At 33.6% G+C, this 72,089-nt stretch overlaps 1 long non-coding RNA gene across 1 annotated transcript; it reads right to left on the bottom strand.

Moving 5' to 3' along the window:
• Nucleotides 1-29,697: 29,697 nt before the first annotated feature.
• On the bottom strand, nucleotides 29,698-46,231 carry LOC146997062 (uncharacterized). Its single transcript, XR_015041093.1, has 4 exons — nucleotides 46,073-46,231; nucleotides 37,516-37,602; nucleotides 33,962-34,130; nucleotides 29,698-30,228 (listed from the first exon to the last, which is right to left on the bottom strand). It is a non-coding gene; the product is annotated as an uncharacterized LOC146997062 (long non-coding RNA).
• Between the last annotated feature and the right edge of the window lie 25,858 nt (nucleotides 46,232-72,089).

Genomic DNA, 72,089 nt, shown 5'->3' with positions numbered 1-72,089 from the left:
TTATCTACATATCTTGTTTACCAATTATCTTGAGAGTTTATTGCAAATGTTTTGGTATCTGAATGTAATAATTATGATGGATGTAGAATTTTTGAAATATAAACCAGGTTACGAAATGCTATAAAATAAAAAAGAACATTTATTAACACAATGTAAAGAGGAAAAAAAGGACAGTCAGCAGCATGGCATGACCGAAAGTGTAAATCAGTCTGGAGAATACAGCAGCACTGCTATGATGACGTGGCTATTTGTAACAGTAATGAGCCATCTTCATCACTTGTAATATGCTGCAGATGTACAGATCCCATGTGGCACACAGCCATCACACCTGTCCTGAGGAAGTGGATTCTTAATTAACTTGCTTGATATAAAACTTGAACTTACAAGAGCAAGTCCATGTTGTGCTGGATATATCTCTACTATTCTTCTTAATGGCCATGTAGCTGGGAAAATGTTGCCTTTTAGCAGAATAATATCACCATTTTCCAGGCTTGACCATTCTCATCTGGATTTCATCATATGCAAGCATTCACTGTGCCATCTCTCTTCTTCATCTTCTTTATTTTCTGCAACAGAAACCTCATGGAATGAAGGTGAGGCCTGATACAATCACATTCAGGATCACTTGTAGTAGTTTCTCATAATTCTTTCAAAGTTCACTCAGTTTTCTCTTTGCTGCAATAAATTTACTTCCTTATCATAGGAAATGTGTCAGGTATGCCTTAGCTTCCAGCAAACCTCTTGAATGCAACACTCACTTGTTAAATCTGAGAAAGCTTCTTGGTGAATAGCTAGCTGTTTTTGCCATGCAAACGAATAATGCAGCATAGTTGTTAGTATTTTTCATTTACCATGTCCATTTTAAAGATGGAATACCTTAATAATTGTATTCCATCTTTAAAATGCACTTACTATACTCACAGTGCTAAATAATGCCTTGATGCTTTTCTACATTCCAAAGAGTTATAGAGAAAGGTTCACCCTTGAAATTTGGCAAACGGTTTTGTATCTTTTTGATAAGGGAGCTGTGCTAATTTTAAGTTTCAGTTTTTAAACTATGCCATGAAAGTATGGTATTAGTCCTCTTTTCAGTCAATGCATCTGATCCTCAGTGATGTTACAGAATTCAAAACTCAGTCAAATTCAAGGGGCCTCTTTTAACCACCACAGTCAGTTTATTTTGAGCTTTTCTAACAGACTCCCCAGGAAGCAAGGCATGCTGGGTATAATTTTGGTGGAATGTAATTCTGATCGAGACCTCACTAAAACTCCGAGATTTCCGTACTTCAGTTAACAATAAATGTTTTTCATCTGCGACAAGGTGATGATAACCTTATTAGTGCAACTTTAGATTCATCCCATGCAAAGATTTTAAATTTATAGTAACTCAGAATATTTTGAATCTAACCAACAAACTTTGATAGCATTCAATTCTAATATAGGAAAAGAAGAATAACTGTAGTTATGACAGCTATTGTAATATTAAGTTCTTGCTGTTATAACTAATCACTTATTGGTATGCAAAATCTGATGCATCACAAAATGTATGTTAACTGCATTGTCTGTAAGTGAATGCATCTAGGAGGAATTTTAATATACTGAAACTGAATCCATTTTTCATTAATACTATTAGGATTGGAAGCTATTGGAAGGTTAAAAAATCTCCAATGATTGAAATTTTTCATATTTTAGATTTTCTTCAACAGCCAAGACTGTCTTAATCCCATTATATAATAATGTTGAATCACATTATAATTTCAACAATTTAGACAAATTTATTAGGCATAATTTGCATGTTGAGAGAACCAGTTTCCTAGTTCAACAAATATTGGCTTAAAGAAAGGCCAATCGGTTCACCATTTTTTCAGTTTAAACCACTTCTTTAGTTCCTTAATTTCTTTAGTCACCAGTTTCGTAGCTTCTGATATATAAACTGCCTACAAGTATCAAAAGCCTTTTCAGTGCTTTCCAATCTAAAGAAAAGATCATTACATAGAAATAATTTCTTATTATCTCTGATACGTGGCGAATCTTTTTCACCATCCACTACAATTGTTTCAAAATGTCATTGGCAGAAATGAAAAGGAGCCATGAAATAAGTTACCATAATTAATCGATCCCATACTTCTGTTGTGCAAAGCATTTCTACATTCTTTAGCTATAAGAATGTGCTCATACAATTCGGCAGTATTAGACATAAACACTACAATATGTATTCTGAAACTTCCAAGTACCGAAAGTAATCACACTTGATAGTTAGGCCTACAAATAATATGGAATTAAAAGACTTTACTTTATATTAGGCTTAGAAAAACCATAGCACTATTTGGTATAAATGCAGAATGTTGAGGAATGTATTATGCATTTGTGCCCAATGGCAATTAAGTGTGAAATTGCCACTTCTCTTATATTCTATCATATTTTCAGCAGAATCTCAAAACTGAAGCTTTACAATGAGTTTTTAACTCAGTCCAAAAGTTATGTAATGCAATTGCGGTTTCATTATCACGAAATAAGTTTCCAATTTTTCCAGAAAGTACCCGACCAAAATACGTGTGTTGTGCCACTACTGAATTTTTAATTATACCTGGCAACAAAAGGCAAATCCATTATAACTGCCAATAATAATGTTAATTTTTCTCACTATATTCAAGATCAGCTAACAACAGAATCTGCAGATGGCAGAATATTATGATCCGTACGTCTCGGTGGAAGAGGAGAGGTAACATAACACTCTCTTGCAGAATGAAATTTTGGAATCATGGGCAAAGCACATATGAATAAACAGTAGATAGAGCATAACTTCTTTTCAGTGGTAACTTCAGTGTACAAGACTCCGAAATAAAGCTGCATTCATTACCAGTATGCAGAAGAACAGAACAACTGTGCTGGTTTACCATTCTATCAAGTACTTGAATGATTGCTGTGGGAAACAATACTTCTTATTTTTTCCACCAAAATAACATGCCGTGTTAAGCTTTAAATTATAAGAATTTGAGATCACACCTGGATTTAAGTCAGCTGTAACAAAACTGACTGTTCTCATGTAGCAGTGTATTACTTAAATTTAGAAAAACTAATGCAAGTATGTTAAGTACCACAAAGGCAATTAAAACACGCATTATATATTTTTTACGTTATCTTTTCCTCTGTTACATCTAATTCCTTAAATTTAAATATTTTAATGGTACCCATTCTTTAAACAAATAAGCATAATTTATTCCTTTACATTGATGAGAAGCAATTTTATTTGCACTTCTATTAGAAATACATTGGCATTTTCGCTAAGGTCTCTTTTCATGCTCAGTATTACAAATTTCTAATGAAGCACATCTATTACTTAAATTCTAAGAAGCTATCAGATAAGGAATGTCAATAGCTACTTTTTGAGATCATAAATAATGTGGATTGGAGTCTACTTTTTGACACAAAATAAATATTAAAACAACTGTTCTCTTGTAGAAGCTTCTACATGCAATGAATACAAGTTCCGAATTATCTCATTAGAAACATCACCCTAACACTGTAAGCTTGAATGATTTGTTGCTGGTTAAATTGTAAAAGTTTTTAATAGAGATATTGTTATCTCTTTTTGTCATTATATTGCTTGAAATTGTTGTATTGTCAAAAATAACAGTTACCCACTGATTAATATAATGTACTTTAAATACCCAAAATATTACCTGCCTTATTAAATCTACCTTAGCAACTAGAAGCATCTCTCATTGGCCTTAATGGGGTACTGCACATCTACTGTATCTACATATATTATCTATATAAAATCTTGAGGCACTTTGCATGTAGTATGCAGTTCTCCTGTATAAAGTCTGAAACTTTCTGAGTGAAAATTCACTTTGCAGCACATAGCTACCATGTCGAGTTAACACTAATCTAAAACAAATGGCCACTCTAAGATACACAATCTGTTTCTGTACTGTAATGAAAGTCGGTACAGTACAGGAAGTCTTTTTTGGAGAAGTCTGCTGTTACGAGAAGTTGATTCTCTCACAAGTGGGATGGAGTTGGAAGTTATCTTGTCTATAAGAAGATGTCCAAGACTGTGGCCAGTAATAGACACTTAGTAAGGTATCAGGATGGTAAGTAACATCATCATATTTCATCTATTTCGCAGAGTATATAGAGAGCAGTAAATGCTTTTACCAATTTCTACTGCACTTCTACTGTTTATATAGCCTTAAGAGTAGAAATAATTTTTTATTGCTTTGAATGTTTAAATGCATCTTGAAAGATTGAATATTTAAAAATTTTTAACAAAAATTAATTAAAAAAATAATAAATAATTACTTTGAATGTATGTTTGTTCATTCAAATTAGAAATATTTTATTGTGTTAATTATATATTTTTATGTAATGCACAATGTAGCAAAAATAAGTAAAATGTCTGTCTTAATTGCTTAAAGCAAAAACAGGAAGCACAATTTACTGCATCTGTGTCATCTTTTAAGGGAACGACTTACTATATATGTATTTAAAAGAAGACTCTTAATTGTTTAAAAAATTTTAATCTGTTTGTTTTCAGTCCCAAATTTAATTTAGTAGAAACCTATATTCATATAGAAGAGCATCTTACTGCTAGAAACTAATTAATAATAGAGCCTTTTAATGCAATCTTCTGAGTCCTAATATCATGTAAATGTGATGTGTTTGAATTCTGCACATTTGATTTTGAGAAAGCTGATACAGATGACATGGCAAATACTGTCGTTCCATTAGAAGGTTAGCCAGTTATGAAGTAAAAATGAGTATCATGTTTTCTGATTGATTTCTCATATCAAAAGTTACATGCTGATGTTTTAGTGACACAGCAATCTCATTGTGCATAATGTTGCAAAGTCGTAACATTATGTCATCTTTAATATGTCCAGAAGTCCGCAAAATTCCATGCTTCTGCGACCATCGCAAAGATGTTGATTTTCCCCTCTTTACCTTCATGTAATTTCATGCAAAGATATTGCTTTCGCATCTTTCCATACCACATTCTTTCGAAAAAACATACGATCTTAGGTTGTAACTATATGGTATCATGATGACATTTTTGCTCAATTACTACAAAACTAATTCCTTATTAGTTTTGTAATTACCTCTTTTTGGGATTGTTGCAAAGGCTCATTATAATGCCTTTTTGTAAATATAGTCTGTTTTGTTGAACCATTGAGTGTTTTATTAAAAGATATAATTTTTTAATTCATTCTTTTCCTAAGTTCCGACATATATCTACTTGCTTGTTATTGAGAACATCTGAATATTGTGCATATTTAATATAAAACTACATCTTTTAACAAACTGTTCAGTACCTCAGATTGACTTATAAAATAATGAACTTAAAAAAGGCATGTTTAGATCTTTCTGCATAAAATATAACTGACCTAATAATATAAGCATCAGTATGAGTAACTATTTATTGCTTGATTTTCATTGTTTTTGTACATAAAAAATTTATTAAATTTAGAAAATAAATTTTGCAGGAGTCCTGTTTCTTGCAACAATTTGTTAGGAATTAAAAATTCAGTGCATTGATTACAGATTTTTATTAAAATATTCACCTGATAAATCAAAGTATAGCAAAATATGATTCTTTATTTCTGTTGAACATACAGAGCTTTGTTTTCACATGCTGAGTTTTATATATTTTTCTTTTATTAAACACTACATACATTTCAACTCTTCTTCAAATTCACTGCTCGTTTGTCCCACATTTTCTCAAAATATGAATTGTCTGCTGCATTCATTTGTTTATTATCTGCTTCTATGTAAACTTTATATAAATTGTCCATTTTTGTCCTATGCATGATATACCAGTTTCATTAATCAGTGGCGCATAAAAAATGTTCCTAATTAAATTCCACAATATTGGTTATTAATTTACATAGCATACTATATAAAGAACAGTGTTTACTGAAAAGATAATAATGTTTTCAAATTCAGTTGATCCCTTTGAGGTACATTCATAAGCCGTTTTAACAGAAGTATTATGTAAAGTTCCTTTGTATTGGATTTTAGTGTGAAGGAATAACTTTTAATTGAACTGAATAACCTTCACTGAAATTTAATATAAAACAAATAACCTTTTAATGGCACTGTTATGCAATAACAAAGGATATCGCAAACTACAGAGTAATCCACAATTTCATATTTTCTACAGCCCACTTATTAAATTGTAAATCCACAAGAAAATTTCTAAATCAGAAATCTTGCATTCGTAATTTAGAAATTAAAAACTACCTTTAGTTATGACAAATCTTATCAATGAATATTAAAACATTTTCTGAAATATTTTAAAATTAATATAATTGATTATTAAATTAGAAAACTTTTAAGCAAAGTTTTTAGTAAAATTTTTATTTTTGTTGTTGTCTCAGTTTCATTTGCTTCATCTAACTCCAAAGATGAAGGTATTTCGAGAGGGAATATTTTCTGTATTGGTCGAAATAATTCTCTAGACATGGTTCTGACACGAACTACTCGAATGTTCCCTCTTTTTCATGGTTATAGCTCAATCATTTTTGCTAGAGGCCGCAGAATTTTGCGTTTGTCATCACACTCAGTGAAAACTATATCCCTGAATTTTTATTTGTTGAGAAATCGTCACTGTAGATGGATGTTGCATTAACAGCCCAAGATATCCATTTCTAAATCTCTTTCTCAAGAGTTCTCGTAAATTCTGTAGATATTTCAAAAATCAACTTTATCAAGGTGATCCAAGTCAGGACAGAGACAGGAATTTCATCTTTAAATAAGGATGGTGTCAAACGGATGAGATTATCAGAGTCCTTTGACAGATTAGTGAGTGGTCTGGCATTCACAGTTGCACATCACACTCATCAATTCTTAATAATTCAGACACGACTGGCCTAGGACTTGAAACAAGAGCTTATCAACCATTTGAACAAGTCGTTCCCAAAAGCACCCCACCATGGTGCTGCGGGTAGACTGAACTTCCAGTCGATCTTGTTTGTAGCAGCCAATATTAATCTCTTCTTTATTATGGATTGGGATAGAAAGAGGCCATTCTTCTGCCGCCTGTGTCAACCAAGGTGGGCCCTCCCACCATCTTGATTTAATAAGTTTCTTCGCGGAACATCCTCTTGATGGCATATCAGATGGTTTTCTGCACCGGACATGGTGCCAGTTTTCTTGGTCCGATAGCATTCTAATTTCTGAAACTAATATTTACAAAAGTGCTCTGAACTTCTACGTTCTTTATTCAGAAAAGTCCTGATGAAGAATCGGTCAGTAATATGCCTTTGAAATTTCAACCTTATTCTTCATGACAAATGAGGCTTATCGCACTCCAGTAAGACAAGCAAGCAATTCAAGTTGTGGTATGCTTGTTTTTTTCAAGGGAGCTGCTCATGCTTTGGCTTGCAGTAGAGTCACTTCTTTATATTGTCTTCTCAAATATACTACACTTGCATAAGATCTCCTTGAAGCATCGGCCAAAAATATGCGATATTGGGGATATTAGGGATGAAGGATGCCTCTTCATATTTATCCCACAGAAGATGAAGTACTTTCAATGGTTCGCCCACTGTAGATTTGTCACTGCTGAGTTCTGTTTATTCTCACCCTCTTAAGTCGAAGTAAGTATTTGCCATTAACTGAGTTGATTTTGCAATAAATTATTCTTTTTTTTATTCGAATTCACTTAAGGTGACACAGTTGTCAACATAGAAGGAATTGTTCAGGTTTCTTAAATGCTTCTTCAAAGAAAGTTCACATTCGTATAAATGAGTGTTGAATACTGCTCCTAAAAGAAACGGACTGCATTTTAGTTCGAAGACTACTGTACAGCTGCGAAATTTTCTTATTTCCTTTTGTTCTCAGTTTATCCACCACAGGAATCTTAAGAAATCACAATTATTTCTTTGAACAGATATTTGAAGAACATCTCTGTTATCTGAGATAATCCATATTTTTCTTTGCTAAATTCAAGAAGCAATCTAGGTATCAATTCAATTCATTTCGTTCCTCTTCTTCCAGTACTTCTTGTATTACTCCAGATTCGAGCCATTCTTCACACACTGCATTCTATGTGTCAAATTTATCTTTCAGCAGGAGCTTCTTTTTCATGGGAATCCATCATTTTTTAGCAACTTCTCTGTTACTTGGTAAAGCTTCTTTATCATTGAACCCAAAGTAAACTGACTTCATATCGACCGTGCGACCAAGTCTTGTGAAAATGATCCCGCATTGCTTCTTCTAACTCTGAATGAGTTTTATTTTCTTTTAGCATGATTCCTAGTGCTTCCACAAGTTTTCTTGAGTCAACATGGATATTGTTGTTGATGGCATAAATAAGTAGTTTCTTTCTGAAACTTAATCATTTATCTTTCCCATGACTGCCCATCCAAGTGGTGATTTCAGAGCAGTCAGCCCATTTTCTATTTCTGAATTCTTCCGTTTGTAAAGACATTAGATTATTTTGAAGCAGGAGAGATGAAAAATGAGCATTGCCCTCGCCCGAACTTGAAACCGCGGACTTTTCGAATACGCGCCGAGTATGCTAACCGTTACACCATGAAGGCATGCTATAAAAAGGTGGGAGAAATATATTATGTGCTCCCCCCTTTTAAAACGTGACTGATTATTAGAGGACCTAGTTGCCAAATCCTCGTGGTGGAACATCATCATCCACCACCTTTTTTAGTTTGGGCGCCGCTTAGAGACGTTAAATATTTTTGAAAGCAGAAAAGTTGAAATATGAGCAATGCCCTCGCCAGGATTAGAACCACAGGATCTCGAATACGCGCCGAGTATGCTGAAGACACCATGAAGACATGCTAAGAAGGCGGGAGAAATACCTTACGCCTGCGGCATCAGCTCGAATAAGAACTTCTATTTTCAAATCCCTTCTTCCTACATCAGATATATAGATATTTTTCTGCCTTCTATCCATGGTCCAGGCTCTAAACTGACTACTAGTTTACAAATCTTCGACTGATCCAAAAAGATTAATCATCTAGAAAAATCGCATTTTAGGCTTCTAACGTTCACTTCATAGCGTTTGTGAATTTCTTACTTTGTTGTTACTTTTTCAAAAAGTGCATGAATTAAATATTCAAATCCAATTGTATGGCACCGTGTGTCTACAGCAGTCTCCTTTAATATATATGAACACTGCGACTCTGTGTCGATAAGGTCTTGTGTCTTTTCTTTGCATCGATATTAATGAATAGTGTTTGAAGAAACACTTCATCTACGAAAGTGGTGCTCGCAAATTATACGTTGCAACAAAGATCCGACATTTACCACTTTTGCAATGGAAAACTATGAAAGAAAGATAATAAATGCATCTTGTTTCTGACACCCTATGCTTTGCAAACAGAACAAGCAAAAAATACTTACAAAAATTTTCAAGCAGACGAAAACAAAAATGGACTTGTCTCTGAGTTCAGTGGTCCATCGTGATGTCTATGAGGCGTAGCTTAGAAATTTGACGTTTCATATGTGTTTTTATTCACGTGATCGATCAATTCGAGTTCACAAAAACGTATAATCAGACCGGTGAGGTATCATGATTTTTTTATTTTGATTTGCGTCTCGGCCGCCGAGAGTTACGGTCGCTCGCTGACAAGCTCTGAGCTCAACAGTTTAGCTATTGCTAACATGAACACGGCTCCGCCAGCTGGCAGTCATCCTACTATAAAGGCGATTATGTAGCCTCTTGGACCTCTTCATGTTATTACGAACTCAGATATGGACACCTCAACTATCTCCAAATGAACTTCTCAGAAATATGATACAGATTTATGCACTGAAGAAGCACACGGAGCAGATATTCGAAATCACTTCAGGTCAAGCCGAACAAGGAGCCGATGCTGAAAAAATTTTTTATTTTACTTAAAAACGCTTTGTTCGAGGCTTGGGTGTTAACTTGTTTACACTACCAGCCAAAGAACAAAAATTTTTGGCCAATTGCAACAAACTGAATTCTGAAAGCAGCAGCAGTACTGCTATTGGTATTCAACCCCTCACTTAGTTCTGCAAAAACTAATTCTCAAAAGCCTGAGAACAAAAAACGATTTCGACCAGTAGACTCTGAAGGATTTGCTTTACCTTATTGCAAAGAAAGTCCCAGGGACGTTTTTTCTAATAAGTCCCAGGGATTCTAATAAGTTTTATTAATAATATTAATAAAACTACCAGCACATCTAATCAGTTTGAAAACTTGGAAAATTCAACTTAGTGCTGAAAATAATACCCCGCAGCCGACCGTAAACCCTGCACCTAAAGTTCAGACCACCCGGTCCCACTACCCAACCCTGTCTCTATCCTGTCCTTTCGTTGGTCCTACCTTCAATGCAAATAATAGTTCAAATTATGATCGGCTGCAACTTTTACCACTTCTACTAAAGTTCTTCCCGGATTTTCACTCTCAAATGTTTTAACGAGCTCTCCAATTTTCTGATTCCCCCAATCATTAACATTCAATACTTTAAGAGGTTTGAATTTTTTAAAATTATGTACCTTCAATGCTAACTGCATTATTCGTGAGTACGTAGATGAGAAGGGCTTTGAAATTGTTTTTGTCCTAGAGACCAAACTCCAGCCAGGAAGAGCTCCCAGGCTTACAAATTATAATTTTTATCAAAATGACAGACAAGCCTCGGATTCTCGTGCTAGGTATCAGGTGAATTTTTATCTTCCCTAGTCTTGATCTCTGCCTATCTTCCACCTCATAAAAAATTCCTAGCCGAAGATTTCAACAAGGTGCTCACTATTTCAAACAATATCACAATTGCTGGTGATCTAAATTTCCTCTTACAATGGGTTCAGTGTTGCTCCGGATTTCCCTACACAATGTGATACACAGGAGTCCCGTCATTTATTAATTTGGCTCTTTTTCGAAATATTCCATTTAGGTATCAAGTGACTGTATAATGCTGTTTATCCTCAGAACACAACCCCCTGCTCATCGACCTTAACTGTAACTGTTTTAATCAAAATTCTCCGGCACTGGTCTCAACAAATTGGGTGCACTTTCATTTTAAACTTAACACTAAAATTTGAAGCTCCCTTGAAATTAAATCCAGCGATGATGAGGCAGTTTATGAATTAACTTCAGGGGTTAACAGATATTTACCAGATGCCTCAGTTTTTTCTAAACCACCAACAGAAAGTAAATTTAGAATTCGTAAAAAGAATAGAGTACGAAGACCTTGAGAAAGAACTTAGAGTTCTGAACTAAAATTACAACTTCGAACTCTCCAAAATGAGATCAAGGCATCATGAGAATATCCAAATCACAATACTCTGACCACATTCATACCGAAACGACCTCAGATAAATTAAACTTTGGCGTGCATCTGCCAGATTTCGCAAACATAAATCACTCATTCCGTCCTTAACTAAGGATGCAAGGATGCAGTGGTGGTGGCCCATACAGACACGGAGAGAGCTGAGTTACTAGCCGATAGTCTTCGAACACAGTTCGCATCACATAGTGACGGAGTTTTTGCTAGAACTGCAACTTCCTTCCGACATGCTGTTGCATAATTTCTTAACTCTTCATACAAGAGAGATTTATGAATATGCAACACTGAGCAAAGTAAGCGAATATATCGCTAAGCTCAAACCTAAGAAGACTCCAGCATTGACTCTATTACTAATCGCATGATTAAATACCTTCCCACCTGTTATATATTTTTCTTAGCAACGCTGATCAGTTATACGTTACTGCATTGCTGTTTTCCTCAAAGCTTAGAAGCGCACGCTCATAGTGCCGATTCCAAAACCTGGCTAGTACCCTTCAAATCCTCAAAATGACAGACCCAACCAGCCTCCTATCTTCATTATCTAAGATATGATTTTGTGCTACTTTTAAGGGCCTGAATAGTTTTCTCTGGAGCCAAAAAGTCCTTATTGACAAGCAATTTGGTTACCGAGTACACTGCCCAGCGCGCTAGCTTCTGAGGACAGTGGAGTTCATTTGTGAACAGTTACAGCACTAAAGCATGGTGGAAGGGAAGAGAGAAAATACCTTATAAGGTAAGAGAATTTAATCCATTTCATTAATTCCATTCATATTCCAATTTTTATTTACTAGGTTGGTAGATCTGAACTACATTCTGCTCAAGTACTTTTCTGTAATTTTGGTCAATCCTATGAAATCCTACCCTATTAAATATTATCCTATCAAATATTAAAATAATTAATAATTCCCTTTTCTTTTTTTTTAATCCTTTTCGTATGCCTCAAAAACGCAGCACCAAATGTTTTCTCTGCTTGCCAATGCTGCAATGAAAATAGAAAATATATATCTATTTTTCTTGAACACTACTACAAGTTCAGACAGGAATTTTTAAACCTCTTCACATTCTTAAATCGGAATAATCATTACATTATCTTCATCCTCGCCGATGAGAAATCACTGATGGATAAGTAAACTCTGATGCATCGCAAAATGTATGTAACTGTATGTAATTGTCTGTATATGAATGCATCTAGGAAATTCAGTATACTGAAACTGAATACATTTACCAATCAGTAGTGTAAATCCAAAGATGTCGATACATGATCTTCACCGCCATTACTCCTGGAGGGTTAAAAATCTTCGATAAGAGTGATAGCATTTTTTGCTTGGTTAGATTTTCTTCAACATCCAAGGCTGTCTTAATGCCAGTGCATAATAATATTGAATCACAATATAACCCCAACACTTTGTGGGGTTTCTATCTGACAGATAAATGTGTAGGAACCTCGTTAAGGAATAAGCGAATAATCGCTTAAGTTAAGAAACAAACGTAAAATTCAAGAAGGGTTAATTATCCTTTATTTCTCAAAATAAGAACTTAAAAGTAGTAGGCTCCTTTCTCAGAGCTTACAGCAAAGTCTCCAGTTGAGCTTGAACTCAAAGTAACAAGAAAAAACAGTTGGCTCCTTTCTCAGAGCTTACAGCAAAGATTGATGTTGCATTGAGCTGATTGTATGGATTTGCTGGTAGCATTGAATTTCTTTAAAATGGTGTTCCAAATTATTATAATGAGTATAGTTCCGTATCTATACATTGTTTAAATTAAAGATGTGTCCTCCACTACAGTTACTTTTTTTCCCTGAAAGTTTCGTTGTTTTTTCCCAGATTGGATTTTATCCAAAATTAAAATACAAGTACCAGAAAGAATTAAATGAAGCTATTTCAATTACTATTAGAATTGGCTCCTTTCTCAGAGCTTACAGCAAAGATTGATGTTGCATTGAACTGATTGTATGGATTTGCTGGTAGCATTGAATTTCTTTAAAATGGTGTTCCAAATTATTATAATGAGTATAGTTCCGTATCTATACATTATTTAAATTAAAGATGTGTCCTCCACTACAGTTACTTTTTTTCCCTGAAAGTTTCATTGTTTTTTCCCAGATTGGATTTTATCCAAAATTAAAATACAAGTACCAGAAAGAATTAAATGAAGCTAAAAATTAAAAGAATGTTTAAATTTGAGAACATATAGTTTTTTCCAAAATATTACAATTTTAAAATTCTGATTAATCTTCATAATATAGTGATTTTTTAAATTCTAATAAAACTAAAATGCCATCTACTCATGATCATTATTATAAAACTACGTAAATGATATTGTATTAATACATTATATTATTCAAATATTATTATAAATCCTTATACTTATCAGTTTAACAAATGAGACATAGAAATAATTTTTTCATATTAACAAAGCAAACTGAAAGTACACTGAAGAATCTGAGTACTGAAGCAATGTTTACAATGTTAGAGCCGTATGGCAGAAGTTTGATTTATAACAGTCATTGAAGACTTTTGTGTATAATGCTGATTTATAACAGTCATTGATGACTTTTGTGTATAATGCTGCAAATTTAGTTAGAAAGTGAGGACGTCATTCGAAGCTTAACGGCTCATCCAAAGTCATCTATAAAAGATCATATTTCAAACAGAACAGCTTTTATTAAACAAAGAGATTGATTGGTTGATTTATTGCAGCTTCTGGCACAAAACCATACGAGGTTATCTGCACCCAGAAATGGTTTAAAAACAGGGAATACAAAATATGTTAAAAGTTTCATATGTATAATTACTATACCTTTTAGGTTTGTTTAAAATGATATACATTTTAGGTGTCGTATATAAAGGTGTCTATTTTAGGTGTCATATATAATAAAAGTCAGTGTCCTTTAAAAACTGAAACAACTTGTGATGATGGTTTTTCCCTATTAATTTGTTTAAATCCGATTTTAAACATTTAAAATGTTTTTGGCAAAGATAAGTAAAACTCCAACATTATAACAAAATACGGCCTACTGTCAGATTTTCATTACAATTTGTGCAATGGGGATTTCTTGCCTTTCAGCAGATATTCCCAAGTCCATCGACAATGACCTATTCTCAACCGGGTCAAGATAACTTGTTCTCCTCTATTTGCCATATACAGCCAGCATTCAATTGTGGATTTAACATTTCTCAGATCGTTAATCGTTTGGTCATCTGACATTTATTAAAAACTAGCGACTCACTCTGCCTCTCTGACATTTATTAAAAACTAGCGACTCACTTCGGCTTCGCACGGGTATAAAATATATAGCCTACTAGCTGTACCCGCCCGGCGTTGCCCGTGCATTTAGAAAATGCAGATAAGTGAATAGCGCAGGAATAGTAGTGTAGGACATGTAGACTGTCTCTCTCTCTTCCCCCCCCCCACAAGCTACAAAAAAGAAATGAATTGTAATTAATCGATTTAATGTATCGTCAAAACAGCAAACTAACGCTAGAATAAAGAAATCAATTGTTACAATCGAACGTTATTTGAAAACAAATAATAATATCAGTGAGTCAAAAAAACCGTGATTAATTAATTATAAATAATTTTTTTTAAATTTTTCTAATTCAAAAATCGAAAATCGGGCTTCGAGGTCTGGTGGCCAGCCCCTTTGTGCTTCCGTATAAAAAATTCCAGGTCCCTGCGTGCGATAGATTTGGCTGGAGAGCTCGGTCAGACAGACAGACAGACACATTACACTTGCTTTTATTATTATAGATGTCACTCACTGAAAAAATAATTAAAATCAATCCAGTAGTTTTGATTTATTCATTACTGCCCGTGGCCCGCACGTGTTAAATTTGGAGTAAAACAATCCCCCTTTCCCTATACCATGAAGATTTCCTGCTATCTTTGGAATATCTAAATTCATACACTACATTTTTACTTATTTACTTTTTACATTTTTACCTATTTATTTTATTTTTACAACAATTAATATATTACAGAATGTCTTTATATACAATGTTCACAGCTTTCTTGTCATTAGACAATACAAACATGTTTTCTCTAGAGGTTACTCTTGAAAGAGCGACATACAGTTGGCCACGTGAAAAACAGTCAACGCTGAAATCTAAGCCTGCAACGTTGAAGGTTTGACCCTGCGATTTATTAATGGTCATTGCAAAAGATGTCTTTACTGGAAACTGTAAATGTTTAAATTGGAAGGGTAAATCCGATGGTATCAGAGGGATTCAGAGAATCAATACATCTTCTCCGGTACCACATCCTGTGAGTATTGTGCAGCCCCGGCCGGCTGATAGCCGCAAACGCTACATCCCGCAATTTTTAAATCTGTAGTCCTTTTCAATGTGTACAATACTTAGTACATTATTTTGATAACTCTCGTAGGGTTCAGCCTGCATTTGCAATGTAAGCGGAAAAAATGTAATTATTTACGACATCACATTAGAAACCTAAAAAATAACAGTATTTTTCCACTATTTAATGGATGTTGTTATACACATAAACCTTCCTCTTCAATCACTCTATTAAAAGAAACCGCATCAAATTCTGTTGCATAGATTTAAAGATTTAAGCATACATAGGGATATAGGGACAGAGAAAGCGACTTTGTTTTACACTATGTAGTGAAGACTCGTCATCGTAATAATATCTATAAGTGGAATCTGGGAATTGAATATAGTAGTTAGCAGTTTTAGCTGTAATGTCAGCAAGTTCATTCGCTTTTATGCCACCCGGGCCAGGGATCCAGGAATAAAATTCTGACATCCCCGATATTTTAGTCTGATTAAGCTTCAAGATTCTGGTAATATTGTGATGTGAATTTATACTTAAGATCTTTGAATGATGTTAGGACACTCAAGCTCTTTGAATGATGTTAGTACACTCAAGGAATGTGTATAGATAACGAAAGTCCTGCAACATTCTTTTGACATAAATGTTAGAGCATGATAAACTGCAGAGAGTTCAGCGGTAAAAACGCAGCAAGCCGTGTGTAATCTCGATATCCCCAATTTTGTTTTTCCTGCTACAAAGGCTACACCAACGTGATCTCGAAATTTTTATCCATCTGTACAGAGGGATATCATTTCTGTATTTGTGTCCCTGTTTCACAATGATCTGGCTGTAAATAACATTTTATTCAGTGTGTTCTTTTTAGAAGTATACAGTGTGAACTCTGTATAGAAGACGAAGTAGCAAATACTCGATATGTCTTTGAAGAATAAATACTGCAGAAGAAAGTTCTAAATAACCTTTTTATTTCAACTAAATTAAACAGATGCATGTCCTTGGTGCTCACAATTCACTACCACTTATTGCTAAAGAAATTAACAGAAAATAAAAATATGAAATGCACATTAAATTAAGATGGGTATTGACTAGCTCAGAGACTGAATTTTCCAGTTCTCCTTTAGTGGCATCTCAAAAGGATTCTCCAGCTGTGTATTTAGGTTACTCATATATTGTAAGTGTGCTAACTCTTAAACCAAACGATGGGATACATGTTGGGCATGCCTGATATAAACGGGAGCATGAATCATTGAGTAAATGTAGACAGATGGGATTCTGGTCTGGATCTGTGACATGATTTTAAAATACAGTACCGTAATCCGGACGTCTATTATCCGGAATGATCTATAATCCGGACCTCAAAGCCACAAACGCTTTACGCATGTGCGTAAAGGATGCACATACATTATGCGCCCTATACTTCCACAGTCATAACACCTTGGTTCTTTACTCTTATTAGGTATAGCGTGTGCTTTATTTTGTCTGTTAGCTTTGTGTGTTAGTCTTCCGAAAGCTTGACTTCAATCTACTGACCAGTTGGACTAGTGACTAGCCAGTTGACACTAGCGGTCACAGCTAAGTGCCTTCCGTTTTGGCAGAAACAGAGGCAATAGGATTGTGTGGGTGATTATATTTAGCCCATCAACTAGCAGGATCACATTTTCCTGCTGTACGAGTCTCCATGGATGATGCTGCACAGCTTCGACGTTAAACGAGCCCAAAGAGTTACAACAGCAAACAGCAGCTTATAGTGGTTTTGCAAAAAGAAGGCATGCCAATTGCATATAAATGATGCACAAATCATTTTGAACGTTCTCTAAATCGGAAAGAATACAGTTTCTCTGATCCAGTTGAAAGAAAATCCTTGCGTGTCTCATGGAAACCAATAAAGGATAGCATTTTCTTTAAAGTAGAGTGTAGTGTTATCATTATACATAAGAGATTTTCATATCACATACATAGTGATGTGTCTTATCTTCAGTTGCTAGATTATTTGATCCTTTTGGTCTTTTTGGCCCAACTATAGCCAAAGCAAAGATTTTTATGCAGAAACTCTGCCATCTTAAAATTGATTCGAATGATGGACTTCCTTCTGCAGAAAATCAGGAACTACATCAATTTCTTTTGACACTAGAGAGCATAAACAACATCAATAATACAAACATGTAGTGGTTGATCAATCTAAAAATCTTGAAATCCATTGTTTTGCCGATGCTTATGAACGTTATTTCGGAGGAGCAGTTTATTGCAAGTTTGTAGATTCTTCTGGGAGAACATTGGTAAGGTTAATCTTGAGCAAATCAAGAGTTGCTCCTCTTAAGAGCCTAATGATTCTCGAGGCTTGAGCTATGTGTCACTGTCTTATTGCCCGAGTTGGTGAAAAACGCCCTTATCGCCTTGAAATTAGCAGTGACTCAAGTCTACTTATGGACAGACTCAATGATAGCCCTCGAACAGACTCAATGATAGCCTTGGATATAAAAGAAGCCTATGGATGATAAGATGTTTGTTCAGCATAGTGCGGCCACAATTTAAGAACTTTTCATCTGTTCAACCATGGTATCCAATCAGAATCCTGATAAGCTAGTGTATCAGAAATCGTGTGGTCAGGCGCTTCTGGTGGGCAGAAATTATTCAACTCGGACATAAATCTGAGATAAAAGTGAATAACCTTTTACATAATTTACTTAAATTAAGTAATAATTATATAACTATTTTATATGTTATTAGTTATATTTTCAGGATTATTTGAAAAAGGCCCTGAGAAAGATTTTCAGGACCAATTAGTGTTCAGCATAGCGTGATACATAAAACAGAAAATAATTGCTTTGGAAAGGACATCCACCAATTAATACAGCACGGAACTGTCTTGCCTAAAAGTAAGTTAAAAAATGTGAATCCTTACCTGGATTCTGATTTTAGTTCTCAGAGGCTGTTTAGGTAAGACAAATCTTACTTATTTTGCTAAACATCTGACAATATTACCTAAAATTCACAAATTTGTGTTATTAATAGTTATTGAACATTATCAAAAAATGTTTTTGTATTTGATGAAAAAATTTGATGCAGTCGCATTATAAAGTCACGTGCGCAGAAAGTTCTGGCCATTAAATGGTCGATCTGTTTGTCATGAAGTTGTTTTTCATTGTATTGTATGTCTTACAAACAAACAATTTGTGTGTCAACAAATAATGGGAAATCTGCTATCAGACGGAGATGTAGCAGATTATTTTTTTTTTAATTTAGTGGAATGGACTGCGCAGCATTATATTGTGACAGTGCCACAAATCTTGTTTCGGCCAACAAAGAAATAAAAAGACTTCATAAGGTAATTAAAATTCCTAGATAAACTCTAGCTAATTTTTTATCTCTCGAGAATATTGAATGGAAATTCATTTCACCTAGGGAACACAATTTTGGAGGCCTCTGGGATGTTGCAATTAAATCATTCAAGTATCATTTTAAAATAGTTGTAGACAGCGAAAATTTAACATGTGAAGAGTTCTTAACAGTAATTATACAGATTGAGCGATTTCTATGCCTGTTAACAGGTAATAAACATGATTGCAGAATAAATAAGGAGAGGAATAAATGAATAATTTTAAATATATTTAACGGGCTGTATGCGGGAAAAAAATATAAAGGTAATATGAAAACGTTGGACCAACATGGAAGTTTTTAACAAATAAAATAAATAAATAAAAGAACACGCTTTATGAATTTTAAGTTTGAAATTCTCAGTGCCACTATTAAAATTGTTCACGCATAGACCCACCAAAGTGCATTAAAACATTTGAGAATTTTTAAACGTATACAGTAACAGAAAAACCCAAAAATTTTATTTTGAATTAGAAAATTCTGCAATAATTTGTATTAATATGTACTGATGAAACATTCAAAATGGAGTACATATGCTGTTTCACAAGCATCCTGGAAACCTTTTTTCTATTCTCACTGATAAGTAGCTTGTTGTGGAATACAAATAATGTCCATTAATGAAAATTCCTAAAACATTTTCAGTATACCAACACTGCAATCCATTTCTTATAGCGAAAGAAAACTACATTTTGACATTAATGTGAACTATGACACTGAACTCTCAGTTGTGTCCATTGTAAATCATTTTCATAAAAGAATATGTAAAAAACTCGCAGCTTAGTATTGAAATCAAATTAAAAAATTAATGCTAATTGATGCTTGTAACAGTGTTGACGAAAATGTTTTAATTAAAGTAGCAAGACAAGAACAGTAAAGTTGACAAGTATAGACTAGTAAATGTAGCACATGACATCATAGTTACATATATTCATATGACCTCCGACGTCATTGCAAGTCAGTCTTCATTGGTTTTTAAAGTTGCAGACTGCAATTTCATTTATATAAATTTTATAACTATAGTGCTAATTATTCATTGTTTAAACCAGGAGTTCCCAAACCGCATGCCCGCAAGCACAACGGTGCCCGTCGTTCATTTAACGGTTCATTTAATGCCATTCATTTAACGGAAGCTGTGCAATCACAATAAAAATGTTTCAGTTTCTGTAAAAATTCCATGTGAAAGTTCTCATTTTGCATGAAATAGAAATTGCATCCAACATAGATGATACCAGCACAAAGCTAAATGCGATAAATCTTTTTTTTTTGTGCATGTATCAAATTGGGCCCAACACGAAGCGAAATGTGAGCAATCTCTCTCTCTCTCTCCTTTTTTTTTAAATGTGCAACTCTATCCAACTATGAAATCGCCTTGAAAAAAAGTAAATGGTGCCTGCCGTCCAACAGATATTCTAAAATGTGCTCTTAGCGACGAAAAGGATGGGATCCCCCTGGTTAAAACATTCATCTTTTAATAAATTCTCAGTTAATTTAGATTTTTTAAAAATTAATTTGTTCATATCCATTGTTAAGTGCATCCTCAATTTTTGATTTTTTTTGAGGTGGCAGTTTCTTTTTGTAATTATTATTATTACTGCTTTATTTTCATTGCTTTTACACCGGTTGGCAGTTAGGGAACTGAATGAAATTACAAAACTCAACGCCACCAGCAGTCGAGACATTTGATGTGACATTTTTATTTTTGGTAGTGAGAGACATTTCATGTGGGTTCAAATCCTAATGTACGACGGCGTGCACATGTTGCCCGGTGAGTAATGTAAATACTAGCCATCTCCCTTAAGAAGTATTTTTTTAAAAGGCTACAATTTTTTTACTTATTTCATTTCATTTTGAACACATTGCAAGCTACAATTTGAAATTTTTAAATAGTTTCTTTTATTACGTCTCAGAATTTCACTACTTTTCCCCTTATAATCGCGTGATACAGGATTAAAGCTTTCATGTTTTTAGCCCAAAAGAGCTCTTAATATCCAAACGGTATTTTGCGTAGAATCACCAAAAGCGTTAAATCACTTTTCAAATTGTTGCCACTAAATGTTACTGTCCAGTACTGTATTTAAAGAAATTAAATAATGAACAATCTGCATAAATAATGTACGTATAAAGTACATAATGTACGCATGTTTCTTGCATTGGGAAAAAAACAACGATATCTAGAGCAGTTCAGTTTTGAATAGCGTAGTCCTCCACCCGAACATGGGCCCCTGGAAACCCAAGTTATTTTTTGAATTTCGAATTTGTTTTATAATCTATTTTATATTTTGTAAAGAATTTTTGATTAAAAAAGTCAACAATTTTATAGCGAGCAGTGGCAACACTACGGAATAAAACATTTTTGTGTTCAGCGCGCGAGACTAACAGAAATTCTAAAGATATGCTGTTTTTAAATATTTTTAGCCCAAACGTGTAGGTGTATGTAAACGAAAAAAAGCCCCTTCAAACGTAATATAAAATCTAAAGGCTTTTAGACATTTTTTCCTCCAAATTTATTATTTGACAAAAACTACTGATTCAATTTTAAATTTGTCACCCAATTTTTCAAAACCAGTCTTCTCCGGTTGATTTGGCGAGAACTGGTCCTATAGCTTCGTCAAGTGCAGTTTCCCTTCGACTGTCATTCTTTTAAAATCTCAGAAATTAGATTTCTCTTTCTAATATACCGTAATTGTCGGCGTATAAGACGAACCCCCTTGTCCATACACATTTTTCAAGGAATATCACGAATTTACAGTATTTTAAATATAAAGTAATACAAATGCAAAGTAATACTATCTGCAAATACCCAATCTGGGTAAGAAAACCTTTTAATCTTCGTCAAAATCCAGACACTCATCTTTAGAGCTAAATGAAGAGTCACTTGAAACCTCTTCTAAATCAGCATCCGTGTTCTCATACAACAAATTGTCCTCTATACCATTCAGTGCATTAATAATTCCACACTTCTTAAAGGATTTAACAACTGTCTCTGTTTTTAGAGCATCATGTGAAGCTGTGATCCATTCAAAATCGCACAATTCCGATTAGAGGAAATTTCTAGTAATGAATATAATCGAAAACTGAGTATGGGCGTACAAAAAGACGCACCCAGTCTTTCAGAAAAAAAAGAAAAAAGTGCGTCTTATACGCTGGCAAATACGGTATATTGGTTAAAATCTGTTATCATATTTTTGCTATACGGATTTTATACCACCAAATTTTTAATCGTTAAAAAATATCTAGCTAACCGCAAATTAAAATAAAGTTATTCCCAGCTTGTAAACATAAAAACATTAAAAAATAATAAGCATCACTTTAAGGGAATAAATACAAGTTAATATAAGTAAAATGTGAAGAATTTCATTGTAATTTGAATCAAAGAATAGGTTGAAATGCTTTGCAAAGCGAATGTTGTGAGAATATTTTCTTGGCCTGACAAGGTTACAAAACTAAAAGAATTATTAATCATTCGAGTAATAAAATTCTACTCCTTATTAATTTATTTCTGGAACGTTTGGAAATATAGCGTTCTATAGAAAAAATATTTTTAACAATATATAACGTATATTTTGCATATTTTTATATTTTTCACAGCAAATTCTTACAAAAAATGTGTCGATGACAAAAAAATAACTTCTTTCCGTTTTCTTCTTTAATATTTGTTATTCTAAAAATTCAGCAGTTAATTTTATAACTTTCTTTTGGGCAGTGTAGAATGAAGTATATTTTCCGTTAAAGAATCAAGTATATTTTCTCTTAAATCCATTTAAGGTTCAATCAAATGCAAATTGTGATTCTATTGGAAGCTGGTTAAACGTGAATATTACTGGGAACCAGCAATACGCAAAAATCCGAAAATACTTGTTTATTCAGAAGTACATAATACCATAAAAAATTAGTTAATATAAATAAGTTTTAATAGAATCCATATCAGAATAGAACAGAATAAATCAGAATAGAATAGATCAGAACAGAATAGAACAGAATAAAATAGATCAGAACAGAATAGAATAGATCAAAATAGAATCAGTTCCATCAATCAGAATTGTTAAATATACACAGATCTACTATATTTCACAAAGCTTTAAAATTTCATCCAAAAAAATCACCATTGGCGATAGAAAACTCAGTTTTAAAAATTTCTTTTTTGATTACCTACATCAAATTAGCAGTTCTTGTTTTTATTACTCAACAGTTTTGGATGAGTAGAATCATATATAGCAGTAACTTTTTTTTTGCTTCATGCACCTTTTTTACCATTGTTTAGACGACCATACTTCCCTTTCCCATACTCGAAAAGCACATACACATTTATTTTAATTTAGATTACTTTTTAATGTATTTTATAAATTAAAGAAGGAAAACTATAGAAAATGTTCATAAGTACCAAAACTTGAATAAAAGTTTTTTTTTTTTAATTCATAAAATAAAACTAAATTCTTAACGGATAAATAAAAGGCTGATCGCATTCCCCTCATGAATCTATGAAATCCTCCCCCTCCCAGGAGCGAATTCTTCCTTGGTTGAAAACTCCTGATACATACATTAAGACCCCGCTTAACGCGGGGGATGCGTTCCATCAAAGTAGAGCGTAATGCGAAACAGCGCTAAACGAGGCTATCTTTACATGTAAATAGGGGAAGATGGCTAGGAAATTGGTTAGGTATTAAATTTAAAAAGTATGTTTTTTCAATAAAAATAAAACCAAACATTTATTTCTTAAAGCCCAAATTAATACCACATTATTATTTCTTGCAAAAATAAAAACAAAATATAAATAACAAAACGAATATTCTTAAAAATAAATAAATAAATAAATAAATAAATAAAAATCCTCAGTCAGTCATATTTTTCCGCGTTTTCAGTGTTCTGCCTTTTTGTGACAAAAGCATCTAATGTTGTTTGCCTTTTTCTTTTGCGTTGTTCTCTTCAAAGTTCTTCATAAACGGATAGAGCATCTCTAACACCACGCCTTACTTTTGAGCTCCTGTCAAAATTCGGATCATTTTCAATGAATTGATCCATTATTTCAGTTATGGTACACAAACTCCTTTTTACAAACGCCATCGAAAGTTCCTTTTGCTCTTCTGAATCACTGCTGTCAACATTTTTGTTTTCTTCTTGTTCAGTTAATTCCTTGAGCTCATCATTAGAAAGACTAGCCGCTGCTTCTTGAATTATTTCTTCGACATCTTCCACATTTACCCCTTCAAAATATGTCTGTACAATACCGCACCAAACAAGAAATACAAGTACACTCTTTCGGATATGTATTTGAAACCTATCGCTGCATAATATTTCGGGGAATCCCCGTATGCTGCGAGCGATTTCGTGGAATCCCCGGGTTGAAATAAAAGAGCGCTAAGCCGAAACAGCGCTAAACGAAACAGCGTTAAGCGGGGTCTTACTGTACTTTTTCATAAACATTGAAATTCTATCACAGGAAGGCTTTCTTTGTCATAAATACTAAATGTAGAGCACTAACAAGCATTTAAGTATTTAGTTACAAATCTTAAGTTAAAATCGTGCGACTCTTAAGTTACACGATTTAAACTTTAATCTATTACGTAATCGTTAAGTTACACGATTTTAACTTAAACTACTGTTTAACCTATTACGTTACAAATAAACTTTTGTTTATTATATTATAACGTAAATTCGTTACTTAGCCAATAAATGCCGTTTCTTCCTAAAACATTTTAATTTCTTTTACATCCAAATGATCTTCCAATAGAATGCTTTTTCAAAATTGGCAACGAGAGTATAAATTCTAAAAGTGTAGCGGTAACTCTTGTGTTATTATATTTACCAAAACATGGATTTAAACATTTGGGACTTACCTAACGATGAAACATCTTCCGTGCAACTGCTTCAGGAACAAGGAATTATTCACGCTGAAAGAAAATGCACGAAAAGCCATGAAATGAAACACTACTTCAATTTAAACGAAACACCGAAATGCATATGTGAAGATATCACTGCCGAGGAGAGAAAAAATTACTTTCTCAAAATTGGTTTTAAGGATCGAGAATCAATTTCTTAACGGCAATTCGTTTCATTTATGCATGGTGTTTAGAATTAACTTCCCTTGAATTTCGTTACTGTCAACTTGATATCAATCATTGCACGTCGATTGGTTGGTTTGGTAGATAGCAAAGCAAACTAGGGCTCTCTGTTTAAGGGGAGGACTATGCTTTCGTGGAGGACCTTTTAAGGGAAACTGGCTAGTATACACGTTACACATCGGGTGGGGTGGGGTGTATTTAATTATGGCAAAACACACTAGGGCTATCTGCCTAAGGGGGAGGGATGCCTTCGTGGAGGACTTTCTAAGGGAAACGGGCTCGTATACACGTTACACATGGGGAAAACCCATGCAGCCAGCCCGTTCGCGGGATTCGAACCTCGGACCGAACTACCAGTGTTCAGCGACTTTACCGCTCGGCCGCTGGTGGGCCTCGTTACACATCGGGAAAACACAAAAACATCATGCAAACGCCCAGCCCGTTTGCCCCAAAAGGAAACCAGGTTGAACTACCAATGTTCAGTGACTTTACCGCTCGTTTGCTGGTGGGCCTGCACGTCGATTATTGGAACAGTTACATAAGGGAAGTCTGTGGCCATGCAGACTTGGTATATTATATATCAGTCTGAAGCCATATCTAAGGATTGGGTTAGATTAATTATGGCAAAGCACACGAGGGTTATCTGCCTAAAGTGATGATGCCTTCGTGGAGGACTTTCTAAGGAAAACTGGCTCGTATACACGTTCCACATGGGAAAACCCCGAAAACGCCCATGCACCCAGCCCGTTCGCGGGATTCGAACCTTTACCGTTATTCGTCTTTACCGTTCGGCCACTGGTCGGCCGGCCATATCTAAGACCGTCAGTTAAAATAGGCGGCACTGGTAATATTGTCGAAGTTGACAAAAGTTATTTTCGCGTCGTAACAAACAACGTATCTTTCCGCCCCAGAGGGTGTACGGCGGTATATACGGAGGAAAAAGAATGATTTTAAGTTGCTAACGCCTAAACGCTCTGCCAGAACTTTGCTTAGATTAAAGAAAATATTGTTGACGGCACTATAATACACCGAGAAGGTATAACACTGAAGTGTCAACATAGAAACGATTTCAACATTTCTACATTAAACAAATTTATGGATCCCAATATTGATTGTCCAATATTATTATTACGCAAGGTTATGGGCAGTGCGACTGGTTACGGCCAAACGTCAGCGCGTCATAGGCCGTAACCAGTTGTTATTTAAATGAAGATAAAAGCGTCCTGAAACGCAAATATAATCAGGTATTTTAAAAGATATCCGCAGTTTCATGACTCCGCGTTAATCTTATAGTTCGCTAACTTATTTTGTTTTCTGATTTTTGGAGGAATTTTAATTCACATTACATATTTCTAATTTTACGAATATCTGTTATGTTCCCTCCCCCTCGGAAGTTCCTTCAACTTAACCGTATCGTAAATATTTTGGCGATTATTTTTATGTTTCAAGTCTTTCGCCAAATCATCAGCTTTTGGGGATACCTTAATCTGGTCTCGATAACAGAAACGATACCAAAGGTCTTTTACCTGACAATAGTGTATGCGAAAATAGCTACCAATATGAAACTTTATGTCAACGACGAAACCATTCGAAGGTTCAATGTTAACAACTGCAAAACGAAGAAAGGCTTCCGCTTTGGAAATTGCATTCAGCAGTTCCAGAATACTCGTTCCTCACTATTATTATATTTTAGGTATTCTTGAGCACAGGAGTTGACGTCCATGAAATGGTGTAACAAACGGCTTAATGCAGGGCTGCAGTTGACTGGAAAAAAAAACATAATAAAAATAAATGGAATAGTAAGATTAATAATGAATAAAATAATAGTAAAAACTTGGGATGGGATAAAATAATAGTAAGTATACGAATTCTATTAACCCTGCGGAAGTCGCACCAAGAAAAGTTACAAGAGTGGGCGCGTGGGGTATCATACTCCAGTATTTAAAATACGATAAAAATAGTTTTATTTTGTTTCAAAGCTGTTTTCCTTGTTCTGGTGTATTATAAATACGTGAATAATAATTGGGTTTCAAAAAATTACCAAAATAATCTTAGAGTTAAAATTAAGATAAATGAAAATAAAAAATAAACATCATGCCTCTAAGTTTCATTGCATCTCTAATACACAATGCTTATTTTATTTCTTTACATTTTGAACGAAATACATTCATGTATTCTTGGCACAGAATGTTTTCACATTTTAAACATTGCATTCACGTTCTTCTGTCCTTGGTGCGAGGGCAATTTATCACATCTTTCACACTTATAGTTGTTTCAAATTTCATGTATTCGTTTTAATTCTTCGTCGAAATTGTGCTTTTGTTTTGCATGCAGTACGTCAGTTTCTTGGTAAAGTATTAATCTCTGATCTTTGTTCAATACTTTTTTTTTTTTTTCATTAATTGTAATGCTGAGTCCTTCAAAAACAGACTTCTGTTTCTGGTTGGTGGATTAGCAGTTGAATGTAATATAATTCAAGCATTTATTACAGCACTATTCAGTGCAGGAAAGAAAATTACCATTGGCCACCTCCTTGTTATACTGGCAATTAAATAATTGGTTGACATTTCATTCCCCATATCCACTGCTCCTTTAGTCATATTATAAAAACATAATTCCTGATGTTTTATTTTCTCTGATAGTATCATCTATAGTACGATCCTTATATAATGTTGAAAGCTTAAGAACAGTTTTTCCTTTTTTAGGAACATCAGGAATTAATGTTTTATCTTTTGCGAAACCAAAAACAGTGTAGAAGATATTCCTAGTTTCATCTTCAGTTTCCGAAATGCAATCTTCATCGTTTTCAAATATTTCTTCTAAATCTCACAGGCGTTGCATCTCCAACTCATAGGGAATCATTCTTTTTACCATAATGCAGTTAGAAATTTTTAAGAATTTAATGTCAAGTACTTTAAAATCACTTGCGAGTAGAAATATTTACTGTTAGACTCTAGAAATAAATTTCTGAACTAAATATTCGGTCAGAAAAACACTTACGCGAACAGGCGCGTGGGGTGTGTCATACCCCAGTTCCAACAAAATACCGATAAATCTTTTTCTGAAACACGCAGGCAAAGAAAAAGCGGTTCTGAAAGCCAATCACAACTAGAAACTCAGCTACTGAATGCAGCACAGAATTTTAGTTTCACAAGTTAGGAATATTCCACTTTTATGTAGGGGTGGGGTATGATACACCCCACGCGCTTTCCCGCGGGTTAAAATATTCCTAGGAAACGACATCCAAGCAACGAGATATATACTGTAGAGAGCTTATAGCAACCTCCGACTGGTTCCAACATTAGTGTCACGTGACTGCTGGTCGAATTCCGAAAGTCCGGAAATACTTTACATTCATTTCTATGGGACGAAAGACGCCTGCTCTGCTTGGTCATATAAAATTTAATAAAAAATGGTTATCCGCTGGAGCGCCTATGGGTGTAAAGAAAGTTTTGTAAAAGGGGGGACCTGTAACCTTTCATAGCTAAGTTAAAACTGCATGATTTATTATTTTATTTCCAGTATTTTTGTCATTTTACTATCTCTGTTGAATTGGTTGGAAAGTTTCAGCTATATTGTATAAGAAAATTGCCGCTGTATATGACATTTTCAGCATGTATTAATAGCATCAAAATGTAATAAATACTGTGACATTATTTACTGGAATCACCTTTTACAAATAATTGCATTTTATGTTCTTTTTCCGTGTACTCCGTTGAAATAAAAAGCTGCGCCAACGGGCGCTAACCTTTTTTCGCCAAATCGTACGCGTTTTGGTTTCATAAACAAGTACTGCCTGCAATTAAAAAAAAAAAAAAAGAAAGAAAGAAAAATGCTATTATTAAATTATTGAGATAAGATTGTGCGATATGTTTACTTTGTTAAAAAAAAAAAAAGAAACGCTAATTCAAAATCTATAAATGAGCTGAAAATTTGTATACTAGTATATCTTAGCTAATAATGCATGAATAAATCCTAAATTTTTTTAATTTAGCTAATGCATAAGAATGATCTGGTAAAGCAGGAATAAAGTGGCAGTGAAGTCGAACTTAACAAACATTATAAGGAATAAAATGGTATTAACTCGTTAATGTCAACAGATTGCGTATACTTAAAAGTGCCACCTATTTATAAATTAATCACTTCAATATTTGATTGCAGAGTTTTTGCTTTCATAGTAATATTTGTTTAATTTAAGATTTTTTTAAAAACCTTTTCCTTTAAAACTATTTTTTAGCAACATAAATATATCATAACTATAGAATTTTCTTTAATTTATAATGAGGATTACGTGTGTATTAAGATATTTAGTAGGAGTTAAATTAAAAAAAAAAAAAAAAATTCTTGAAAACAGGCCTTAACTTTTTGTTGCATACAAACAGTATATATAGTTTGTCAAAAAAAAAAAAAAAAAAAACCCATCAAAACTATATCTGAGTGAACTTTTGCAGGTTTGAATGAGGCTTTCATCATTATATCTTTACTAATTTTTACTTTCTATTCATAAAAGTTTTTTTTTTTTTTCCTCTTTTCTGTGAAACAGTCAGTTTTATTAAAGCCCTGTATTTGTTAAAATAAAAGCATGTATTTTTAATTTGTAGTTTGGATTTTATTTACACTGTTTTATGTATTGATTTTTTAAAAGTAAATATCACATTCTTTATATATCTATAAAGATTTCCATGGTTTTACAAGCTAACTTTTTTTTTAAAAATTTATATTATCTCAAAAAAAAAGTCAAATTTCTCATATCAGAGCCTTATATAGGGTATTGTATTTCATAAAGTTCTTCATGTAGTATATAATAATGTGTAGTTTCTATATTTCAGCCAAATTGTGTGTTTTTGTTTTAAAAAGTTCATTACTTATTCACATATCAAAAATAGGAAATTTGGAATATACTTGACTACCAGTTTGAGTAGGTGATTTTTGGTATTTGTTCCCGATATATTTATAGTAAATACTATATTTAAACGCACATTTTCGTAATCTGTTTATTTAATTGGGATAGAGGAATAAAATATATGTATTGTGATGTTTAAATTTATACTTCTGTAATAAAATTTTATTTTGGAAATGTACATTTTATACATATTATTTATTACAAAATATGAAATCTTACTAAATTTAATGTATAGCAGCATACAGTTAAGGCAGTAGCTTCCAAGTTTGCATGAAATTATTTTCTAGACATTCCTAAGTTTATAAGCACTTCAATATGCAAGTAACTGAAAAAAAAATGGGCATTTACAATCAGTGAAAGATTTTTTTAAAACTAAACATTTTATTTACTATCGTAAATTTCCAAAATGCAAGTACTATTGGTAACACTGAAAGGTCAAAGGTAAATGAAATTGTTCCGAAAACTATTTGACTTTAAATTAAGTAAAATTATGTTTACTTAAATATAAGAAAGTAAAATATTTTTCTGTAATAAGATTTCAGTATAATTTATCTTTTTGTATCATAAACTATATTATAACTTTGGATAGTAATAGTTTATAGTTCCAGCTGAAAGTTAACAGTCTGTAAGTATATATTTCATGAATAGCATAAATACATACAATGTGATTTTCTTTTCTCTTTAGGAATCAATGCATTAAAAATAAACGAGAATTTTTTACCTTCTCAAATATTATAACAGTAGTGCAATTAATTTTTAAACATTATTCAAAATTAAAGTTTCCTCTCAATTTTTTATTATTTATTTTAGATTTTCTTCTTAAAATTATTTAACCTAAACATCTTAAATAATGGCGCAAATAATTTAAAGCGATTATTAAAAGTATAGATAAAATATTCAGGAAAAAAGGGATTTAGTTATATCTAAAAATAATTGTAAAAAATCGAATAACCTAATTCGAGACCGTTGTCTGCCGACTGCCAGCAAACGGAAATAAAAAGCACTACTAGCCATATCAGAAGCGCGCCAAACTGGGGATAAACAGCCTAAGCTATCACTCCCCAAGAGCGCCAAGAGCTTAAGTCACGTGGTATATGTTGGAGACATCCTAGCAGACGAATTCTCTGTGGGTGAGCCGTCTACCTGTTATATGAAGTCGTTGCATCCAAGTGTTATTGTTGTTACTCTACATTGTGTTGTTCAGCTCTACATTCGCGCTTGATAAGCTTGGCGGAGCACATAAGAAAAAAAATGACGTTTTTATATATGAGTATAAATTATTATAAATAATCACGACATACCTGTGAACTGCAAGATTTGAGCTTTTGAAGTAAAGTTATAACTCAAAATACACCTGATTTGAGTGGAATTTTTATCCAGAAGTATTCATTATTATTCCCCGATGAAAAGGGAATATTTGTTTCAGTGACTGCAAAAGTACTTTTGAATTCGTAATATTGTCAGAAAGTACATTTCGCAATTTATCGCACCATAACAAGCTCGTTAAAAATTTTTATGAAGACAATAGATAGAAAACAAGACCGAATTAAGAAATATATGCATGTGCGTATACACACATATACATGCACGCAAATATACATCCATCCATACATACATTTCTGAATCCGGTACCGATAACAGAAGAGTACGCAAATTTCTCAGGTGATTAAAAGGCAAAGCAATGTCAATAACTAAATAATTAATATAAATTGCAAAGATATCTTCGAATTTTGCTATAATGTAATTATAAAAATGTTACTTTTTTTTTCCTCTTGACGTTACGTACGTACGGGGCTCGTGCGGATTTGGAGTGAATAACGAGAACAGCATTTGATGAAGTATCAAAACGCACTTTATTGGCCAGTATTATTCAAAACAGCTCCAATAATACGTTTACAAAATCGTTGAAGAACTACAATAAGTACGCTGACACGATCAGCGACACACCCTTCCCACTATCAGGCTATAACGGTGCAGACAGCTTTACGGCAAAGCACCAGAGTACAGCTCCCGACTCTGCTCGGTCGTTCTCGAAACTCCACGTACTCTCGAGGCTCTCCAGGCTACAACTCGCGATGCACTCGACGTTACAGGACAGGAACAAGTACAGGGGGCACCACGCCATCGCCATTGACAAAAATGGTATAGCCCCCATGTACTACCTCTCTGGCGTACCGCCCCTTCCACAGGGGACCTGATTACGGTATACATAGGACATACTACTAACAACAAATAAGACATAGAACATCATACTGTTACAATATACTTCGACACATAGGACATAGCATTAACATATGGTTGCAGATTATTTACAGTGAAAGAAGTTATGTTCATTATAGAGCTTGTTGGTTTTGGCACACACTAGAGTACAGCTCCCGACTCCTCGCCTCAGTCGTTCCCGGAGCTTAACACACTTTCTCGACGATACACCAGAGATACACTACCGCTACGCCAAAGACTCTTTCGGTGCACTCGACGACCCACTCGGCAGTAGGCACTCACTGACTAACCATCAATTCGATGGAGTCCGCACGGACTAAATGTCTAACTCTCCGCGTACCAGCAGGGTTTATATAGCTTCTGGCTTGCGTTCGAGAACATGCTGGGCTAAACCTGTAAGAATTCGTTCCAGAAGGTTCTCCATTAGTCTATGGCATATCGCCAATTTTGTCGTTAAATGTCGCCATATGGGCGATTTCTCGCCAAATGTGGCAACCCTGCCCTCCCTTTCCATTTTATGGCAACCCTAAAACTGCTTTGCAGGGAAGCTATCTTATCGCCCCTGTACATTTCGCAACAATATATTACAAATAAAAAAATTACAAAGATAGCTTCGAGTTTTGTTATTGATATAGACAAACTCTCATCGAGATCCGAAAAATATAAAACATTTGTCCCTTCGGTCAGCGCAAGAGTAAACAGAATCAAACACTTGCCTCGAGTGTGTGTGTGTGTGTGTGTGTGATTATGGCAAAGCCTCGAGGGCTATCTGCCTATGGGGAGGGATGCCTTCGTGGAGGACTTTCTAAGGGAAACTGGCTCGTATACACGTTACACATGGGGAAAACCACGAAAACGCCCATGCAGCCAGCACGGACCTCGGACCGAACTACCAGTGTTCAGCGACTTTACCGCTCAGCCGCTGGTGGGCTTCTTGCCTCAAGTGAATAAATAGAATGGGCTGTTTTCTGAAGAGAAATGACTTATAGGAACAGTTCCTAACCGGACTACAACAAAAAATACTTTAAATTTAATTCTTCAGCGTAACTTTAAGAACACCTGCATTTTATTCCGTGATCAGTATTAAATTCATTCTGCATATCAGTTTGTTGCTTAACCTTTTGAATACTTACGAGACATACATGTCTTACTAAAAGTTTAAAAATTATGCTGGGTTGAAAAGCACTTAGAATCTCCTGAATGTTGGGGATCATCTTCCCAATAGTTGGGAAATCAAGACGCCGCTTTTTTCGGTGTACACAAATGAACACAGAAAATAAATACGAGTGCCCAATGTGTAATGCTGAGTTATGCAAAGAATGATTTACCCTATACCATATGATGTAAAATCAGTTTCATATAATAAAGTTTTCCAGAATAATAGGTCTGCTTACAGCAAGATTATCGCTACGTGTGGGACAGACGTATCCCAACATTAACTACAGCTGGGACATATGTGTCCCAGCCTTTGGCTTGAAAACAGTTTCTCAAAAAGATCCCAAATGCTAAATTAACTTTATGACGTATTTTGTTCACTTGTAAAGAAAACGGGGTAAAAAAGAATTTTTTTTAAATTCGTAGTCAAAGTGTTAAGAAATATGCTGGCCCACTGAGGTCTGAATATACGCAGGCTGACGGCACCCATCGTTTGTTCGAAAAATGTTGTGACTGAAATAATCCTATTTCTCAAAAGTGTTAAAAATATGTTGATTAGCATATTCTACGTAAATATTGATCATAAAGAAAGCTGGAATGCTAGACTTTCGTGGATGGAACTTAGCCATACAGTTCGTGGCTTTGTTTAAATTAAATAACGTAATCAAACAAATAATTCAAACCTGTTCTCTTTTGATTCTGGCTTCAAATCCATTTTACTGTTATTTTCTCACTTCCAGTGCACCGAGGGTGAAGTGAAACAGTTTGACTTGTGCCTACGTACCAATGATTTTATCTTTATTAAATAAGGTAGCTCTTGGCGAGGGCATTGTTCATTTTTCACGTCTCTTGCTACAAAAAAAAAAAAAAAAAAAAAAAAAAAAAAAAAAAGAACTAACAATTCTACAAAGTCATGTATTTATTACAAATTGTAAACGTGCAAAAGTTTTTAATACGCTTTATACTTTAACCTTTATTTTATAATGTAATTTCAACAAAACAATAGTGCCTGAGTAATTTCGGTTGATTAGAAAATAGTGTGTGTGTGATTATGGAAAAGCCTCGAGGGCTATCTGCCTAAGAGGAGGGATGCCTTCGTGGAGGACTTTCTAAGGGAAACTGGCTCGTATACACGTTACACATGGGGAAAACTACGAAAACGCCCATGCAGCCAGCCCGTTCGCGGGATTCGAACCTCGGGCCGAACTACCAGTGTTCAGCGACTTTACCGCTCGGCCGCTGGTGGGCTGATTAGAAAATAGATTTAACGCGTTTTAATTTATGCAAATAACATTGATTTTATTGTTTTTATTCAGTAAAAATAAGAACATGGATATGTGTTTGATTTTAGGCACATACTTATATAAAACTAATTTTCTTACACTATTTAAGATGAAAGCAAAATTTGCTTCGCATTTACATTAATGATAAATTAAATCAGTTTTAAATTCTGAAGCTACCTTACGATCAACCCCAAACTTGCCAGAAATGTCGTGTTAACGAAGAAATTCGTCAATACCGTACTTTAACCATGATTGGTAACTGCATGTTTCTAAGATTTTATACCATACTGAAGTAATCCATGAATTGCCAGCGTGATCGTATTTAAAAAGTAATATTCAATTTGCATACGATTTACACTAGCAGGTAACCAAGAAAGTTCGTATGGGTTTCGTCACGCATTAAAAACTGCCCACAAAAATCTTAAGCACCCATTTCATTCTTCGGAATAATCACAATTGGCTTCAATTACATGTTCCCAACGAGACACAAGCTTAAAAATGCCCTTTTTGAAAAACTTTTTTCTGAAGTTCAAAAATTGTGACACAGGCGTTGTGACATTTTCGCGTTTTCTGAATTACTGTTTCCACAGCCAAAATCCATGGCCCAAAACAGTCTATCCTATGGGGCGATGCCCGGGAAATAGGGTGCCTGAGGTAAAACTTCCTAGCCCAGTGTTTTGATGACCTGTTTGGTCGCTCTTGCAATGTGAGGTCTGTTATCAACCTGGAGGAGGAGAACTCTTCTGTTGACCAAAGCTGGCTGTTTCCGGAAAGTGCAGCTAAAAACTCTTTGCATTTGTGAAGAGTAGACCTCGGCTGTTATGGTTTATCCGCTTTCCAGATGTTCATAGTGGACTATGCTAGGGCTAGTCCACCAAACACACAGCATTACATTATTTTGGTGAATGTCCGGTTTAGGGGCCAATCACAGACCGGTGATTCAGAAGTCGACCAATGATTTTCACCTTCCGGTTATCATACATGATCCATTTTTTATCACATGTCAAGATTTGTGAAGCACACGACAAGAACGACAAACAGATGTTTAGTCGTTAGAGCTTGTTTTCCTCGAACAGGACATGAGGAAGCCACTTGCCCAGTTTCCATATTATCTCAAGTTTATAAAGATGTAGTAGAATGGTTTTGTCAGATACTCCAAACCTGTATTCAAGCTCTTGCCATTTTTAATTAGGATTTTGCTTGATTTCCTCCTCCAGCTGGACTTTGTCGAGGGCGAATGGACGACCAACACAAAGATTGAGATGAAAATCAGCTGAATCACTTTTGAGCAGTCTATTCTCTCACTGACGTCTCTCCAAGCACGCAGTATATTCTTTTAACGGCCTCTGCAGCTCTATGTCCTAATTTGTACTTATAAAGCAAAATAGGCTTTAAAATCTCCTTTCCCAACGACGTAAGTTTTCGAAGATTGCGATTTCTACAAAACCAATAGCGAAACGTGCGATGCACTGAACCTCTACTAAATAAGGTTTGAAAGGAATATAAAGGTATGACGTCAGCAGAATCAGTTTGATCACAGTAACTGTTCTTAAAAACCGCACGAACTTTCTTGGTTACTTGCTATAATGTGTAAATATGTAAGCAAAAACATTAAGTTCCTTCACTTAGATTCAATAAACTTATTTTTCCTATTCAAAAGGCAATGCAGTTGTCTGGATTGGTTGTCATATTAAGCCCGAATGTTATAACTTTATATTTCTCTAGGAATGTTACACATGAAATTATTTTATTTATAAATTATTGATAGTGTGTTTTTATTCTTAATATACCTTTCCTTCAACAACAGTTCTTATTTGAAATTATTCCAATAATTTCAAATAAGAACTGAAAATTGAGATCTGGTATCATTTTGCTAAAACTGCCGATTTGTTAAGAGATTCAGTTCTAGTTTTATATTTAAATGCATTAAAGGATTAGGAAATATTTTCATTAGTTAGTTAAGACATCCGTATCCAAATTTTAATGTAATTCAGGCAATAATCCCACAAAATAATATATATAATTATTCTAGTAATAGTTCTTATTTCATTCAATTTCTAATATACGTATAAAACTATTTATAATTTAACGAAAGCAGTATAAATAATCCATGGCTATAAAGCGACAATAACTAAACTGTTAATAAGTCTTAAAATAAGAAAGTCAATCTATTGTATATTATGACTGCAAAATTTAAGTTTATAAATTTTCACACCCTATGATCGGCTTATCAATTTATTCTATGAATAAACATTAAAATTTTTTTAAATTTAGAACGTTGCATGAGGATAGGAAGAAAAATCTATCGAGATGATTTAGTTATTAATTTTCAAATATAAAACCAAACTTATTTAGAAATAAATTATATTTTACTTGATGTAAATTTTTCACTCTAAAGTCATAAGCACATTAACGTAACCGCCCTGGCGCAATTTGGACAGTTTTTACACATGAAAAAGTAAAACATATAGGGTGAATGTTCGTAGTTTTTGCGCCTTTTTATAGAAAGTTTCCCAAATAATCCATAACTATCATAAATCGGTAATTATCAACATATGAAAAGAAAAGGTAAAAATATATTTACGGGTGCCCCTTGGCGATAGTTGGCGATACATGGATACCGAGTTTGTTCAATTCTTTAACCTGTTATTTTGGCTTTATATAGCGGCAATTTTTGCACCCAAATTCGCCGCTAAACAAATCGAAAATAACAAGTCAAAGAATTGCAGAAACTCGGTATCCATGTACACAACCTATTTTCACTGAAAAAACATCAGAGCATTGCGCACTCCTTGCCTTTGTCTATGTACACATCGATTTATAGTCACTTAAAAAGTCAAAGGACCAGCCAAAAAAAATATATAACCTCAATAAACTACATTTTAAATCAAACAATGAAATAACATAAAGAAGGAAATTTATCGTAGCACTACACAAAAGAAATATTCACTTACCTTACTTACGTGTCTTCCGCCAAATAAAATTCCTTAGCAGCATCCAAAAACTTCTTAAAATTATCTGAACTAGAATCTGTGTACTGGCTAAAAAAATAGCACTAGTAAATTAAACGAGATTCTTGCATGAAGAACATGTTGTTCAGTTTTTTTCCTTATTTTTTTTTATTCACATCACATACAAAAACATTATACTGAAAAATCCAAGTGCAATTAATCCGAGAAACAAGAAATAAAAAGCTAGCCTAGTAAGCCAAAAAATAAGTTACATAAAATTCTAAAGATTCGTTTACATAAACATTTACCTCAAGGCTTGCCGGGAAAGAATTCAGACGACCGTTAATCACGTCGTCTGATTACATCATCACTTTATTTTTAACAACTTCTCCCCCCCCCCCATGAACCACAGGCGTTCATCAAACTTGTATATAATTAGTATATACGCGTACAACAAAAACACTAGAGTTCCAGACACAAGAGAAAATTTAAATGGAACATTAGGAAACTTGGTACTATTCGGTTTCGACGGCCGTAAAAAATCGCCAAACTAATGTTGATGCCAATGCTGCCAAAAAAAATTGTGGAAACCCTAATAATTGTGGCAAGAAAGGATGTATAATAGTAAATAACTATCTAAGATTGATGTTTTAATTTAGATGAAAGGTTAATTTCATATAATACTTTTTTATTATTATAATTTATATGAAAAAGACTAAACATGACTGAATGGAAGCATAATAGTAAATAACTATTTCAAATCATTATTATAATTTATAAAAATTGCTAAACATAACTGAATGGATAAATTATTAGCTATTTCGCTACCGACTATCGCTAAAGCATAATTTCATCTCGTTGATTGTTCAAACGTAATTTTCTATAATGAATGATGCCTTTTCTTTGAAAACATTCTCGGTAAAGTGCAGAATCGCTCACGTATTTGTTTGCCGCTTCTTACAAGGGTAAAAACAATTGAATTTTTGTCAATTTTATTTTACTTTTTAAGTGAAAATATGTCGTTGTGTACATAGTCATTGCGCAGTGCCATTTTTGTGCAATTCTAGGATTTTTTTTAAGTGAAAATAGGTCGATGTACACATGGATTCCCAGTATGTGCAATTCTTAGAAACGCGTCAAGCAGTGCGTGAATCTGGACTTTACCCAAAATTCTATTGCCGACTTTTCGTCATGTGCAATTCCCAAATTGTTAAATCCATAGGATATCAAAAAAGGATTTAAAAATTAAACTAGTATGTCAAATGGCGTCTTAAGAAATTTAGAACTATATAAACTTACGCAATCTGAAATCAACGCGTACGCTAGATTTGGCGCGCTGTTAAATGGGCGCGTTTGCTAGATTTGGCGCTTTTGCGCGTACATTTTTGCTTCATTTATTTTACGGCCCTCAAAACCGAATAGTACCGGAAAGGGTAAAATATAGCATTATCCAAATTCAAAAAAGCAATATTCACCTTTTTCAGAAGATTATTCAATGACCCCCCTAAGAGATGCACTCACAATACATATTTGTAAATTAACACTGAAGATAAAACTTTAGTTCTGAAGTTCTAAACTGTGCAAAAATTGTACAGGACGTCTGATAACCGATGACTGTTTTTACCTAGCAAGCCCTCTTCGAGATACAAAACGTCGAAAGGCAAGCAAAAAATGAATCTGCCGTCGTATTACCAACTAGTTCGAAATGAGCAATGGTTATCAATAGAATATATTGTTTGTTTTTATTCTTTCGTTTAGGAGGGAAAACGTTGAATAGCTTTTACTCAAAACTGTTCAGCACGATTATGTTCTTTAGTAGTAAGAAGACCCATTGTACTAGTTTTCCCTTCAAAGAACATCAACAAACCGTAATACACAAGAAGTCACCTTCAGTAGTTTGCGTAAGCAATTAACTTATTAACATCAATTATCTGTTTGGAAACAATTACGGAACTAATTACAGCAGAAGTTTTATATTCAACTTCAATCCCCTGGATGAAATATGAAATGAGCCACATTCAAATCTCTTCAGCTGGGGCCAAGTATTCTCCTGGTACAATAACCATTTTGAGCCCCGGCGCTATTTTTTTTTAAGTTAGCAAATCTTTACTAGTTAATTCTCCTGTTAACAAGTCCGCAGGGTTATCTTTACCTATATGATGTCTCCATGCACTGGGATCTGTAGTTTCTTGAATTTCAAATACGCTGTTTGAAACAAATTTCTTCCACTTAGATGCCGTGCTTTTTATCCAGTGTAGCACAATTGTTGAATCACTCCATAATCTTTCTAAATTTAAAAAAAAGATTTTTACAATATTTGGCTATTCTTACTGCAAATTCTGCACCCATTAATTCTAGTAGGGGCAACATCACCTTTTTAATTGGCGCAACTCGTGATTTAGAAACTATAAAGTTAGTTTCAAAAGTGCCATGCAGTGTCTTGTACCTAAAGTATGCAACCGCTCCAAAAGGTTTTAATGAAGCATCAGAGAATATAACCACTTGTGACCAAGGCTCTTGCCAACAACAGGCGCAAATCTTGATTCCCAACCACGTTGAATTTCCTGGGCAAGCTGATTTAAAAAATAGTGAAATTAGTAACAACAACGATGCATAAAATATTTGAAATTTTAAGCAAGAATTATTTACCCAAGAGAAAACAAAATTTCGTAATTTTTAGCCCAAAAGGCTTTAACCCAGAAAGGCTATTAATTTCGTTTTGCCATTTTGCGTCGATTCACTCACTGCGTTGATTCACTTTACAAACTGTTCCCACCAAATATTATAGCTCAGTATTATATTTAAAGAAATTAAATAATGAAGCACCTACATAAATGTATGTATGTTTCTCGTCGTAGTAAAACGACGGTACCTAGAACCATAAAATTTTGAATAACTTAATCCTTCAGTGAATATGGGAATCTGGAAGCCTTAATTCGGAATTTGTTTATTATCCCTTTCATAGTTTGCCAGACATTAAAAATTTTTGATTAAGAAACTCGACGATTTCAAACCGAGTAATGGCAACACTGTACGGGGGAAAAAAAAAAAAATCTTCAGCGCCCGCGAAAAAAAAAAAAAAGCCCCTTTGGGCGTAATGTGAAATCTGAAAAAGTGTTAGGTCGTGAGCAAAACAGTTTTACTTCACCTGACTGCCACTGGCTCCGACACAGCAATGTGAATTTTCTACATCTAAAAATTTAAAACACCATTCCAAAATTTAAAAATGTGTTTAATAGAATTCTAGTCATATGTTTGCAAGTTATATACTATAAACACAGTAACAAAATTTGAACTTAACTGCACAACGAGAATAAGCCCGGCATCAATTTCTGAACTCGAGAAATACCGCAAACTCAAACCTAAGGAATATATTCTTCTCAACGCAGCTAATTTTCTAAACATCTTTTACCAATATTCGCAGCGGGGCAGCTGGTTCCATTTCATTCACCAAAACTCAAAATTGTAACGCCATAGTCTCGCCAAAAAAGACAAAATTTTAACTCTGTAGCAATCTTGCTTTTGAGCAAGAAGAAAGGAGGTGAGGACTTTGGCGAACGCCATTTCCGCCAGTCAGTGAGGCTCGGTAAGTTAGAAGAAGTTGGCGAGTAAACGACCCAACTTCGGAATTCTTACATTGGAATTGTTAACTAATTCTGCAGGAAGGACGTATTGAATGTTTTCTTTATCGCAGAATTTGGCAATATAGTTCCTTAGATGATTGTATTTTTTACACTCATTCAGTCTGTGCTCAAAATCATCTCGTACTTTGCAATTTACGCATAAAAAGGAGTGCTTGAAAGTTTTAAATTGAATTTAAGGTAGTTCGTGAGGATACTTCGAGTGAGGTTTTGTTAATTTTACATTCCATTTTCCTTGAATCCGGCCAATTAATATTCAAGTATTTGGTATTTAAAACATCTTTAAAATAACAATTTTTACTCAATTAAAATTAAAATGTATAGAATATCATCCGCTGTTGCTATTCAAGCACTGCAGAATTTTTCTTCCTGCAGCTGTTGCCAGACTTATCCTCGCTGTATGAGAGGTACAACAAAAAGTTTTCAGATTTTTTAGTTTTTTAAAGTATGATTTTAATATTCCTGAAGAATAAAAGAAAGAAAATAATTATTTTTACCTTAAAAAAATTTTTTTTTTCCAGAATTTCAATGCAACTTACGATCCATTTGCTCTCCTAGAAATAGTAAGTTTGCAGAATTCCTTTTAAAAAAATAAATTTTATAAATACTTTCTGAATTTTATTTGCAGGAGAATTATTTAACTTGAGATTAATCTCTGCGATATAAATTAGTAAAATATACTTATGGCTGCAGCAAATTATTAAAAGACTAATCATTAAAATTATTGTATTTAATTATTATTAAATAATTTATGAATCGTTATTAAATACAACTGAAAAATACTCTGTTGAAATTGCTTGATAAAATTCAAGATATTAATTAAAGATAAAAAATAAAATTTCAAGATAAAATTTTACTATTCTTTTTTATGCAAGTAGCGAAAACCACGAAATACAATTTTTGCCTAAGAAAATTACACTTCTTGATGTGGATTTTCTATTTTCAGTATCTTGTACCCAATCAGCATTTGAATAAGGTTCTTCACTCGAAATTTGTAGAGATAAATGCTTTGTCGTGTTTAAATATCTAATGATTTTTTTTTACAGCATTCTAGTCTTTATGACGCGGATTATTACACTTTCTGCCGAGTATGCGAGTTGAAACTGATATCTTGTCTTGTGAAAGACGATATATACAAAAAGACTTCCAATAACTTGGCGAAATTTATAATTTGAAGTTAGGACATTTTTCTTCCTTGTTTAGACTGTAATAATTTGTTTCCATTGGTGTACTATAGTGAATTTCGCTTCTTTAAGTTGAAATTGCTTGATTTATTTTGTTTTTCGGAGATAAGAGACAACTTCTATCTTCCTTTCGATTTATTTCCATGCCTAAGAAATAGCTTCACCGAGATGTGTTATAGATAGGCTTTACAGACAAATACTCTTAAGTGACTTAAGTTTGGTTTTCTACCATTCCACAATTTATACGGTGTTTTATCTGTGGTTTTTAATTGGTAACCTATTTTGGAGATAGGTAGCAGTGGCTGCTGCTTCAGCTTAGAATCCTTTTAGTAATTTGGAATTTATTAGCATAGCTTTAGTCATTTCTATTATAGAGCGATTTTTCCCTTTCTGCTACACCGTTCTGTGCCGGACAATAAAGAACCCAAGTTTGATCAAAAATACCATGTTTAAGTAATTTTCAGTAGTTTCATTACAGTATTCTGTACCATTGTCAGATGTGATAACTTTTATCTTCTTTCTAAATTTATTTGTTGTCGATGCAACATACTGTTTAAGTTTGTCGAATACTTCATCCTTTGAAGTAATAAAATAAATTTGAGTATAACGCGAATAGTCATCAATGAAAGTTACGAAATCTTTCTTTTCTCCTAAGCTGTTAACTTCTATTAGCCCACACACATCTGTGTGCACTAAATCTAGTGGATTTTTAGATCTAAAACCCGTTTTTGGATCTAAAACCCGTTTTTGGATAAGGTTTCTCTGTTACTTTAGCTTTTATACAAATAGAACATTCAACCCTATGAGTGCATTTATTAAGTGTAATGCCATCTGCCAAATCATTTTTCTCGACTGTTTTTATCGCATCTTTATTTCTGTGGCCTAATCTTTGATGCCATTTTAGTATGCAGTTTGTATTAGAGCATGAAATGCCATTAGCTTTGTACGTTTCCTCGTGAATTGAGCTCGCGGTCATTTTATATAAATCTTGTTGAGCATTGCCGTGGGCTATGAGTACATTGTTATAATTTATGTAACACTTATTACTATCAAATGTAACAATACAACCTTAAAAGAAAGTAAATTACTATCTAAACCTGATACATGCAGTACATTTTATAATTTTATTTGGGTAACCTGATCCTTTAAATTTTGAACTTTAAAATATCCCTCACAAATACCATAAGTATTTAATTTAGCACTATTAGCTACAGTTACAATTTGCCTATCAGAATCATTTAATTGCGAGAAGAAAACTTATTCGTCATATGAGTTAATTCCTGAGTCGATAACCCATTCTTGCGTTTGTGAGTTTTTATGTTTATGTTTTACTTTTAGAACTTGATTAAACTGAAGGCTAATCTTTGGAATATGGTAACAGGTAGTTTGGCGACATTTTGGTAAGGCGATAAAGGTTACTAGCTCGGACTTTAGCAGTGTACATGGATAAAGTCAAGGGAATGCACAATGCCATTTTTGTGCAATTCTGGGATGTTTTTTTAAGTGAAAATAGGTCGACGTGTACATGGATACCGTGTATGTGCAATTCTTAAAAACGCGGCAAGCAGTGGGCGATTCTGAACTTTCTCCCAATTTCCCACCTAATCTTCGTCATGATTAAGCACTTTTGTTCCATAAAAGTTCTAGCATAAGCGTAATTCGGCTAGCAAATTGTTGGGTTAAAAAAAGAAAAAGCCCTTACTTCGCAAAAACAAAATGGCGTCAAAAAAAAAAAAAAAAAAAAAAAAAAAAAAAAAACTAGTAGGTTGTTGCAGCAGGGCTGGTCGCCAAGTTACCATAATCCGAAGATTAACCAAACTGGACTTCAGAATTTCCAGTTTCAATACTTTTAAGATACTTATTTTCTTTAACTTTCATGTTTTCTACACCTTGCGTATTTGCTATTTGGCATGCATTACTTTTATAATTTTGAGAATAATTTCTTACTTTACTGGGTTTTGCATCTGTTTCCGGGAAAGTTCCAGCATTGCGTTTTAGATGAAAACAGTCATTGATCGTATGATTATTTAGGCATTATGTTGTTCTATAACATAATATTGTACTTATTGTACTATATTGTACTTATTGTTTGTTATAGAACATAACATAATGCCTTGATTTAATTTCGCTTTTACTTTTAAAGCAATTGAATCGTATTTTTAAAACTTCCTTAATTTCCACACGTCTACAATACTTATCTATTTATTTATTTTTAACATATTTTATCGACAATTTAGCTTCCGATTTGCGGTTATTAAGGAGTTGTATGAATTTGGTAAGGAGCATAGTAATATTGCTGTTAAGTTATTTTCTTTAATTTCTTCACCAGTACTACACAGCATTTCAGCCAAATCTAGCACTCTTTTGATATATTCCTACATTTTAGAACTTTCATAATATCTAACTGAATATAATTTTCTAAGAAATAACTTGTTTGTTAAATTAACAAGTTCATGAACACATTTTAACTTCTGCCATCCGTCTTTTGGAGATTGACTATGAAAACGTAGATGATTTGCGAATCTGAAATGTTTTAGGCATATTAAAGCTTTAGCTTTACGGTCATTTTCCAACCAAGTATCAGAAATAGTTTCCGATTTTTCTTCGAATACGACAGCATCTAAACTTTATTTTATCAAAAGTTATTCTATTTTAAATTTACAGGTTGAATAATTTTCATCGGTTAACTTCTCTATATAAGTTTCTTTTACATTATTATATATAACATGCGTTACGATGAAACACCGAAATCTGGAGAATGTCGACTTTCACCGGTGAATGTCAACATTCACATAGTCTCTTGGTGTATGTCCGAAATATTTTCCAAATACTCTTATTTCTGACTTACACCGATCAATGTCGACATTCACCATGTACTAATGGTGAGTGTTGAACATATAACAATATTATATTTTCTTCTCCGTAATTCAGTCGCGAATAAACGCACTTAAGACTTGAAATAAGAACTTGAGAACCTAAAATACACAATGCATTCAAAATGAGAAAGGAAAATAATAGAAGTTAAAAACCTAATTATACAGTACGTTCTAAATGAGAAAATAAAATAACAGTAATAAAAAACTTACTATATGTGATTCAAATCTTATTTATTGCAACAACTTAAACTATTATGGCACTTTATGACCTCTCTTTTCGACTTTCACCAGATCATATCTGTGATTGTCGACATACACCGGTGAAGGTCCGAATATACAAGAATTTAGTATAATATTCGATCTTTCACTGACGTATTTGGTGAATGTTGATATTCTCCGGTGAAAGTAGACATTCTCCAGTTTCGGTCTTTCACGGTAACATATATACACATTATAATTTATATATTATTTTATTATATAAACTTACATTTTTTACATGAATATTCGTTACAGTTATTATTTTAACCTTTCTAACTTGTATTTTCAAAAACAAGTTTTAATACTTTATGCCCCTGTAATCTTACAGTATTTCAATTCTAGAAATTTCAATTTTTAGAAGCATTTTCACATAGCAATTTTCTCAAGCTTTTTAACTTACTCAATCTCATAAACAACTGCTGTCTTATGCATGTGCACGTTTCCTCTATGGAGCGCACTTTTAATCAAAGAATCTGAAGTCAAAATAACTACGGAATCTTTATTTAACAAGTGTGAGAATTCTGCTTAACTTAAGTAGAACACCAATTAAAAGTAAATTCACAGACATTAAAAAAATTGAAGTATTGAAAGAACAACTTACGTAGACTCATCATCAGTCCCAAATCATCAGGCTTTCCTATTTAGGGCAATAAAAAGGAGAAACACGAACGTACTTCGACGTACCTGAAAGAGGAAGCACTAACTGAATTCGACCTTTAGCCAGGTACAAGTAGCTAAGGTGAGCATCGAATGCTCTCGACTTTCCTTTTCTCTCGCCAATATATATCTTGGCGCACGTTCGCTTTTATGCCCGTTCGCCAATATATATCTTGCCGCACGTTCGCTTTTTGAGTTTCATTATGCAAAAATACCTAAATTTATGCTAACAGTCCTGCTTCCCTTAGCTTAGATTCCAAGAGCCGTATCACACATTTCAAACTGTAATTATTTTCAAACTGTAAAACATATCAAACTGTAATTAATGTCTCTCATTAAATCGGTTGTAATTAGTGTCGTACATGAAATTAATTTAAAGGCAGCTTATGCAATGCATCGTGAATACTTTGATTCTGAATGGATGCAATGAAATGAAACTGAAGTTCTAGCAAGCAGTTTATTATTTAAAGTGTGCACAAATTCGCTTATGATTGCACTTATGATGAAAAATGATCCATTTTCGAATGATATTTGTTTCCTTACGACTACGATACATTTTTAAATGTCGAATTTTTAAACATCATTAAACTGGAAAAAATTAAATAAATTTAAAAAAATCTGAAAGGTCTCAGTTTTTAAAATTACGTCGAAAAGGGCGTTTTTTAACGTTTTAAGTGTTACCATTATTTATTAAATATTATGTTCTTCGCACTTAAGTCATAAAATTCAATTCAACGACAATATCGCAAAATAATTTTACAATGAGCATATCTTTAGATTTTCCGATACTCGAATCAACCTCTGCGCGATGGAGATATCCCCCCCCCCCGTACAGTGTTGTCATTGCTCGCTTTGAAATCGTTGAGTCTGTTACCGTATTTGACGGCATATAAGACGAACCTTTTTTCCTAAATTTGGTCTCAAAAAAAGTTACCTGCGTCTTATACGTGTCGGACACAGGTTAACTTTCAATACTGAATGCTATTTCTAGCCCGGATAAAGGTCTAGACACACATAACTTTTTCTACATCTACATGTGCGTGGCCTTCTAAATAAGGGTGCGTCTTATATGCCGTCAAATACGGTAATTAAAAATTCGTTAAAGTGTTGCAAAATATGAAATCGATAATAACACAAATTCCAAGTTAGGACTTCCAGATGCCCATATTCGGTGGAGGATAACGCTATTCAAATTTAGACGGCTCTAGGTACCGCTGTTTTCTCACACTGCAAGAAACACATACATTTATGCAGATTCTTCACTATCTAAATTCTTTAAATATAACATAGGGCGATAATATTAGGTGGCAACAATTTGAAAAGTGAACTGACATTTATAGTGAACTAACTCAAAATGCCAAAACGAAATGAATAGCTCTTTGAAGGGGTAAAAAAAAGAGTGGCAGACGATAATTCTTATTTATGAAATTTTGCAAAAATATTTCGGTGTACGATAACTTTTGTAGCGCGTTTTATCTGTGCCTTCGAATATTTTTCATTTTTAAAAAAAGAAAATAAATCAGTATTAAAAAAATTGTTTAGTTTTATTCAAAATCGCATGGAGATGATATGAAAAAATATTAGGCTTTATACAGTGTCTCACAAAAGTGATGGGACACTTGTGCTTTACAAAAAGAAACTGTGGTAAAATAAATTTAAAAAAAATATTTAAAAATTTTTTGTGGGTGTGTTTCATACATAAATTTAGTAACAATTATTACATAACATACATTTTCTCAAAATATTAAAATACTAATTTAATTAAAATACAATTATTTAGAACGGAGCAAAAAATGGCTCACATAAGTGATGGGTCACTTACTTTTCCATCAAATATTTATCCAAAAATATAAAAGGTTTAATATAAATATATAAAATATAAAAGGCTTTTTAAAAGGTTTTAATATTTTGTTGGATTTCCTTTTACTTTTAAAACATGATTTAATCTTCTTAGGATGGATTCGACTAATTTTTTTGTGATTTCTGGAGTGATTTTACCCCATTCTTCTTGAAGCACCGATTTTAATTGTTGTTTTGAAGAAATGGTGCGTTTGCGAATTCTTGAATCCAATTCCTGCCAAATATTCTGTATGGGATTTAAGTCTGGAGATTGTGGTGATGTTTTTATTATTTCAGGACAGTTATACAGCAGCCAGAGTATAATGTTCAAAGCAGTGTGCGTGGGGTCATTGTCCTGGTAGAATTTAAAATCGTTATGAAGGTTCAATTTTCGCGCTGAAGATTTCAAATTTTGATTTAAAATGTCAATATACTTGTACTGATCCATTATACTGTCAATGAAAACAAGAGTACCAACTCCAGCGGACGACATACACCCCCATACAATAACTCCTCCTCCACCATGTTTTACTGTTGGCACCAAGTTCTGTTTTCGAAATTCTTCCCTGGGTTTTCTCCACACCAAGATTCTACCGTCAGAACCAAATATATTAAATTTACTCTCATCGGCAAATATAACTTCATTCCAGTAATTCCGGCAAATATAACTTCATTCCAGCTATTTCATAAATTTTATTACAAAACATTACATTGCGTCTACAAAACTTTAATACCAAGTTTCGTGAAAATATAAAATTGAAGAAAATATTCTTATTTAATCTTCAATATACAATCTTTGTAAATCTACACGTGTTTGCCACTTCATATAGTAATTGCTTAATTCTTTGAACAACAAGAAAAACAGATTACATCAGCTTTATACATTTTATAAGCAATTATCGTATTAATTTTGCTAATTGTACATAATAAAAAAATTTGACACATTTAAACAACCTTAATTCAAACATTTTTGTATTAGGTTTAATTAGATCATTACAAAAGATGTTAGAGCTAATTGCGTAATGAGAGAAGAAACCTTCGCGGAAAGAATTCTACAGGAAATTGTTTTGTATTCATCTTGCACCTAAACTTCGGTGACATTTTCTTAAAACGATTCCCAAATTATCAATATTTATCTAAGTTGACAAACATGATTAACATATGAAAAGTGAACACATTTCAGAAATTTTAAACGCAAATTTTAATTGTTAACTAAGCATTTCAGGATAGATTTAAAAATAAAGAACTTACCATTCGTCTCCAAATCTTTCAGTACTTTTTTTGCGATATTCGTTTCCGTAAGTAACAAGGATCTGCTTTTGCTTGAGAAACATCAGAAAACTGTACAGACTCGTAACTACCTACCAAACGCATTTTTTCGTTTCTGCACATCTCGTCTACAGATTTGGGGGCAAAATCCCCCAAATTCAAAATTACTGCAGAAATTTTACCTAAGTTCCTTTCATTACTCGCAAATTATACAAGCACATATTTTAAAACAAAATTTAAGAAAAAAAAATCACCGTTTGTTTATAAAAACCGTTAGAACTTGGAATACAACAAAAAGAACACATACTAAAATGTGGACGTTGCTTGACTGAAGGATTGATATAAGAATGGTTACTTGAAGAGTGGTTAAGCGCACGGTTACCAAAGTTTGACACATTCTGAAAATTTGGTGATTTCTACTCTACAGTTATTGCGAAGACATGATAAGTACCTACGAATATTTCTCGTCGGAAAGCGTAGAAACATATTCTTCAATCTCCAGCTTGTTTTACGTGCGGCATTTAGAAAAAAAAAATAAACTGAACAGTAGCAGACGATATTTCTCATTTCATGTAATAAGCTGTTGCCAGAAACTTTTAGTCCAAAACATCTTCTTATTTTTAATACTTTATCGAAATCGTTCTAAAAAATGTGTAAACATCCTTTGTATTTCGATTTGTAATGTCGTTTAAAATTTTGTAAAAAAGCCAATAAATATGTAAAAAGACATTAATTTAAGAATTGACTATGCTTTCATAGTTCAACAAGCTGATTCGCCGGTTCATATCACGTGACCCCAAGAGATCTCATCTCACGTAAACTACGCTACGAAAATCTGATTCTCTCAGTAATTATTTACACTAATTTTAAGTTAAATCTTAGTTTGGAATACATGTTTAAATGCAAGAAATGTTTCAATTCGTACGAATAGCTTACCCGGAAATTATGTCAAACCGCAGTGCTTTACTTCGCTGGTGCATTCCAATAGAATGGATGAATTTAACCCTTGACTTTGCCTTTACTATATTATTATATATATACCCTGATATTATATATATACCTGATATTTATTACTATTATATATATACCCTGATAAAAATAAATATATGCAGGGATGCTTGTGTTATAAGAATGAAACTACAGCAATCTCTTACACAGTTACTCTTAACACAGTTAATATATACCTGTAAATTGCCATGTTAAAAGAAATCATGCTCACTGAATGCAGAAATACATAACTCCAATTTACTTAACTATTTTTCACTATATACTTCCATAATTTATGAACTTATAAGGCATTTCTCCCGCCTTCTTCGCACGTCTTCGTGGTGTGGTGGTCTGCACACTAGGCGCATATTCCAGAGGTCCGCAGCTCGATTCCGGGCGGAGGTGTTGCTAATTTTTCATCTTGCCTACTTCCAAAAATACCTAATGTCTGTACAAGGTAATTAAACAAAAATTAAAATTTCAATTAAAGACATACAAATATGATTTTTCTATTACACAAATAAAATCTACCTACACTTTTAAGATAAAAGGTTATATATAATATAGTTAGAAAAATCTTTTATTTTCTCTTCATACTATGCTTTCAGCTGCAAAACAGTTTCTACAGTTAGCATATTTCACAAGTGCACATCTGTGTAGCCACCAAGGGAGTGGCTTCTAAGTTGGACCAATGGGCGTTCAGTAATATTTCTGTCATGTCACATGACATGCGCGCTTTAAGATTTAAGAAAATGGTCGAAAATATTTTGCCACGCAATTTTCTGTACAAGATAACTAAAGCATCGTCGATTTCTTCCCGAAATTTTAATTGCGAAGTTAGATCAAATATAAGCAATTGTGAAGAAGTCACAATGGGGTTGAAAGAATTTGAAATAAATGCAAACACATGTTGGATAATCCCGAAAAAATATCCATGTGAAATATTGCTTAATAAGCGGTAAATAAGATGAAGAAAGAAATGTATGATAAACATCTGACAGCCCAAATTCTAGCTTTAGATAAAATTATGCATATGAGAAAAATATTGACACCAATTATATATGTAAATAGAAGTCAGCTCTTTTTGTTGCAGTCTATATGAAAGAGATGTTGTGTAAAAATAGCCAACGCAGAATGTTATTCAAAGTGAACTTTGCATTCGTATGAAATTAGTGCGTTAAATTTCACATTTACTAACTGCTCACTCTTAAATCTACTGTCTACACAAGAAATATTCATCAAACAGAATGAATTTATCTTATTCACAGCGAATATATTCAATTTATTCACATATAACTTTTAATGTTAACAATGGATATAATCAGATCATACACAATATGTAGGGGAAAGTAACCTAATTTGAACTAATTTTGTATTTTTCACTATATAGAAGGACGGAAGAAGTGCCAATAAAAATTTAGTAGAAAATAAACTTAAATAGAACCATTTATTAAACCTTTAAAATAGAACCATTTATTAAATTTTAAAAATTATTTATAACGGTGAAAAATGAATTACATATAACTTTTAATGTTAACAATGGATATAATCAGATCATACACAATATGTAGGGGAAAGTAACCTAATTTGAACCAATTTTGTATTTTTCACTATATAGAAGGACGGAAGAAGTGCCAATAAAAATTAAGTAGTAGAAAATAAACTCAAATAGAACCATTTATTAAACCTTCAAAATAGAACCATTTATTAAATTTTAAAAATTATTTCTAACGGTGAAAAATGAATTAAAAAAAATCGTGTCATCGCCTCAATTTAGGAAACCGGTTTCCTTATTTGGACCGCTGATTTCCTAAATTGGACCATGGGTTTTTCTCAACGGCAATTACAACAAAAGAACCTTTTAGTTGCAGCACTAACTCCAGCACACTGAGTATGTATCCAAGCGTGACATTTCATGCATTGTATCATTTCTTCTTCCTTGGTTTCTTCACTTAATATACAAAACCATGAATCACCAGTTTCACCATCGGCTCAATTTAGGAAACCAGTTTCCTTACATACCGGTTTCCTTACATACAATTTAGGAAACCGGTTTCCATTCTTCACATAATATACAAAACCATGAACCACCAGTTTCACCATCGGCTCAATTTAGGAAACTGGTTTCCTTACTTGGTCCGCTAGTTTCCTAAATTGGACCATGAGCTTTCTTAACGGCAATTACAACAAAAGAACCTTTTAGTTGCAGCACTAACTCCAGCACACGGAGTATGTATCCAAGCGTGACATTTCATGCATTGTATCATTTCTTCTTCCTTGGTTTCTTCACATAATATACAAAACCATGAATCACCAGTTTCTTTTTTGTGTTTCTGCATTTCGTTAAACTTTGGTGTTAAACTTTGGCATAACCGCTATTTGTAAGGGCTGCTTGTTATTTCCACTGCTTTCTGGGCTATTGGTGCACAGCGAAGACGAAGACGAAGGGCCAGTTGGATTTGAATTTTTATTTGCTCGCGGTGATATTTTTTCAAGAACTGTCCTAAATCGTTTATTTTCGTTATCATTTCTCTCTTTATCATCATCGCCCACCAGCGGCCGAGCGGTAAAGTCGCTGAACACTGGTAGTTCGGTCCGAGGTTCGAATCCCGCGAACGGGCTGGCTGCATGGGTGTTTTCGTGGTTTTCCCCATGTGTAACGTGTATACGAGCCAGTTTCCCTTAGAAAGTCCTCCACGAAAGGCATCCCTCCTCTTAGGCAGATAGCCCTAGTGTGCGTTGCCGTAATTAAATACACACACACTTTATCATCATCACTACTAGAAGGTGAAACAAGGGTTCTACAATTAGCTTTTAAAATAAGTTTTAAGCAGGCTTACGCATACTTCGTCTCGGAGACGAATGGTTGCCGTTCCCGTAAGTTATTCGAAGGGGTTAATTATAATTTATCCATGAAAAAAATGTCGTTGCCGAAATTGGACCGGTTCAATTTCGGCAACTGTTTTCGTCCATCTTGGGAAACTTGAATATTTAATGCTTGATATTGTACAGAAACGTCAAACTAACATAACCTCGCAAATTTATACTTGCAAATTGTAGATAAATAAGCAAGTTTTGTAATGGTATAATAAGATATGTAATTACTTACGTTTAGACGAATTAACTGCTTTCACACTTATGTCGATAACAGATTTTCTTCTTAAGCAAACGAATAACACTTCTCTCAATATAACAGCGAGGCGTTTCTTTACAAACACAATTGCATTAACCTCTTCTACATCTACGTATAACAAAATGCCTTTCTCAAATCTCGCAGATATCATCAGACTTTCTATATCATAGCGGTCCAAATAAGGCTACGGTCCAAATTAGGCTACCTTCCCTTATCCTGAATCTTACACTTTGAAAATTAAAAGAATGCAAGCATTGAAATAAGAAAACACTAGATTCATTGTAACACTTCCATTTCTTTTCAGCTCAATAGTAAAAATAATATTAAACTATACACTTGAATTTTCTTAATCCACAGGTGTTAGTAAATGTATAATATTCAAGGCTAATTGTAGCTTGAGTCATTTTTTCGATGTCAAAAGCAATAATATGCCATAAACATCAATCCATATATCAATGCGTGATAAAAATCATGAAAATGAAATGTTATTAAGCGATTAATTAAGCTTATTAAACGACAGAACTACGAGATTTTCTTCTATTACGCCATTCATTTATAACTGCGAAACAAACGTAAATTGAAACGTAAACGACATACGCTCACATGCACAAAGACTTACGTCACAGGAGCAATAGAAGCTCATTGGTCCATTTTCGAAACTCCTCCCTCAGTGGCTCCGCTGATGTGCACTTGTGAAATATGCTCACCGCTATAACCTGAAGCCTGTGTTGCTGATTGTTTCAGCGTGTTCCCATTGGTTTTTCGAAAGCTGTAGGCATGTCTTTGGGTCTCTCCTGTGTCGTGCCGACGAATGATTGTGCTTTGATTTTCATCGGGTGCTGTCATAAGTCACTCCGGGTCCACGAAGCCATAGAACGCAAAAATATGCATCTATACACATATATACATGTAATAATAAAATTCCATAGTCAAGAATACACTTAAAATTCTAACTGTATGTTCTTTTCACTTTTAATGACAACGGTCTCTTTTTTGAAAGTACGTGTAATTAAATCCACAGCCCCGTAGCCAAGTTGCTTTTCCCGCCTTTTCTACATGTACAGTTATAGAATGTTCTGGAGATATTTAAAGCGAACTGGAATGGCTGACGTCATTTCTTGGAAGCTCCGCCTTTCCAGAGGCTATAAAAGGACTCGCAAAGGAATATCGGGGTCTTCTCTTTAATGTAACGATGCGGTAAAATTCATACAAAAAGTTATTAGTAATTCTTTTTTATTTACTCCGGAAATATGATTTTTGTAACTGCTATTTTTCCTGACCGATAATAAATGGATCCTGTTTTTTTAAACTTATCGTCTGATAATTTAAGCTACGACTACATCTATATTTCTTCACCAATCTATTTGTTTCGGACAAAAGCTGGTACATCACATACATATAAACACATGTGTATATATTCATACATTTATATGCATATAGACACATATATGTTTACAAATATGTTACACACATGCTCATATGAGTATTTTCGTATTAAATTGGTATAATAAATATTCAGATAAATTTAAATTTGAAAAGTGAAACTGGGAGTAAAATAAATTTTTTTTGGAATGTGTATATACGTATCAGATCAGATTTTGAAACAGAAAGCCAAAACTTATTCTTAAATGCTTTTAAAAATAACAATACATTGCGTAAGAGGATTAAAAGAGAAAGTGATACTTAATTTGTTTTGAAAGAATGGCATTTCAATTTGGCTTCACTGAAGGTAAAAAAGGATTTGCAAAAAGAGCTAAAGCATACGTCGAGTAGTCGAAGAATTATTATTAAACAACAAGCTATTTTTAGTATTTAATGAGAAGCATTAAAATAAAAGAAGGTCATCTTTCGGACAAAAATTCCTAATTCGATGGTAGTATTATAATTTTAAATCCTCTTTATTGCCAAAGTATAGAAGAAGTTTTAAAATTTATGAACTTCGAACTTCTTTAATTAGCGACGTTAAGTTTCGCTATAGCATAAAAATATTAAATTAGAATGAAGCTAAATTATGTTATATTATATTTATAATTAAAATTAAAACAAAACTACAAGCTCTGATTTTTTAAAGGTATTAATTGAACTGAACTTGCATACTTAATGAACTTAACAGAAAGTATAACAAAACTAATTTATTTTATTAATAATTATTCTAACACTCGTCTGATAGCTTCATTTCGATTGTCAACTTTTAAAAAATGAAATGAAAATACGGACGTGTGTGTGTGTGTGTGTGTGTAATTATGGCAAAGCCTCGAGGGCTATCTGCCTAAGGGGAGGGATGCCTTCGTGGAGGACTTTCTAAGGGAAACTGGCTCGTATACACGTTACACATGGGAAAACCACGAAAACGCCCATGCAGCCAGCCCGTTCACGGGATTCGAACCTCGGACCGAACTACCAGTGTTCAGCGACTTTACCGCTCGGCCGCTGGTGGACCCGAAAATACGGACGAAGGGGAAAAAATGCAAAATTTGGACAAAAATATCTTCAATTTATGTTCTCTATTCAATAAGCTATACTTAAACAATAACACACCAGGAAGCAAAGACAATAAATAAGAACTCTATTTTCTTCAATACTTCCATGGTTTGGTAAATATTTGTTTTAATTGCAAACAAGGACAATAAAATGCAAATTTTTTGCAAAAGTGTTTTAAGGGGGCTCATACACCTTAAACCCCTTATGATCTTCGAATTATGTGAATTTTGCAAGAATTGGGATATTTTATTTATTTCAAAAGAAATTACTTCCAACTTTTTACAGCTGACTACATTCTCAATATTTTTGGTTTAAAGTAGTTTCCAAATGTTATAAAAGCTATATATTAAATATGGAATTTAATTATGCAACAGAATGTTTTAAACTGTGCGCGCAAGGTGAAAACATGACGAAACATTTTGTCAAAAAGCGGATTAAATTATAAAAATATTTGTGGCAACACAAACTGATTACTATTTCAGAAAGCAGGTATATTATGTCTTCAGTCATAAAAATTTGGAAGTAATTGCTTTTAAAATAAATAAGTTATATCAATTCTTGCAACAGTCACATATTCGAAGATCTTATGGGTTTTAAGGTGTATGAGTCCCCTTAAATACGTTTATTGGAATTAATCATATTTGCTCTAAAAAGATACCACTTCTCTAAATAAATTACCACTTCTCTAAATAAATGAAACAGTGGAAACAAATTGTTTCGGTGACAATTTTCCTCTACTTCTGAGAATACATATCAGATCCAATAAATTAAGCTAGACATAAATTTGCAATTTGAAACGGCCTGCGACGTTGAAATTGTAATTAATTTAAAAATAAAATATTCCTTTTAAAAATGTATATATTTCAAGAAAGAGTAATGAACACTTTTGAATAGTTGTTGATGGCTTGTTGACCCTTCAACTCCTAACAGGTTATATACGTCCCACTAAAATTTCAAAAAGGAGAGATTCAAACTTCATTCAAGAGAAAAATTCGTTCAGGAGAAGGAGAGAAAGGAAAATCATCTGAACAGTTGGGGATCATCTTCCAATAGTTGAAAAATCCAGACATCGCCGTGCTCGTTGTACACAAGTGAACATATATGAAAAGAACAAATATGAGTTGCCCAATGTGAAATGTTGGGTTATGCAACTAATGCTTTACTCTGTACCATACGATGTAAATCTATTTCATAAAATAAAGTTTTCCAGAATAATAGATGTACTTATTTAAAGACGATCGCTATATGTAGGACATATGTATCTCACCATAAACTACGGCTAAAAAAATTCCAAATGCTAAATTTTCTTTATTTATAACATTTTTTGTTCACTTCGATTGAAAAATGGGTATTTTTTTACTTTCGTAGTTAAAGGGTTAGATTTAGTAATATTGTTGTAGGTTTATCAATATTATTTTAGGAATCAAATCGAGTTTGATAAAGAACTTTCTTCAGAAATTTAAATTAACTGTAGTAAAACTTAAAAGTTTTCAAAGAATTCCATTTCGGAATTCTACATCTTTCGTTGTAAGGTTTCCCTTAGTTTGAATAATCAATTATTTTAATTTTGGTATCTTTTCTGAACTTCTCATTTCCCCTCGCATTTCCTCGCCAGGATGAAATCGACAGTATTTAAACAGACGAAACGAAAAAGTTATACAGAGCGTGATTTCGCTAGTGTAGCGCACGTTCGCTATTTTTTCCTCCAGCTGTTAATCTTAGATACTGCTACGCATTCTGGCCATGTCAATCGCCGATGTAGGCTGTTGAATCAGCCTCTTAGCTTTAACTCTTTGAAATCCAGACCCTTCGCTAACCTGTATCCTCAAAATACCGAACCACCAGAAATACTTTTCCAGTTTCACAGCAATTTCCTCCCCTCCCCGTCCATTAACGCAGAAAATAGGTGTGAAGATTTCGAATGACATCCTTTGTACTTTGTAACAAAGGTTCCATTAACCTTTGACCCCGTTCTTTATAAAACTATTCTGAAGGTCAGACCAACAAGCCTTTCTGGCTTTGTTATGATCACGACTTAGATTTTGTTTATTTCCGTTATTTTTATAGCAAGGAATAAATTGATTAAACATAAATACAATCCTTAAATTTTTAAACTGCACTTTTACTGCTGTTTAAAGCTTAAAAGCACACTGTACCACGAAAGAACCAACAACGAAATGTCACGAGCAAACAAAAGATAAGAAACCTCTTAGGACAAGCTGTCTGCAATAAACTGATACAATGCATTTGGGAAAACTGCACCTGCTACTGCATACCTTAGGATTAGGGAACAAGATTACAATCTCGGCCGTTTTCGGGCGGTTCTGGTTGTTTCAGTGTAGAGCCGTGTGGGGCGGATTGGCTGTGGAAAGAGTTAAGTAAATTGCGTTGTCTAGCACTACTATTTAATATTTTGAATTATTCTTAAGTTCCTCACAGCAGTAGTCGGTGTTATTGTGAGCGCGGCACGCGCCCTCTTGTTAAAGAGTTTGAGAATAAAAGGGCTATTTACACTCTTCTTCTGTGCTGCTATTCTTCACGCCTGTGAAGAGAAGTCGCCAAGATACCTACTAAGATCTTGTCACTTGCATGATAGAGAAAAGTGTACGATCTTACATCGTGCAGACTTTTCATCAAAAGAGGAAGAAGAAAACTATCTCTCTCAACTCAGATTTTTCAGGGTTTGGTTGAGATTTATACATTAAAAGCCTCTTTCATCTAGGCTAAGATACCTGCTTTCCAATTTTAAATCATTTTTGTAAATTTTTACTACTATCTTTCAGTAATTTGCAAAAATAGAAAGAAAGAAAATACAAATTAAAAAAATTAATAATAAAATGGCATATTATGTCTGAAACGATTCTTGATCTAACCAAATTCACCAAACTATAATTAGATTTTTTTTTTAAATCTCCACAGAGAAATAAACATCTTATAAAAGAAGAAAAAAATAAGAACTAGAAGAAAAGTATTCCAGTGACTCATTTTAAATGATTTGGGAAAAAAGAAAGAACTGAATACAAAGAAACTAAAAAACAAATAATTATGTTATGTAACAACAGCATAATAATATATAACAAAAATATCGAATCTAAAATAGCATCTGTGAGACTAAAGAAAGAAGACGCAGAATCGTACAATTTCCTCTCTGTGTTTCGATAGCATTATATAAAAGTTCAAATCCCCGCAGTTTCGTTTGATTGTAAACGAAGAAAAGGGACTAGCTTATACCCTTTCTTTGAGATGTCAGTGTTCATATTTTTAATTTGGAAAATCTGTCTGAGGAGATTGCCACGATAATTTAATTCCCCTTTGTATACCACCGCTGTAAATGATTTATAAAATGTTTGTATGTGTCACTAAAATAACCAATTACCCCTGCTAAATTTTGTTTCTGTACATTTTTAAGAATTCTGATTTTTTTCCTTTTATTTTGCGGTGGGAACACAAAACAAAGCTTAAGAAGCAAATCTGTACTGAAAGCGGAACAAACTTTATTGTTTTGTTAATACACCGGTTATCATAAATTAAGGAAAAATCACAAAAACAGCGATAACTCGCTCAAAAATAAGCCAAACCGTGTAAAATTTGGATATTTTGCCAAGTAAGCGTAGCTCAGTAAAACTGCGATATGCAAATTAGTGGCGTTGCTTTCGGAATACGTCATCTGCGAGGAGCATAAAAGTCCATATTTGAGAGCAGGCCCACATATTTCACTGTGACAGTGACATTAGAAATCTGAGATAGCCAATTCGTAACAATGACCTCCAGGCATCATTTGCCTGGAGAACTGGAATGGAGAGCCATTGGGAGACTAGAGGCAGGACAAAGTCAAACAGAAGTGGCCAGATGGTTAAATGTGAGTCCTTCTGTGATTTTGGAGGCAATTTCAAACCACAGATTCGGCATCTAGGAGGTTCAGCCAAGGACGGCCGACTGCTACGAAGAGCGCCAATGACCGATATTTGATATTATGTGCACGCAGAAATAGAACCGCTACTCCGACTCTTCTTAGATCCTCCCTTGCTGCAGCCACCGGAAGGTTCGTGTCAACGTCAACTGCGCGTAGAAGGACTCACGAAGGCGGTCTGTATGCGAGGCGACCAGCCATTGTGTACCGCTCACGTCACGCCATAGGAAGGACCGTTTTCAATGTGCACGACAACATGTCCACTGGACGCCTAATCAATGGAGGGCGTTTCTCTTTACGGATGAGTCCAGGTTTAGTTTAGAAAGCGGTAATAGGCGTTATTTGATATGGAGAGAACCTAAAACCTGTTATCATCCGTCAAACATCCGTGAAATAGATACATACGGAAGGGGCAGTGTCTGTGTTTGGGGTGACATTTCTTTGGATGGACGCACAGACCTCCATGTCTTTCCAAGGGCAACCGTTAATGCTCAGATTTATAGCGATGATATCCTTGATGTTTATGTTCGTCCATATGCCGGGGCAATAGGTGATGCTTTCCTGTTACAGGACGAGAACGGAAGACCATACAGGGCTCGCATCGTAGATGATTATCTTCAACAGGAAACAATTATGCGCATGGAGTGGCCAGCCTGATCCCCGGACTTGAATCCTATTGAGCACGTTTGGGAAGCTTTTGGAGGGGACGTCTAGCTGCTCTCAATCCGCCCCCTCAGACCCTTGTCGCGCTTGCAACTGCTTTGCAAGAGAAATGGCTCTCGCTTCCTGTGGAACTGATAGACCGCATAATTGAAAGCATCACACATCGCTGTATGTGCTGCATTGCTTCTAGAGGAGATCTTATTCCATATTGAAGGTACTATAGAAAACTGACAACTTCGTATTTGTTCATTTTATACATGTGCTAATTTCTATACTACCATATTTGTCTGGTAATTTCTTTTTATGTTATTTGATACCTTACTATGTGTTGTATATTGTGGGTAAGTTTCATTAAATTCTACATGTAACTTTTTCAGTAATCGTGATTTTTCCTTAATTTATGATAACCAGTGTAGTAACGTAATTCTTTAAGAAATTAAAAAAAAAAAAAATATGCAGATGATATAAACAATGATCACAGCGTAGCATAAAAACAAATGAATCGCACACGGAAAATTTCGGCTTCTTATGAAATAAAAATAAAGATAAAATAATCTTTCACATTACTTATTTTAACATTACAGCATATCCATATGTCATAAAATGTCATGACAGTGTGAGTCATTCCTATTTGTTAATTACTCTTTGCTGATAGCTGACATTAATGTGTCAAATTTGAAACAACAATAACAATTGTTAGCCCAAAGGGTTTCAGCCCAGAAGTGCTATTAATTTCGTTTTGGCATTTTGCGTCGAAAACAATAAATGTCCATTTCACTTTTCAAATTGCTGCCTCCAAATATTATCGCCCTGTGTTATATTTAAAGACATTGAATAACGAAGAATCAGCATGAATGGATGTATGTTTCTCGCATTGTGATAAAACAACGGTACCTAGAGCCATTCAATTTTGAATAACGTGATCTTTCACCGATTGTTATCCATATGGCTAATTTAAATCTGGAAGCCCTAATTTCCGGAATCTGGAAGCTCTAATTGGAATCGGGAATTGGAACCTAATAATCTAATCTGGAATTGGAAGCCCTAATTTGGAATTTGTTTTATTGTCGATTTCATATCTGTAACACGTTAACCATTTTAACAAAATAGACGAGCACTATACGGAGAGAAATATATATATATATATATATATATATATATATATATATATATATATATTATTTTAAATCCTGAGCTTATCAATAATCGTGTTGTGGCTTTTCATATATTATTTGATTTGCTGCGATTTCTGTGCGAACCTGAAAAAAATTTTTAGTCCAAAGGGGCTTTGGCCCTGAAGGACTATTGTTTTCATTTTGTGATTTTGCGTTGAATCACTATAAATGTCCGTTTCCCTTTTCAAACTGTTGCCACCAAATGTTAGAGTCTTGCATTATATTTGAAAAAATAAAATAATGAAAAATCTGCATAAATGTTTGTATATTTCTCGCATAGTGATCAAATAACAGTACATAGAGCCATTGAATTTTGAATGACGTAATCCTTCTACGAATTTTGGCATGTGGAAGCCCAAATTTGGAATTTGTTTTATGATCGATTTCATATTTTGTAAAATTTTAACGAATTTTTGATTAACAAACTCACGGATTTCAAAGCGAGCCATGGTAAAATTGTACAGAAAAAACATTTTTATTTCCAACGCGCGAGAATTTTTATTGGAAATTCTAAACATACACTCCTTTTAAAATTATTTTTCGATATTGCTGTTGAACTGAATTTTATGGTTTAAGTGCGAAAAACATGATATTTAATAAATAAAGGTAACACACAAAACGTTAAAAAAACGCTCCTTTGGGCGTAATGTAAGATCTGAAAGCTTTCAGATTTTTCGTATTTTTTTGGTTGTTATTATTATTATTCATACCATTATTATTATTATTATTATTGTTATTTGGTAACCAAATCTGAAAGCAAATGTTTCAAACTGATTCCACAGAATTTCATTTTGAATACACGTTCGTTAAAATCGTAGTGGATTTTTAAAGAACTGAGAAGTAGTTAGGCTTTAAGAATTAACGAAGAACAAAATGGTAATTATATGTTAGCTTTCATGCTTTTTAACTTCCGTGTACGAAATTATTATAATCATGAAAAATGTCGGGTACAATATTTCAAAAGAAATATTCATTTTGACCTTCCTCAAATCCAGTTGGACTCCCGTTTGACTAACATTGAAGGTATATTTAATTTTAAAATTTGCTACTTTCGATGCCATTTTTATCTTGCCATGAAACTTCGGTTAATTAAGTCAGAAACAATTGAAAATGAGTTTAAACGAAGTGCAGCAAAAAATGCATTTAATTTAACAGGCCGTAAATAAATAATTACTAATTAGTGTTCCTCAATTTTGGTCTTAGTGTGAAGTTTACCAAAGGCTTGGACTGCGAAATATTTTTCATTTCAATGCATTGTTTGATACCTCAGAATGATCGGTAAGTAAACAAAAGTAAATGTCTAACTTAATACGTAACGGTTGTTAAATATCAGCTGTGGATTCAAGACTTTATTATGAAAACTCCGATAGTGAACCTTAACAAAAGTACTGACTCTTCACTTCTGTAAAGTAAGTATTAAGACAATTTTTAAAGCAAAGTAAAGCAAACAAAGGAGTCTCAGTTTTGATTTCCAAATCCTCACGTTCTTTTGCAAGTGCTGCCATCTATCGGATTTACCGTTATTTATTGTTGGTGCAAATGTGGGTTATATGAAGCGTGTATATATTGCATGCGGTTATTGACGCTATAACTTCTAGTTTTATTGCAGGACGTCATTTTATGGCAACTTGACAAAATATCATTTTTTACGTTTATTTTTACGGTGAATACCAAGTAGAACTTATGCTAAGGAGGTGATTTTTCTCAAGTTCCAGCAGTAAAAGCAGGAAGGAAACTTTCGAGCATATAAAATCTGTAAAAGTTTAGGGTGAAATGACTATTCATTTTAAGAACAGAAGGAACATTTAATTATTTAATCATATTCCACGGAATTTCTTAGACATGTTTCTCAATCATTTTCCACTAATCCATATTACTTAATCATATTCCATTGAAAATTTCCTAATTCATTTTACCATTTGTTATTAATTAAATGTTGTATGTGACGTACTAAGTAACGTGATTTATAGTTAAATAGAGTATGATTTGTGAGCAGAAAAAATGACTTAATTTGAAAATATAGGATACTGATTTAAGTCAAATTTCAAAGATGCGCGTAATTTATTCTCTGTTTAAGGAAAAATATTAAAATTTTTATAGAAATCATAAGGAATTTCAAAAGAAGAAAATTTAAGAAAAAAAGTAAATTTTGAAACATAATTTACTAGTTAAGAATTTTGAGTAAGATAATTGTAATAAAGGGGAAAAAAAAACTTGTTGATTTTTCAAAATTCTTTAAAGCACTGATTTAACTGCATCGTTTCATCAAGTCCTGAGTTTTCAGACTAAAAATTACAGATGAGAACTATATCTGAATGTCTTTCTAAGCGGATATACAATTACAAAAACCCTCTACCAAGGTTAAAAGTCACAACAATTAACGATAAAAATGTTGTAAATTATACGTTATGAAACCCTCATCAATTCCAATTTAAAATCTAGAATTTATTTAGAACCGTTTAAATTTCGGAAGCGTTTTAAGGGCACTTGGTACACTAAAATCTGTGAAATTACCGAATTCTAAATTTGGCTTAAAAAAAAAAATACGTTACTACACTGAAGAGAAATTTTGAAATGATCTGACGATAATAAATGGTATAAAAAAGCATTTTAAAATTTGACAGCCCTTTAAATGCCACACCCCAGTGTCTGTTTTTATTTTTTTTCTTCTTAATTGTTTCAGTAATTTGTTAAAAACCAGTGTAAAAGAAGAGAAATGTAATTAAATATGACTGCAACTATCAATAAACTCTGTTTATATGTATAAATTGATTAATTTAATTACTAAGTGAAGTTGGAAAAACAATTGTTTTTCACTTTTAAACTGGCAAGTGTTTTTGTATATAATACATATATATTCAGCTCAGAAAATATTTCTAACAGAAAGAGTGATTAAGTTCCTGACTACAGCATTATTGAAAATTTTGTTGGAATAAGCATTAAACACAGTAATTATTTAAAATACATCTAAATTAATTTTAAATGCAATTTATATACGATATCAAATAGCTAAAACAGGAGAAGAAATCCCATATTTCGCATACTGACTAAATTTTAAAAGTTCTCTCATTTCCTTTCTCTCTCTCTCCACTTTGCACATTACCTACTAGGCTCTCGCTAATTTGTACATTGCCTACTAGATGCTCGTTAAATTGAAACTAAAATCTTTCTTAGAATAGTAGCAACGTTTCTTCTGTATACTTTAATTAGCCTAAAGTTACTTATTTATTTTTTGATATCTAAAATATCATGTCTATACAATCAAACAATAAGCAAAACAATCAAAACATTATTTGTTAGAATCAATCATCAGTCAATTAAAAACCTATAATACAAAGAATAATTGAATGTTAAATGGTTTGAAATGTTATTACAATTAGGAAATGAATTTGCAAAATACATGATAAAATTATCAGTGCAATTTAAAGATTGGTGAGACTTTTAATTAGATAATAATTAGAATGCGATAAGCACACCAGTTCGTGGTAGATTTAGATTTGCAGAAATATTTTCTGAAACCCTGCAAGATCAACAATTTTAAAATGGCGGCCAATTTAAGAGCACAGAAACGTTGTTTTTGTTCCAGAAACGATCTTATTTTCACTTTGAAGAGTGCCTAGTAGGTAATGTGCAGACTATATGGGCAATTTGCAGGTTATCTAGGTAATTTGAGAGATGAAACTATTTTCCGTATTTTAACGGATCACCATAGTTAATCTGCAGATTACCTAGATAATCTGCATAACTGATTTCCGCATTAAGACACAATAACACGCCGAATAAATACTGATTCAGAAGTCAAACAACAAAAATCAGCGTTAATTCACAAAATTTTCACAGGACTAGTTTCGATGGTTTTACCGAACCATCATCTTCAGCTGCAAAACCGCAAATGAACAAGATAGGAAATAATGTTTAGATAAGATAAGAAAGCCTGGACAAGAATAAGCAAGTGGCGCCATCTGTTGGCGAAACCAGAACTAAAACATAATTTCTCTAAAAGCCGAAGGCAAATTTGGATTGGAATTAGGATCGTTAACTAGAACAGAAAGATTTTTATGAATGTGAAATGCCTCTAGAAAATCCAGTTCTCCAATGGAAGATGTTTTTTGAATAATTTTGGCAGCAGAAAAATTGAAAGTGTGATTTTCGGACCAACAATGTTGAGCAACAGCAGACTTCTGTGTTTCCTTTTTTCTAACATATGCCTCATGTTCTTTGACGCGAAATTTTAGGGCTCTCTTAGTTTTTGCAGGAATTTAACTTTCGGGTTGTTTACTCTCCCATCAATAAAATTCCAACTTCTATACTCAAGGACCCCATTCCGGATATGAATTCCTGGGGTATTTATAGGATTCCTTGCCAGTGCGGTTTAATTTACATTGGCCAAACTAAGAGAGCCTTAAAATTTCGCGTCAAAGAACATGAGGCATATGTTAGAAAAAAGGAAACACAGAAGTCTTCTGTTGCTCAACATTGTTGGTCCGAAAATCACACTTTCAATTTTTTTGCTGCCAAAATTATTCAAAAAACATCTTCCATTGGAGAACTGGATTTTCTAGAGGCATTTCACATTCATAAAAATCTTTCTGTTCTAGTTAACGATCCTAATTCCAATCCAAATTTGCCTTCGGTTTTTAGAGAAATTATGTTTTAGTTCTGGTTTCGCCAACAGATGGCGCCACTTGCTTATTCTTGTCCAGGCTTTCTTATCTTATCTAAACATTATTTCCTATCTTGTTCATTTGCGGTTTTGCAGCTGAAGATGATGGTTCGGTAAAACCATCGAAACTAGTCCTGTGAAAATTTTGTGAATTAACGCTGATTTTTGTTGTTTGACTTCTGAATCTGATTTCCGCATTTTAGTGGTAACATATCGTAGACAGTGTTTTCCCACGCTTTCTCGATATTATCATCAATTATAAAAACAAATCGTTATAATTACCCTCATTGGTGTCCGTAATATTAGAAACCAGCTAGAAATTCCTTCCTCAGTGGAACGGTGTTTGAGACACCAGGGTGCCTAGGCCGAAGGCTTTACCCCTTGTAGAACATTTGGTGGTTTCGAATGATGTGATGGGAGTAATCAGATAGTCTCTAGAGCCAAAATGGTGAGAAAAACACAAATCATAATAAACATATCATAAGCATTCACATAAATTTTGGTTCTGGGAGCGTTGGAAATTCCTCTATGACATCTTCTAAATGATAGTATAGCTGACTTGCCGATTTACTTAGGCCGTGTTATTTACTTATTTAGGCCGTGTTTGAATCCAGATGTTATTCGACAACTGTTTGGAATAGCAGAAAAGACTTTCCTTTCTAAAGTGGCATTGTTCGAAGTGCGTCTTGTCTGTTTGAATGTTGAGAAAGTTTTTCGCCTTGTTCTGTGTTCCATAGAACAAGGCGAAAAACTTACTAGAAAACTTCGCTTGCAGTTGTTCATATCTTCTGACCACTTTAGATAATCTGTAAATTTTTCTCTACTGTCTCGCATGCAGCCGTTAGGAAGAAGTGTCCGTCAGAAGAAGAACTAGTAAAAAGTTTATAAATACAGTAAGACCCCGCTTAACGCGGGGAATACGTTCCATCGAAGTAGAGCGTAATGCGAAACAGCGCTAAGCGAGGCTGTCTTAACATGTAAATAATGGGGTTAGGGGAAGACGGATAAAAAATGGTTAGGCATTAAATTTAATAATGTTTTTTAATAAAAATAAAATCAAACATTTATTTCTTACAAAAAAAAAACAATATAAAAGCATATACTTTTAAAAACAAATAAAATTCTCAGTCAGATCATTCAGTCTATTCTGGGTTTCCAATTTTCTGCCTTTTTGTCAAGAAGGCATTATGATAGATTGGCTTAATGGCATATTGCGTTCAATTTCGTCGTCAATCCGTATAGACAGTCGTTTTTCCATGTCCTCTATAATGTTATTTCTAGAACGGGTAATTCTAGTTGCAGAGCTTGACGTAGTTGCAGTTGCCGATGACAGTATTTTTTCTTTATTCTTAAGAATTGTCCTTATTGTTGAAGTTGCCAAAATCAATGCAGCGCTAATTTGAGATTGACGTTCACCATAATCTAATCTTCTAATCACTTGCATTTGAATTTCCAGTGAAATGCTCTTACTGGTTGCTTTCTTTTCTTGTTTTTTATTATCACCCATGATAAAAACTAAAGATCATAATATTTGTCACTGTATTAATCGTTATAGTATTATACAAATTTAAACTTACAATAATGTCAACAAATGTTTCAAATGATAATAATGCGTCCACAAAGCAAGAAACACAACTACACTGTTTCGGATATGTTATTTGGAAACCTAGCGCTGCGCGGCCCACCAGCGGCCGAGCGGTAAAGTCGCTGAACACTGGTAGTTCGGTCCGAGGTTCGAATCCCGCGAACGGGCTGGCTGCATGGGCGTTTTCGTGGTTTTCCCCATGTGTAACGTGTATACGAGCCAGTTTCCCTTAGAAAGTCCTCCACGAAAGGCATCCCTCCCCTTAGGCAGATAGCCCTAGTGTGCTTTGCCATAATTAAATACACCAACACCTAGCGCTGCGCACAATTTCGGAGAATCTCCGGGTTGAAATAAAAGAGCGCTAAACCGAAACAGCGCTAAACGAAACAGCGTTAAGCGGGGTCTTACTGTATAATCCAATGACAATTCTGCTTAGAAAATTATTTCTCGTGAAGAATACAATACAGAAATTTACTCAATTTCATTTGATAAGGATCAGCTTAGTCCAGCTACGGCAAGAGAATCCGATTCAACAAGTGCTATTTCTGTTATTACTTCAAAAGTGCCGGTTCTGAGGAAGGACAAGGCAGTTCTTTATCATTTCCATATCAAATAGATTCAAAAAATAAAATTCTAACGAAAGGAAGTTCCGAAGGTCTAGAATTCAAAAACGACAAAGGCACGCAACAAGCCATAGTCCATTAAGATAACAAGACAGATGTTTCGAAAATCAAGAAAATCAACCAAGTAACAAATGATAGCACAGTGCAGAAAAAGCAAATCATTTCAACAAATTCAGTTGGAAGACTTCCTCTTCAAAACGTTTTGCGAGAAACAGGTTGGCGAGTTACTTGATCTAACAGAACAGAAGATTGATAAAAACAAAAACGTTTTATTAGTGAAAAAATACAGCGCCCTATACAACAATGCACAAAAGCAAATCTAAATTGAAGCTTGTGACTTGAGGTGATAGACACTTTTAGGGTGAATCTTCGGATTATTGTAACTCGGCGATTTTTTGGCGAAAATTTGGCGACCAACCCTGCTACAGCAACCTGCTAGTTTTTTTTTTTTTTTTTGGACGCCATTTTGTTTTCACGAAGTAAAGGCAGGTTTTTGTTTTTACTCAACATTTTTTCCAACAATCTGCTAGCCGAATTACGCTTATGCTAGAAATTTTATGGAACAAAAGTGCTTAATCATGACGAAGATTAGGTGCGAAATTGTTTTTAAGTGCTTATTATCTAAAATCACGATCGGAAGTTTCCGGAAAGTAGTGGAACAAACGTGCACAGAAATTTATTTTTACAGGGCAAATTTATATATGAAACATGTAAATAATTTTTCTCATAAAATAGAAAAATTTGAAAGAAAATGCAGGAAAATTTTGTGAATCTTTGAAGTAGGTAAAAAGGACATATATGAGATTACCTGATTGCTAAAAAGTATGTATACTATGGAAGCTTTTATATCTTCAGCTTAGACTAGAAGAGCTTGCATGTACCTTTCCAAGGATGAACATTTGCACGTATAAAATAAATAAAATATGCAAGAAATTACGGTACTTACGTATTAACGCAACCAGACCAAAATTCGCATAAATCGCCAAATTTGGCAACCCTACTTACGGCAACCCTACGTGTTATATGTAGTTTTTCGTAATGAAATTATTTTTCTTACTGGTTAGATTGAATGCCCTGAAATACTATGGGAACTATGGGTATTTGGGATCTGCCTGCGAGCAAAAAAGATGCTGTTGAATTGTTGCAGGGATATGGAATTATACCGAACGAATATACTTGTAAAAATTCTCATAAAATGAAACTGTATTTTGGAAAGCAAATCTTTTGGAAATGTAACGTCGAAGAGTGCAATCAACATTTGGGTGTGAGAACTGGAAATTGGTTTGAAGGTAGCCGAATTTCATTTGTGACAGCGGTATGCTTCATTTATTGTTGGTGTAAAGAGGTAACCCCAATTAACAGAGAGGAACAAAAACAAAAAACAGAGAGGAACAGCCCGTCATCATCTTGACTCATACCTTATCCAATTTATATGGCGCCAAGCTCAAGCTGTTAATGGCGAAGACGGTTTTCAATGAGTGCTAAAAGCAATAACCAAAAGATTTCCGCCGAAAAAATAATTCTGCAACTTATTCAAATTCGAAACCGGAAGGGTTTAATTTCTATTTTATATTTTAAAACAAAATAATATAAAAAAACTGTATTAAAATTATCTGTAATTAATAAATGTACATTTTCTTTCTATTCATACTTTTTTACTCAAACTTACAAATCGCGCCAACCTGGTTGCGATAATACGTAAGTACCGAAATTACATTAATTTTCTTTTCCCTAAATTATCCATTATAAAAGTCACCACAAAATAATCTGTGACTGGAACTTTGTACTCAGATTATTGCTAAAGTCCTAGCTAGTAACCTTTATCGCCTTACCAAAATGTCGCCAAACTACCAGTTACCATATTCCAAAGATTAGCCGCTTTTAGTTCTAAGTTATATATTCGTGACGTTTTGGTTGGCAAAGGATGTTCTGTTTTGAGTTTATGGTTCGAATCTTGGAACCCAAATATCTTCAGTATGACAGTGTCTAGGTACAGATTCTTGGAAGTAATGAAATATGTGCGCTTTTGTGCTATCTTATTTGTTCTTGCTTTAAAGGTACGAAATGCTTTTATTGATAATTTTTATTTCCTTGTACGAAGTAAAAAGGATGTATTGTAATCGCGAAAAGTTTCAGGCAGCATATTTCAACGAAAATATCCATTTTGACCGCTATCGAATACAATTTAACGATGTTTTTGCGTGATATCTGTACGTAAGGACAGAATAAAAGTCTCGTTTCCTCCAAAAAAAAAAAAAAAACTATAAAACTGCTTTAAAATTAATTCTGAAGAGAATTTTTTTGTGGCGTCTGTACGAACGCATGTACGTACGTGCGTACGTACGCATCTCGCATAACTCAAAAACGAGTAGCCTCAGAACGTTGAAATTTTGTATATAGAACTGCTATAACATGTAGATGTGCACCTCGTATTTTGGTTGCAATCGGCCGCACCAAACGTATATAAATGTATTTATATATATATCCACTCTGTTACCCGGCTCAGTGATCTCAGTTTCTTTACTCTTATATATCTGTAAATTGTACATTTTTTGCTTTAAAAATGATTGAATTATGTGGTTTTTATCTTCCGGTTAAGGTTTTTATGCCTTTAGTAAATCTGTGTGCAATATTTTTAGAATTATCAACAATTTTAAAGTTGTTTAAGTGCCGCTAAGCCTTTTTTCTGACGGCGGCCATTGATATTTGCATTTGAAACAGCAGACTAGTGGATTTGTTGCCAATCTAGAGAAATTTAGCTTCGCAACAACAAAGATAACGCCTTCATTTATTATTGCCAATTAAATCGTGCTTAATCCTTTCTGGAATTTTTTCGAGGAAATAAGTGTTTAAGATTTACTTCGTAAATTTTAATATAGATATTTTGAGTTTTTATGTATTTTTGCCTTCCCGCGAAGTGAGAACTGAATTAATTGAATGAGAAATACTGAATCGTCTGTGAAAAACCTGTTTCTTTTTTGTTTTGTTTGTTTAATTTCTTTTATACATCATTCTTTTATACATTATTCATCTTTTATACATCATTTTATACATCATTATAGTATTTGATTAGGACATGTGGCAACGATTAGATAATTCTCTTCTTTAAATGATATAAATTTTGTGATTATGAGTTATAATATGAACGAAATATGATACTGTTAAGTGAATATAGCTCCAGAGTGTCGCTATGCTAAGCAAATACTAGAGTGAATTTTAAAGAATGCATTTATTCTATTGTGGTTTATGCGCTGTCGGCGAAGTAGATTTAATTCAATCCAATGAGTTTAAATGAAATGCAAGAAAAAATGCGTATAATTTAATATTCCGTACAAGGAAGTCATGTAGTGTACACATCAGATTTTTTATTATGTTATAGAGCAGGACAAAGTATTACAATTGCCGAACAATTGTTCCGTACAAACGCAGGATGCTCTATATCCAGCGTATGCTGTGAAAATTCGATAAATCCGGAATAAAAGTTTGGCTTTTAACCTGATGTAAAAGCAAAGTAACCTGGTATCCTTTTTTCGGGAAAGGATGAAAGGGGGTAAATTGAAGAAAGTGTTGGGAAGTATGCCGTTATCGGTTGCTTGAGCCATTTTATAACGGCGGAAGAAATGTTACTCCTAC

The sequence above is a fragment of the Stegodyphus dumicola genome, chromosome 5 (genome assembly GCF_044657685.1).
Source record: "Stegodyphus dumicola isolate Sdum_Otavi_A_Nest chromosome 5, ASM4465768v1".
NCBI classification, from domain to species: Eukaryota; Metazoa; Arthropoda; class Arachnida; order Araneae; family Eresidae; genus Stegodyphus; species Stegodyphus dumicola.
The sequence above is the reverse complement of the archived record's forward strand: the minus strand, read 5'-3'. Positions and strand labels throughout refer to the sequence as shown.